The 68133-nt window shown below is 45.9% G+C and overlaps 1 protein-coding gene and 1 long non-coding RNA gene across 3 annotated transcripts; one reads left to right on the top strand and one right to left on the bottom strand.

The window, feature by feature from the left end:
- Positions 1-22451: 22451 nt before the first annotated feature.
- On the bottom strand, positions 22452-27180 carry IL10 (interleukin 10). 2 transcript variants are annotated; one of them, XM_082701921.1, is made up of 5 exons: positions 26849-27180; positions 25963-26022; positions 25543-25695; positions 24272-24337; positions 22452-23242 (listed from the first exon to the last, which is right to left on the bottom strand). In XM_082701921.1, exons 1-5 carry the CDS (start codon positions 27137-27139, stop codon positions 23150-23152), a joined length of 663 nt encoding a protein of 220 aa, XP_082558047.1. In that variant the 5' UTR covers positions 27140-27180; the 3' UTR covers positions 22452-23149. The 2 variants fall into 2 exon arrangements, with proteins under 2 accessions (XP_082558047.1, XP_082558048.1); XM_082701922.1 differs by lacking the exon at positions 26849-27180 and adding an exon at positions 26367-26377.
- Positions 25429-58484, top strand: LOC309849408. The gene is made up of 3 exons (XR_014303690.1): positions 25429-25689; positions 56514-56734; positions 57700-58484. It is a non-coding gene; the product is annotated as an uncharacterized lncRNA (long non-coding RNA).
- The last annotated feature ends 9649 nt before the right edge of the window (positions 58485-68133 follow it).

The following is a 68133-nucleotide window of genomic DNA, read 5'->3' as shown; positions in this document are numbered from 1 at the left end:
GACTGGCAGGTGCTGTGAGAAGGCCCAGAGTGCCCTGGGAGCTTACGAGGGAGGGCTCCCCGCTGGCTGGGGAGACTGTGAAAGAAAGGCAGGTGCTGAAAGAGGCGACTCTGGCTCGGGGTTCTAGGAGTTATGTGGGACACAGGCAACTTGCAGGCATTTTTTCTTACTCTGCGGGGTCTCAATCACGTTACCCCCGAAACCCCAATGGGACACTGATTGCGTACCCAGCCCTCTACTGAGTGTGGAGTCTGAGGAATCGAACTTGCGATGTGGTCGATAGCCCAGATGCACACCGCAGGAGAGAGCTCTGCAGGGCCGCTGGATGTCTGTGCAGGTGACTTTACAGAGCCTCAGTTTACCAACTAGTACGTGGGGGTAATAATTGTGGCACTCCCCAAAAGTTTCTTTTAAGATTGATTTGTTTCAGGGAGAGAGCGAGTGGAAGTGCCTGTGTGCAAGTGAGGGGGGGCAGTGGGAGAGGGACATAAGTGGGCTGGGGGGAGCCCGATGTGAGGCTTGATCCCAGGACCCTGAGATCACCATCTGAGCCAAAATCAAGAGTTAGGGGCTCAACCACCTGTGTCCCCCAGGGACCCCCCGCAAAAATTATTAACAATATTTAGAATTATAAATATTAACTATGAGAAAGTGCTTCCTAGACCCCCAATTACAGCAGCAGCATCCTAGGGTCCCGGGGGCTGTTCTCTGATATCCACTGTAGCTTCTGCACTGATGCCATGTTTCCCTCCGACTGCCCCCAGGCAACCACTGGGCAGGGTAGGGAGGCCAAGGACACCAGATCCCGGGGGCAATAGGTCTCCAGGGATGGCTGATTTGGGTTTGAGGATTCCCTGGCTACTCTGTAGAAGCTTCTTCAGACTGTCCTGTAGTACAGGACACTCGTGCCCAACCTTCTCTCTTTCACTCCTCCATGGGGTGCCACGGAGTCTGATGGCTCCCTCCGCCGACCAGCCTCTCTCCCTCTTTTCTCTCAGAAAGACATTTCCCCAATCCCGTTTTGGCATCTGCTTTTCAGAGCACCCAGGTGAACGATGGTATTGCTTCCCTCCCAGTTGTTGCAAGGAACGGCTGAAAAGGGAAAAGCTTGAGCACGCTGCCTAGCACATGGTCAGCACTCATCACTGTCCTATATCACAGGTAGGATCCTGTTACTCTATCAGTGTGACCCGACTGATGGCAGTAAAAAGGAGAGTGGAGGTGATGAATGCTGTGTGACCTCGGTTGAGAGAGGGGGCCACCGCAGTGTCTGCTGCCGGCATGTTCCAGCCACTGGGTTCACGGCTCGGGAGCCCAGCAGAGAGGACCCCCACTCACGTGGTGCTGGGTGCAGCACGGGGGCGTCAGTGCCCGGCAGAGTTGGGGGGCCAGGGGAGAATGATGGGAAGACAGCATGCCTTCAAGTAAAACAGGGGCTATGGGAAGCTAGGGTGACTCACAGGATTTCTCTCAAAACCCCCAAGCCCATGGCATCTAGAATGTGCTGAGTGTGGGGCCCGCCAGCCCAATCTCGCCTCGGTTCTAAGAATGTGTCCCTTCCCTCCCCTCCCACAGTTGTCAAAATTAATCAGGCCCCGATTTCAGCAGTATTTCTCTCTTCTCTTAGAAGAATTTGGCAAAGAAAACTGGGTTATATCCCCGCACAGGAGGCCGCAGAGATCAGGGCTGATTGGGAGGAAATGTGAGAGCTGTTATCTCTAGCTTGGGTTTCAGAACCTGGTTCTCCCTGCTCACGTGTGCGGAGATAGCCTGGTTAGGTGAGGCAGGTCAGGCACGTGGTGTGGAGCAGGCAGGAACCCTGGACTCTGACAGTTCCATACCACGTTCTGCCTCTTCCCCGGGCTGGCTGGAGGTCTCTAACTTCTGTAAGCCTCCGCCTCCTGCTAGTGGGTCGAGACAGGAGAGCATCTTTCTCATTACATTTTGGGGAGAATTAAACATCTAATCAGTGGTAAACCCTCAGCCCGGTTCCTAGTACCCAGTGCTGTAAGCCCAGTGAAGACACCGCCCGTCCCTGTTTGGAGACCCCTGGTCCCCTTGATGATCGTCCCACCTGTTTTCTTTTGAATTCTGACCTCCAACAACCCTATAGGGTAGTGGTATCATTATCCCCATTTTATAGATTTGTAAACTGAGGCTCAGCTTACGTACCTAGTGAACAAACACTTGCGGTACAAGACCTTCATAGAGCCTGTTGGACCACTTCCCAGAGGCAAAGAGGCAGTGAAAGCAACTCAGGCCACATTTAGAGGCCAACAGCATTCATGGACCGGAAGGACTGGAAGCGCACAGCATAGGCTCTGTCCCTCCCCGCCCCCAAGTCCCCAAGGTGGAACATGACCCCTGCAGATGGGGGCACCATGCATTTCCTCTTTGTTCACGTGTCACCGATGCCTACGGCTCTTCTTCAAACTGCCCTCTTCTCTCCTCCTATCCCTGACTCCTCACTCTGGGCACTCTCTCCTCCCCCCAAGTCTTTATTTTTAAAAATTGTTTTTACCGAAATATAATGTACATCCCCAAAGTGACCCTCCTTAATGTTTTCCCCACAAAGAGCTGATCACGTCTAAGAATCTGTATAGCTTACTTATCATGAGTGGAATCCAAGGTCCACGAGGGCAAGGTTTTGTGTCTGTTTGGTTCACTGCTCCCCCCAATCCCCACCCCATGCCTGGCCTGCTGGAGCCTCGCAGCCTCCCTAGCGGCTCACAGAGGAGGAAGAAGCACGAGACTGAGCCCCGCCTCCCTGACTTGAGGGTTTTGTGCAGAGCAGCCTCAGCCACGGAATGAGTAAGCGCCAGGGGGCGTGGCCGACACGGGCGGCACGTGCTCTGGGTCAGGAGCGTCCCCAGTCTGTTGTCTGAGAGCCGGGGAAGGCCTCCTGGAGGACATGAATGGACACCCTGATGCTCGGAATTCTCCTGTCACCTGAGCCAGGGGCGCCTTCCCTGATAAAGAGGAAGCCTTCCCTCTGTTAAACCCCAATCCCTCCTGTTGCTGTTTCAACCCATTTCCTCTTGATCTACCCTCAGCGGGTCCTGTGGCAGTAACCGCACTAACCATTCCAACCCACCTCATTCCTCAGCCTAGTGTCCCAGCCGGCGGAGCAGGGCCTGCGCCAGACACATTGCCCGCGCCCGTGTGCAGCCCAGAGGGGCAAGCTGATGGCGCGGTGCCCTTGGAGGAGGGCCAGCCCAGGGACGCCCTACCCCAAGCACCTGTCGGAAAGCCGACACACGGAGGAGCTTCTGGAACTAAGGCTGAGTGGGTGGGTGAAGGGAAGACTACAGGATGCCCTGAGAAGTCCTTCTAGTGACCCAGCTTCTGTCTAGACTTGGCGATGACCTCATCAAAACAAATTTTTGCTATTTCACTTTACTCTTTATTTCTGTTTCGTGTTTTATTTTTGGCCACTTTTCCCCAAAGAGAAGCTTCCGAAATTGTTTTCAACGTGGTACAACAGAGCTGAATAAAAATGTGAGAAAATCAAAGAAAGAAGAAAAGAAAAATGAGAAAGTAAGGAGAGGTGTGTATGGCCCCAAGAGCTCTTACACAGTGCGGCTGAGCTCTTGTGTGACCAGCCTGTAGGGAAAAGCTTTGAGTGTAGTGCTGGGCCCCAGTCTTCTCATGGGTGTGGGTGGCATGTCTCTCACTCACGGGGCCTTAAAGGAAGTGGTATGTCAGGATTCTTACTGGGTCCTAGCTATTCTCTGGTTTCTAGCCCATGCCCACACCCAGATGAACCAGAAAGCAGGCTGAGTGAGGGACGTTCGAGGGCCATCTCTGAATTGGAATCTCCAGGCTGGAGGCCTGCCAAGGAACAAGGCTATTTCTCAAACTTGTTCAATCATGGAACACCAAATCATATTTTTTTTATGTTTCATCCCTATAAATCTTTTGCTAAAAAAGTATGCCTGCTCTAGGTGCACTTGGGTGGCTCAGTCGGTTGTGCGTCTGACTCCTGATTTTAGCTTGACCCTGCCCTGGGCTCCGTGCTGGGTGTGGAGCCTGCCTAAGATTCTCTCTCTCCCTCTGCCCCTCCCCCTGTTCATGCTCTCCCTCTCTCCCTCCCTTCTCCCTGCCCCCCTCATAAATAAATAAATAAATCTTGGGGAAAGAAAGAAAAAAAAAGGTATCCCTGCCCCAAACCACTGATTAGCTGCATATAGAGCAAAATGCAAGGGGATGAAATTTCATAAGGTATTGTGGTCACCCAGAAGTAACATTTTATCAGTTTTCACTAACAGCAAATTTTGAACAGGATTCTTTTCCTTGGTTTTCATGGCCCATTTACATTCTTCTCCCAGGCTCTGGACTGGAGTTCTCTGAACTCCGTGGCTGGAGTCACCAGTGGAGGGGTGCACCCCCTCCTGGGAAGGAGTTGGTAGCTGTGTAACACTGTAACCACAGCCCTAGGCCAGAAACCACGCTCCTTCCTTTCTGCTCCTCAGGATGACCCTGGAGAGGGGCAAGTCATGGCCTCCTTGCAATCATTCCAGAATGACTTGCAACGAGAGAACTTTACACAGTGAAACTGGTGCAGCTTCAGCTTCTGAGTCCTGACGTGCACGAACCACTTTTCTCATTTGGGATCTGTAAACTCTAATTTATTTTTTCTGACAGCCTTTAAATTATTGAGGCTTTGGGCCCCACAAACCTAGATCCATTGCTTCCCATGTTCCACTATGGCAGAAAATGCAAGCCATACACTAAAGGGTCTTTCAATTGCCATCATTGTTGCTGGGAAGTGGCCATCCAGCCAGGGTCACACTTCCGGCTCTTCTGTGACTGGGTCTTATCAGTAGAATGTGGCAGAAAGGATATGTCCACCATTCCTTGGCCTGACCTCTTCAAACCTTTTAAACCTACTAAAATCTATAAGAACGTGTTAAAACCTACAGTCCTTTCCCCCTTCCCTTGTCTTCTGGCTGCATCCGGGACAACAATGGAAGCCACGTGTGGAAGGCAGCAAGGTGTAATAGAGTTTGACTCCATTTTTGACGTTTGCTTACCAGCTTTCAAGCCCACTACACCCCTTTCTCTTTCTGCCCCTCAACACTGACACGAAAGCTTGAGTGCTCCGCCACTTCGGCAGTGGCTGGAAGTTAAAACCACAGGTTGAAAGCCTCAGCCTGTGCCCAAGCTCCATCACCCAACGAACCCCAAGGCCCCTCTCTGCTTTCTCATAAGCCATTTTTGGAACCAACCCTCCTCCTCCCAGGAAAGCCTCACCATGTGAGTAATAAACCTTTCCATGTCTTCCTGGTGTGGTGTGTGTGTGTGTGTGTGTGTGCATACACCCATGTGGCATCATTAGTCTTGATGTCCAAACCACACTTTGTTGTGAGGGGGAACCATCCTGTCTCAGGAGTGATGATAACACAGAGCCTCCTTCAGCACGAAGGACAGTGGGACAGACTTCTTGCCTCCTGTACCTCACTGTTGTCCCTCCATACCCATTCTTTCTGTGAGCGAGAAATAAACTTCTGTAAAGCCACTGAGATTTCAGGATTTATCTGTTACAGCAGCTAGTGTCATTTTAACTAATATACCCAATGATAAAGCTGTCTAATTCCAATATCCTAAGTAGATTTGGGGAAATCTTAAAAAAAAAAAAAAAAAGATTGGAGGCACCTGGGTGGCTCAGTCAGTTAAGCATCCAACTCATGATTTTGGGTCACGATCTCAGGGTCGTGAGATTGAGCCCAATCAGGGTCCATGCTGGGTGTGGACCCTACTTAAGATGCTTAAGATTCGGGCGCTTGGGTGGCTCAGTGGGTTAAAGCCTCTGCTTTTGGCTCAGGTCATGATCCCAGGGTCCTGGGATCAAGTCCCATATTGGGCTCTCTGCTCAGCAAGGAGAGGGCTTCCCCCTCTTTCTCTGCCTGCCTCTCTGCCTACTTGTGATCTCTGTCTGTCAAATAAATAAAGTCTTCAAAAAAAATCTTAAAAAAAAAAAGATGCTTAAGATTCTTTCTCTTTCCCGGTTCCTCTCACCTCCCCACCCACTCTCCCTCTCCAAAGAGAAGGAGAAGATGGTTCAAGAGAAGATTCTGGCTCAAGAGAAGATGCCAACTCTTTATCTGGCCATTTGATTTAGAATATAGGAATAAAGATGTCATGATTCTAGAATGATGGATTACTTCGTTGTTTCATAATATTAATGATTTTCTTCATTCTTAGTATTTTTCCATGGAAAACAGAGGAGCGGGAAGAGTGTTATCATGTGTTATGAAACAAAAGGAGAAGGGGAGGAAAGAAAGAACCCAATACAGCAAAATAAGCCATGAGATAAACATATTCCAGTCATGGGGTCACCAAAGTCCACGGAGATGTAGGTCAGGAACTTCCCCACCCTTCCTCCTTTCTAGGCATTCAAGATTTCACCCCAAGCTTTGGTTTCTGGCAATAAACATGGAGTTGCATTTGTCCTGTCTCCTACTTACCAAGCTTCGGCCTCTGTGACACATGCTGACCCTGAAATGTGTGCATCTTTCTTTTCTCAGTATTGTTCTCACCTTAGTTTCTCTGTGCAAGGCTCCCCACTACTCCTCTTTATCTTAGGAGTGGAAAGAATAGCAGATTATGAAACCTATGATTTGTGAGCAAGTAGAAAAGAAAGCGATAGTTGCTAGGATCCAGTCAAGATTCACTGTTTGGGTCCCACCCTCAAAGCTCTGGAAGCCACTTGTCAGGACTGAGTTTAAGGAGACACCTGCGTCAGGCAGAGTCTGTCAATGGGGGTGCAGAATTGGATTTTAGAGGACTGTTAAAGTCATGCCTGGAGACAAAGTGCCTTGATTCTGAAGGCAGAGGCAAGAACAGAACAAGTAGCACAGTCAGTGGACCAGATTGCAGATTGCTCACGGTAGAGGAATTCAACTTCACTCAAGAAAATTACCTGAAGGGGCGCCTGGGTGGCTCAGTGGATTAAAGCCTCTGCCTTCGGCTCAGGTCATGATCTCAGGGTCCTGGGATCAAGTTCCATATTGGGCTCTCTGCTCAGCAGGGAGAGGGCTTCCCCCTCTTTCTCTGCCTGCCTCTCTGCCTACTTGTGATCTCTCTCTGTTAAATAAAAATTTAAAAATCTTAAAAAAAGAAGAAAATTAACTGAAGTATCTGCGCAGTGCCTGCCTTAAGTGAAGAGGTCTTTCTAACCTAAACGAGCTAATTGTTTTGTACAATCGCTGCACTGGCAGATTCAGATATGGGTAGATTTGGTGTGTCTTGATTTCATGGAGGCATCTGAGAAAGTCTCATGTGATCGATCTGTGGATAAGATGTAACTGTCTATTATTTCTGGCTAGGAGAAGGAGGACCTTAACTGAAATCTACAGTGCTATGGCCTCGACCCACCACATTTAATGTTCTATCAACCTGGACAAAGGTATTGAAGCCAAGTTTATCGGAAGCTAGATTAATTGCTCCAAGTATCTAAGAGTAAAGCAGACAGAAATAGCCACGAGTCATACATTGAATTTCTAAAAACTTCAGTGTACAACACAGAATGAGAGTGAAGCAACTTGATAATTATTAAAGTCAAAAGGACTCAGAATTTTAGCTGGGCCCTGAGTATTAGTTCCCTAGAATTGCTGTAAAAAACCACACGAACCTGGGGGGCTTAAAACAGTAGAAATAGATTCCCTCATGGTTCAGAGGCTAGAAATCCAACATCAAGATGTCAATAATACCACGCTCATTCTGAAGACTTTAAGGGAAGCATCTGCTTGGCTTCTACGATTTCCTGGTTGTCATCAGCCATCTTTGCTGTCCGTTGGTCTGTGGCAGTGTGGCTATAATTCTGCCTCTGCCTTCACACGGCCATCTTCCCTGCGTGTCTGTGCCCTTGTATCCAAATTTCCCTTTTGTTAGAAGGACCCTTGTCCCTGGATTAGGGCCTACCCTACTCCAGTAGAATCTTACCTTAATGAGATTACATTTCCAAAGACTCTGTTTTCAAATAAGATCCCATTTGCAGATACTGGAGAGTTAGGACTCCATACCTTTTGAGAGACAATTCAACATGCAGCACCCAGTATGGCCAGCGGTGTGGTACCGCTGCTGCTCGAGCTTCCGCATGGTGTTGGTGAGGCTGTATCATGATGAGTGATCCTGGGCAAGGTGCGTGAGTTGTACTAACTTGCCTGGGGAGCCCTTCTAGAGGATTCTCAGCAGCACCTGGCTCCCCTAGCTCTCCTTGGCTTCCATGCACCACACTCTGTTTTCCCTTTTATTTTTCTGGCAGTTTCTCCTTGTTCTCCCTTGGCGGAGATCTCTTCCTCAACTCACCCATTAAATGACTGTATTCCTCCATGTTTCAAACCTTCTCTTCTCCATATTTTTTTAATGAGTGAGTTGGTGTCCTTTCTCGTGACTTCAGTTACCATTTATATAGCGATGAGTCCAGAATCTGCTGGGGGCGTCTCCTGAAATCCAATTAACCATCCCCACTTAGGTAGCTCCGAGTGCCACAGCTGGAGACGTCCAACGCTGGGCTCTTCATCTCCCTCCTTTGCTAACATCCGGGGCCCATCCAGGGTCCAGTTTCAGCCCATAGCCTCACCGTCTGCCTACTTGTCTAATATCCTTGATTTATCCCTTGCCTCACTCTCCTTGTCCAGGCAACCATCGCATCTAATGGACACTACATGTGAACTACTACCCAAATATGTCTATATACTTTTCTTTTTATTTCCACTGCTGCTTCCCTTGTGCTAGTCACTGTCTGATTTTTTGTTGTTGTTGTTGTTGTATTTTATTTTATTTTATGTTGGCCTAGACCGCTCCTACAGATTCTGAATTGGTCTTCCAGTCTCTGGTCTTATCCTCTGCTAGCACACAGCAGCCAGAATGCAAATACAATCATGCCATTTCCCTGCTTAAAACCCTTCAAAAAAGAGGGTAGGGGTATGGGATGGCTGGGTGATGGATATTGGGGAGGGTATGGGTTGTGGTGAGTCCTGTGTGTTGTGTAAGTCTGATGACTTACAGACCTGTACCCCTGAAACAAATAAAAAAATAAAATAAATAAAAAAAGAAAAACTAAAAAAGAAAAAAGAAAAATAAAAAATAAAAAAAAGAAAAGAAGAGAAAAGAAAAGGAAAGAAACCCTTTGATGGATTTCCACCCTCTTTAGGATATGAGTCAACCTCCCTAACATGGCCTGATAGAAACTGGGTGGCCTGACCTCTGTTTACTTCTCACGCCACATTCTGTCTATTCCCTCTTCTTACTCTCATACCCTCTCCCCTCTCCTCCACATTTTTATGCCTGCTGTTCCCTCAGTCCAGCACACTGTTCTTTCTCTCTTTGCCTATTTTATGGCTATTCATATGTTAGGTCTCAGTTTAAACGTTCTTTTCTTCTAGGGAGGCCTCTCCTGACCCAGCGTGCTTGCTCCCATCGTTACCAGTTTACCACATTGCAAAACTCCAAGGGGCAGCATTTGTAGCACATGGAGTGTGAAGAATGCCCCTGAAGTTGCACAATGCAGTGAACAGGAACCTTTTGTTCCTCTCTGTCATGGGGTTAGTTGTCTTCTTTATGGGGCTGCAAGCCCCAGATCTGATTCTCTGTTGTACACCTGGCACACAATAGGAACACAATCGATATTGAGGTAATAAGTGAAATTTAAGAGAGAAATGACTCTCTTAATAAGCGCATATAATGAAAAAAGTGCAGGAATGGAAAAGATTCTGGAAACCATACATCTTATTTTAGTTTTAAAAAGATTTTGTTTATTTATTCATCTGAGAGAGAAGAGAGAGAGAGCAGCAGCAGGGGGGGGCAGCTCACAGAGGGAGAAGCAGGCTCCCTGGTGAGCGAAGAGCTCTATGTGGGGCTTAATCCCCAGACCCCGGGGTCATGAGCTGAAGTGAAGGCAGGCGCTTAACCAACTGAGCCACCCAGGCATTCCTGGAAACCACACATTTTAAATGATAATTTAAGTAATTGAAGGTAGCTGGCTTGAAGAAATTAAGACTTAGAATAGATATAATAGCTGCTTTCAATATCTGAAGGCCTATCTATATGAAATTGGAATATATTTTTTCTATTCCAGAAAGTATAACCAAAACAACTGAAGGCAAGTTAGAACAAAGCAAATTTGAGCCTGATAAGAAAAGCAGAAGAAGTTTCCAATCATGTGAGCTTATCCAGAAATGAAACGGGTGGCACACTGCGTAATGAGTTCTGTTTCACTGCAAATATTGAAGTGTAAGCATCACTGTTCTTATCCATCTGCTAAATGATTGTGAATGGGAGGTGGATAAGAAAGCCTTTGAGTGCCGAACTCAAAATGTCTGTGATTTTATAACTATAAGGAAAGTTCTCTTTGTAGTTGAACTCAAGCATTTATATAATGCCTTCTCTTGACACTGGACACTCTGAGGGATAAAGGACAGCAAGACTCCTCCCTGCACTCAGAGGCGCAGTCAGGTCTGAGAGACAATGTCAAGCTCATAGGAAATGATTAGAAAGTAGAACCTTCCAGAATATCATTCATTGTCTAAATGTGTGGGCCAGTGGTTTGGTCATTGGGTGGAGATAACCGTTTCTCTGGTCTCCCACCATGATGGAAAGGCTCATAGGAGAGGACACATTTGAAAAGGGAAGTAGAAGATGCAAAGGAAAGTCCACCTCAGGAGAAGGAGGTGAGAAGGTAGAGCCTTGTGAGGAAGGCAGATGTGGCCCGGATGCATAAGCAAGTGTTCCTCACACATTTCACTCAGTGCATCAGCACGCATGCGGCTCTATAGAGCTCTGGTTTCCTTAGATGAAACCAATGAGGAAGGTAGCATGGGGGCTGGCCTGAGAATTGGTCGAAACTCAGGAGTCATGTCCTGTGGTGAAAGGATATGAACTCCTTCACTATCCTGAGCTCCCTCAAATATTTGGGGTTCAATGGATGAGTCAGACATGACTCAGCCACTCGAAAGGAGGAAGGGAGTAGGGGAAACCCCAGGATTAAAGTTGTTTGACTGTTTATGGCCAAGGGCTCAGGCATATTTTTGTACATACTTTTGGCTGCAAGTAACCTGAAACCCAATGTACAGTGACTTAGTCAAAAGGAAAATTATTATCTTATATATTGGAAATTCTAAAATAGTTCTCACTTCAGATCAGTTAACTCATGGGTTTGACAAAGTTATCAAGGACTCTCTTCTTTCTATTATTCTACTTATTATTTTCCATTTGTTGATTCATCCTGAGGCTGAGTCCCCCATAATCTCAAGAAGGCTGCAGGAATGCCAGGATTCAAATGTGGAGGACATCCAGAGGCAGAAAAAATACCCAGTTTCCTTGGTTTTAAGAATAAGAAGAGTATTTCTGGGTAGCCCATCAGCCAACCTCTTGTTAATCTCAAAGGTGCAGTTACAACTCAAACCCATTCCTAAATCAGTTGCTAGATGGGGAAATGGAATTACCTTGGGAGGGGCCAAGCTCCCCTGAGGGGCATGGATGTGGGATATCTGAAGAAAATCAGGATTCTTTCTCATGAGAGAAGGGCAGAATGGCAGCCAAAAGTGGCTGCAACATGTCCCTCCTGGGGAGGATCCTAAATTCCTTAAGTATGATAGAGATGGGGGAGAGAGGACCTGGCCCATCCCACCTGACTTGCCCGAGCAGGGGTCCTTGTCAGGACATGTTGCCTGTGCTAGGGTACCTGTGGTTGGTTCATCAGCGGGGCCTGAGAGTCTCACTGAAACAGTAGGTTGTGGGTTCAACCAAATGATCTTTAACACAACTCATAGTCCTTATTATGGGCCTGGAATTGTGCTGGGCCAGTAACATGGTATCTCCTGTAATCCTCATCTCAAATCTGCAACTCAAGGACTGTTATCTCTACTTTTTTTTAGGAGGAATTGAAATTTAGTCACTTAGACAAGGTCAACAGTAAGTGGTAGAGTGGGGATTTGAAATCAGGTAGGTCTAAGGCTATGGTTTCTACCAGAGGTATCTCACCACCTCTTTCTTCCAGCGTAGAGTTTCCATGAGCCTGGGAATAAGGACTGGGAGTGTAATTTAAACCTGTATTTCTCAAACTATATTTGGTGAAGGACCAGATTTAAAAAAAAAAAAAAAAAAAAAAAAGGAATTCCAGGGGCACCTGGGTGGTTCGGTCAGTTAAGCATCTGCCTTTAGCTTAGGTCATGATCCCAGGGTCCTGGGATCGAGCCCCACATCGTGCTCCATGCCCAGTGGGAAGCCTGCTCCTCCCGCTTCTGTTCTTCCCCCTGCTTGTGTTCCCTTTCTGGCTGTGTCTCTCTCTGTGTCAAATAAATAAACCAAATTAAAAAAAAAAAAAGAATTCCAATCCATTGTGGATCCACATTTTCATAAAATATAATAAAAATAATTACTAGGAAAATAAAATGGAAAAAAAAGTAAAAATATACAGAATACAAGCCCTTTGTATGAAAACCATTTTCAATCATTCGATCTAACAAAAAAAATTCTCTATCAGATTGCTATAAAGTGTTTTAAACTTCTTTTTGTGCTGCTCTTGCCACAGACTTGGAACAGTTTGTGGACCAGCACTGGTCTTTAGGTCACACCGAGAGGCACTGATTTAGATGATTTTCCTCCCCCGTCCTTCTCCCTAGACGGCAACTTAGGATACTTGATGCTTGGATGCCTCAGCTGAGAGGAAGATGAGAGAATTACTCATTATAATTATTGAGGCAGATCAATTATAATTTCACAGAAAAAAGTTAGGTGGCACTGCTGTTTCCCCGGGGACCTCTACTGTCACCAACAGATGTCTGTTATACTTGGTGTAACACTTTCTCGATGGTGATTTTCTGTCCTCCTGCTTAGTAACAAAGAGATTGAGGACAACAGTAATGCAGTGGTCACCCCTTATCTACAGGGGTTACTTTCTGAGACTCCCAGTGAGTACCTGAAACTGTGGATAGTACTGAGCCCTATATACCCTATGTTTTTTCATATATATCTAGATATCTAGATAGATATACCTGGGCCAGATATATCTATATCTATATCTATATCTATATCTGTATCTGTATCTGTATCTATATCTATATCTATCTATATCTATCTATCTATCTATCTATCTATCTATCTATAAAGATCTATATGAAAAAGTGTATTTTTAAAAAGACTAATATTTTTCATTTGAGAGAGAGAGGGCCTGGAGCAGGGGGAGCAGCAGAGAGAGGTAGAGAATCCTCAAGCAGACTCCCAGCTGAGTGTGGAGCCCCCTGTGGGGCTCAATCTCAGGACCCTGAGACCATTACTTGAAGTGAAATCAAAAGTTGGACCCTTAACCGACTGAGCCACCCAGGCACCCTGAGAAATGTAAATTATAAATTGCATTTAGTAATTTATACTTACAGTAAAAGATAAACAACAATAACTAATAATAAAATGAAACATAACAATATACTGTGATAAAAGTTATATGGATGTGGTCTCTCTCAAAATAGCTTATTGTACTGTTCTTGTGATGAGGTGAGATGATGAAATGCTGCTGTGACGAGGTGAAGTGAGGGGAACAACATGGGCCTTGTGATGGGGGCTCGGCAGCTACTGACCTCCTGACAATATGTCAGAAGGAGGATCATTGGCTCTGGCACCACGGTTGGCCATTTGTAACTGAAACCGCAGAAAGCACAACAGCGGATTAGTGGGATATGTGGAGTAGAAGACACGCAGGGGATAAAGAACCTGCATATCATAGGAAATATCTGTTTGGAAATTTGATGGAGGTTACCATTTGTGTGTGTCAGCAGATGATGATTCATCTTGGCAAAAATCATAAACTTCTTGATTTGAGTGACTCTAGGGTTGCGTGTGGTTAATGCTTGGACATTTGTTGTTTTCCTGACGTAAAAATGACTTCAGTCTTTTTAAGATCTATTTACAACTATATAGATCCTTCTATTTATTATGAAATTCCAAGCAGTCCATATTAGGGAACTTTCCAAGAAATTTAGATCTGTACTCCTCTAAGATTTAGGAAATTTAAAATGACAAATTGTTAAGTGTATAAAATTTCAAGAACTTGACATATCTGGGAATTAGAATCTACCAGAAGCTCCGGGATGCTCAAACATCTACCTCTCCCTTTGATACACAAATTATTTGAGCACTTACCTCATAGTCTTTTTTACACTGCCTTCCACTGGCTTTCCTTCTACTGTGAGTCTCACTGAAACAGTAGGTTGTGGGTTCAACCAAATGATCTTTAACACAACTCATGGACTTCATTGCCTTCATTGCCTTCAAGCCACTTCTTGAAAATGTGGCTTTTCAATTCCATGATCTGTGCCTTTACTCAGCCATTGGCTCCAATGGTTATAGCCTGGAATTTATCATCCCTCAAAACTGCTCACCTCCAAAATCTCTTCATTCAGTCTTTTCCCTGTCTGGTCCCCCACCCGCTCCCTTCTGATTCAGCTCTTACCACCACAACTGGTCCCTGACTAAATCAGAACCTCCAGTCCGCTGGCTTATCAACACTATCCCTTTTTATTGAGCTCTTTTCTGCACTTCCATCATTATTCAATGTTGAATCCTGGTTCCATCTTTCCAGTCAGGCTCTTATTTATACTCTCAACTTCCTCTCCCCCTTGTTCTTTTGTTATATTTATGGGTCAAAACCAATTCAGCTTACTACGTGTTCACTCCAGGCTGCCAGGGGAATCCTGGGGAAAAGGGTGCAATAATTCATGATTATCTACCTCAACTGGGCTCAACACTGCCTGGAAGTCTGCAATGTTTCTTTAGAGTTATTTTCTTTCCACATATCTGCAAGTATCATTTCAAATCTTTGTTTCTCTCCTCAAACCTTCTTGCATTCTCTCTTTCTTATTCACTCTTTTCAGAGAAAATAGAAACCATCTGATGAAACGACCTCAACTTCCTGAGAACAAATCTTCAAACCAACTTGCTTTTGTACCCACTGTCCCTACTTCCTTCCTGTTATTATTCAATGAAGGTGTTCCTCCTCATCTCAAAGGTCATCCTCTCCTCTACCTGCATCCTACCCCCTACCTGACTTCTGAGGAAACTGCCTTCATCAGTACTATCTCATTCATCTATCTTCAACTTCTTTTTCTCCTCTGCTGGCCCAATGTCCTGTTATCCCCACTTGTCATCCACTTCTCATTTACTGTGCAATCCCACCAATCTCTACTCCCCTGGCACTCCCCTGCACTCTTCTCTTGTCCCCCACTCGCACTCTTCTTGATCAAGTCACCAGTGCCCCCACTTGTTATATCCCGTAGAAGCTTCTTTGTCTTGATCTTACTTGACCTCCCAATAGTTTGACTTAGTTGACTATTCCCTCTTTCTTGAAATGGTGGCTTTCCTTGTTCTCAGGGATGCCACTCTCTCCTGGTATTTCTTTCTACCACTCAGGCCATCCTTTACAAGTTCCGTTGTCAGGTTCTCTTGTTCTGACTTATAAATATCTGGGTTCTCCAGAGCTTGGTTCTGGGCTCTTTTCTCATTCAACACTCTTATTCTTGATGATTTTCTCCACTCCCACGATTACAGTCATCATCTCTATGGCAAGGACACCCATGTATTTATCTTCAGACTACATCTCTATGTCCAGCTAACCATTCTAGAAAAACTCACTCCAAGTCTTGGAGGCACCTCCAACAGAGTGGGGCCAGTGTAGAATGCATCACCTTCCCTCCCAAACCTTCTTCTTCTCTACCCAGTTGTTCAGGCCAGATCAGAGGGCTTTTGGGCCATCAACTGCTGTCACCACACTCATCTAAGTAGTTGCTGAATATTTGAAAATTTACACTTCTCTCAATTCCCATTTATTACCACCTTAGTCCGTACTACAATTTCCTCTTATCTGAATTAAAACCAAATGGACCCTCTAGGGTCTCATTCAGAAGATGTCTATTTTTCTTCTTAGTAGCCTTCCGTTGTTTTTCTTTGCCCTTAAAGTCTAAACTTTTTGCCTCTGCCCATTTCTTCCAGTCCATGTTAAACCTCTCTCCCTCATGTATAATATGTCTCACTTGCTGTGTGTTATCTTTTACTTCCTTAAACAGTTTAACTCCCTTCCTACTTCAGATATTCAGGATAGGAGAGGAGATGGAGAAGCCAGAGGGTCCTGAAGAGGGCCCGGAGTCCAGCTATGTTGAGTACCAGCATAGATCTACTCTTGATTCAGAGATCTACTCCCCTCATGCTTTGCCGTTCTAAGAGGTCTTTAAATATGTGGCTCTTTCTGCCTAAGGTTCTTATAATCTCCCTCTTCATTTGGCCAACTCCCACTCATCCTTCAAACCTGGCTGAACATCACCTTTTTTTTTTTAAGATTTTATTTATTTATTTGATAGACAGAGATTACAAGTAGGCAGAGAGGCAGGCAGAGAGAGAGGGGGAAGCAGGCTCCTACCTGCTGAGCAGAGAGCCTGATGCAGACTCGATACCAGGACCCTAGGAACATGACCTGAGCTGAAGGCAGAGGCTTTAACCCACTGAGCCACCCGTGGGCCCCTGAACGTCACCTTCTTGTGGAAGGCCCCCCCCCCACCCCCACCTCAGAGTCCGGGTTGATTGTTGTTCCATTAAAACTTCCCACTTCTCATTTAGTAATTTCACAATTATAATAATATTGTGTAGTTAACTTTTTTTTGCCTCTATGGATTTAGCTGTTAAACCCATGAGGGCAGGTGTTATGTCTGCTTTATTCACTGTTTTCTCCCCAGCACCCAACATAGTACCTAGATCATAATAGGTTCTGGATGAATAAATGTGCATCTCATAAAAACTCTGATTTCGGGCAGAGGCCAGGGAGAAGCTAATTTCCCTCTGTTTGGATTTGAGTCTCCCCCTTGTTAGATATGAATATAGAGATTATTCTGAGAGGACATATGACTAGTTATTTATGCTGCATACTAGTCTTAGTTTCTAATTTGGCTCTGGTAGAGGTATGATAGGGTTCTGTTGGGGACATCTGCTCGCTCTAAATAATCCAGAAAGACTTCTTCAAATAGGCATGAGATTCTGGGTTGCATATTGGATGAACTCTGGGGTTTATTATACAACAACTTCTTGACTTTGGGAAAAACATGTATTTTTTTTCTTGAATAATGGTAAGGGAAGAAGCAATATGTTAAACTGTCTCACTTTTTAGGTTGCTAACAGGTAAGTAGCAATGATAGATAATGAGCATGTATGAATAAAATCCAGTGTTGTAATCAATAAAAACTTCCTACATAGTTAACGTAGTATTTACTTAACAGTATGTGTAACTATTATTGCTCTGGGTGATACTTAGGGACCTCTGTTAAGTCTCTGCTCAGTGAACTAATGTAACACTCATGGCTATAATGCATATTTATATAATTCATAAATATATATATTATGTCATCAAGCCATGTATTTTATTCAGGCACTCAAAGAATGTCATTTCCTTTGTGTCCTTCCCAAGTAGGGTTGGCGCATTTTCTCTTTCTATCCAGAAATGATGGGTCCAGAGGCAGAAAATAGGATGAGGAAAGGTCCACTTTTAGTGATGGGCACACAAAGTGTGTCCAGCTGTTTTTTATGGTGTTAGCACCGATCTTACCATCTGGTCTCATGTGAGCATTTTCCAAATGTCCAAGGGAAGAGCCGCTTTTACTAAGCCTTTTCTCTGTGCTTTACATGTATCCATGCCTTTATTTCTTATGAAAACAACACCTTGAAGGAACGATTATTCTCTCCATGTTACAGAGGACACTGAGGTAGGCGTTGTCTGAAGGTCACGCAGCTTGGAGCCGACGGGCAACCCTGCTGGGATGAGGGGCTGTTGAAGTTCCCAACAACTGGGAATCCGTCTGGAAAATTACCAGTGCAGACTCTGTGGATAGGAATGTGTCCCAGAAGAGGGCTCAAGTGGGAATAGGCCTGGCTGACTGGAGGAATCAGATGCTGGAATTAGGAAGTATGGGCTCACAGGGCACTTCGAGGTCATCTCATTTAGTGGTTTTGAAGCTTTTGACCACAAAGGACTGCAGCTATTATTTTTCCCCAGAGACTCTCTATTTTAAAATATTTCATCTGGTTAAAAAAAATCAAGAAATAACCCCATTTTCTTTTTTTATTAGTCAAAGATATAATAGATGACTCCAAACAGAGCTTCTGGCCAGCATGAGGCGACCTGTCTTTCCATACAAAGTGGCTATCACTCTAGTCAAGTGCCTGGAACTGCTTTTTAGTGAGCCTGCGCAGACTTAGGAAAGGTGAGGTTGGCAAATGTACAATTTCATTAGGCTTGTTCAAGTTTTGGAAATTGTTCAAAGACAGCCTCTCCATGAGGAGTGCTTTCAGAATGTGCATGCATCTAGTGGTCCCAGTTGAAAACCACGGACCCAGACATAATGCTTTGTTTTATTCTCGAAAAAACTAAGGCTCAGACAGGGTAAATGAAATTTCCAAAGTCACCAAGTGAGTTAGTGTATAAAAGGAGGAGCAAATAATGGAACACGCATGTCACCTGGACCCACTAACCACTCCAAGGTGAGTTGACTGGTTCATTCTGCAGCAACTTCTGCAACTTACGAAAGTTCAAAGATCATTCTGCCATTTTAAATTCTGAGCGTTTGTTCTTATGATCCAGCTCCTATTTCCTTGGATGGTATGGCTGCTTCTCCCTAAATCACCCCAGGTCCAAAGCTGGTCCTCACGTTCCACAATCAAATCCACCCGATAAGCGTTTTGAGGGGTTAACATGCTGTCGAGTGCGTAGCTTCTGCTCTCAAGCCAATTCTCTTTTGTCTTTCTTTACATCTCTGGTATCACCCCCTTCCTTCCAGATGGTGTCTTCCTGAACCTTTCGATCTGTCTGATTTCTGTTAGTGGCTGGGTAGGGTGACCACATCATCACAGACTTCGGGAACTTCTCTCACCGGTCCTACCCTCCTCACCTCAGCAGCTGGGACCGCAAACAGAGATTCTCATTCTTCACTGCTATCCAAACTCTGGCGCGAGGAAAAGAGGGACATGGGAGATGAGATGGTTGATCTTATTACAGAATAAAGTCTTGTTGCCAAAAATCAGCCAGTCAGTCAATCAATCAGTCAGTCCATTCCATCTAAACCTCGTCTCTATATTTCCAATCCAAAACACATAGGTACCTTCATACCTGACATTCTATCGGACCCTTATATCAAGTCTGGCCTGTTAGTAAGCTCAGGCTGCCATGACAAAATACCATAAATTGTATGGCTTAAAAAAAGAAATTTAGGGGCACCTGGGTGGCTCAGTGGGTTAAAGCCTCTGCCTTTGGCTCAGGTCATGATCCCAGAGTCCTGGGCTCAAGCCCCACATCGGACTCTCTGCTCAGCAGGGAGCCTGCTTCCCTTCCTCTCTCTCTGCCTTCCTCTCTGCCTACTTGTAATCTCTGTCTATCAAATGAATAAATAAAATCTTTAAAAAATTATTTCTCATAGTTCTGGAGGCTGGAAGTCCAAGATTTAAGGTGCCAACATGGTAGGTTTCATCCTGAGGCCTCTTCTCTTGGCTTGTAACAACTGCCATCTTTCTGCATGTGTTCAATAAGATCTTTTTATTGTGCACATGTGGAAAAAAGAGAGAGAGAGCGTGCTCTTTGGTGTCTCTTCTTATAAAGGCACTAATCCTATCATGATGGCCCCACACTCATGACTTCATCCAACCCGAATTTCCTCCCAAAGGCCCCATCTCCAAATATCATCACAGTAAGGGTTAGGACTTCAACATATGAATTTTGAGGGAACAAATATTCAGTAGATAACACCTGGGAAAAAAGTTTCTGCTAGTTTTCCAGACGAGAAACTGAGGCTCATAGAGCTAAATATATTAGACTGAGTCCACAGGGGAGAGGACTGGAAGAGGGTAGTGTCCATCATGATGGCCTCTCCATGCACCCTGATGCTTACCTGCCTCATCTCCTTACCGCCATCCACCCAGGAGCCTGATGTGCCATTCAAGCACACGTGAGCTATTTTTTTCTAAATTCTTTGAATTTAGAAATTGTCCACAAATTTTTTTTTTTTGAAACGTGTCCACAAATTCTTTGAGACTCCTCCCTTCAAAAGGTGAACTCTAATTTATCTCCCCTTCAATATGGGCTATACTCACCAACTCACTTCTAACAAAGAGAATGTGCCAGAAGTGTGGTGTGAGATTTCTGAGATTAGGTCGAAAAGACACTGTGACTTCCTCCTTGCTGTCTCTCATATCACTGGCTCTGGGGAAGACAGCCACTGTGCAGTGAAGATATTCAAGAAGACCTAGAGGAAGGCCCATGTAGCAAGGAACAAAGACCACCTGCCAACAACCATGTAAACGTGCCATCTTGGATGGGATTTGTTCAACCACAAACAGGCGTCAGATGACTTGGCTGTCATTTTGCCCACAACCTCCTCAGAGATCCTGAACCAGAACCCCTAGTTTTCTCTCTCAGATCCCCAACCAACAAGAAAAGACAAATACGTGTGTTGTTTTAAGCTCAGTATCCAGCTGCTAAATTTTAAAGACATCAATAGATCTCCCTCCCAATCCCATCTTGTTTTATTTATTCTTCTCCTACCCACTTAAGCCCCCATGTTGCATCACCACTTCCTCATAAGTGACTCTTAATCTCATAAAACAAACTGAGGGTTGCTGGGGGGAGGGGGGTCGGGAGAAAGGGGGTGGGGTTATGGACATTGGGGAGGGTATGTGCTTTGGTGAGTGCTGTGAAGTGTGTAAACCTGGCAATTCACAGACCTGTACCCCTGGGGATAAAAATATATGTTTATAAAAAATAAAAAATTAAAAAAATATATATATAAATAAAGACATCAATAGGTAATTAATACAAAGGGAAAGACATTTTATACTTTTTTCAGTTCTCCATTCTCCATACAACCCCTGTGGCCAGGCCATACCAGCATGTCTGAGCACCTGTTTCCTCTCACAGGAGATCACAATAATAATCCCACACGGCATGCCTGATACACACATAACCAGCCCTGACTGGCTCAAACTAAGTGCTCGAGTAATTGTGACTGTTGTCAACATCTCACCAGCTGTGTGGCTTCTCTAGGTGAGTTGCTGTGTCTTGGTTTCAGATGCCCACTTCCCTCACATGAGGTGCCAGCCTCAACCTTAAGTTGGTGCACCTTGCCCACCAGAGAGCCCTGACTGCCTAAACCTCACAGCTTCTCCAGTTCAGTGTAGACAGACAGCCCTGGTGTAGAGAGCCTCTCTCCTCTCTCTTGGTTTTCTGTTAGCCTCCATTCTTAACCTTAACCTTTCATCTCAGAATTTCAACTTTGAAGCTTCCCACTTCCTTCCTATGGTTACTTTAACTGAAGTGAGTCAGGTCTTACTGAAAAACTGACCACAGCCAGTTAGCCCCTATCCTCCCCCAGACCAGGACTGCCTGGGCAGACTGTGAGGGTGATCAGTGTTTACTCAGACTATTGTTTCTCTCTCTCTTCTCCAAGTCACGGGGCTTTGAGTAGGGCTTCCCCCGCCACCATGCCCCTCCCAACAGACCGCAATCAGAAGCCAATCTCACATTCGTCGGTGGCTGAAGGAGGGAACAGAAGGGATGGCCGTGCTTAGAATCCTTGGGTAGTCTATCAAGTGGGCTGATCTGCTTAAATTCCACTCTTTTGGGTGGGCCTCTAATCTCAACTCAAGGAGGATTTGGTAGGTTTTGCAGATCAGTAACAACCAAATGTATGTGTGGGGGTCATCTCTTAGTGCCAGGAGTCATGTTAGCTCTTTATCTGAATTTTCATGACAACCCAGATAGATTAGTATTCACCCAGACCTTTGGGGCTTGAAGAAACAAAACCAAGCGATACAGAACAAAACAAGCAAACAAATAACATCCCCCCCTCTCCCCCACACACAAGAAAACAAAGACAAAAAACACCTAAAAAATCATCTGCCTATCTTTCCAGTTTTGGTATCTATAGAATCTTGTCCTTAGTCTTGAAAATCAGCATTCTCTTCAAGAGCTTAAGGATAATTTCTTAAAGGACAGAGTTTATAGGAAGATCATGGCAGTTTTTGCTATTGGCTTTTGAAGGGAAAATAGGTTTTTTTCCTGATCAAATTTGGAACTTACTTCTTTGAAAGAAGGTAGCTGGCTTGTTTTCTCTGGAATGCAGAATTCATTTATCTACTCCCTCCTATCTTGAAAATATTGAAGGAATTACTTTATTTTATTTTTTTATTTATTAAAGATTTTATTTATTTGTTAGAGAGAGAGAGAGAGAGAGAGAGAGCACATGAGCAGGGGGAGGGGCAGAGGAAGAAACAGGTTCTGTGCTGAGCAAAGAGCCTGATGTGGGACTCGAACCCCAGACCCTGGCATCATGCGCCGAGCTGAAGGCAGACGCTTAACTGACTGAGCCACCCAGGCATCCCTGAGGGAGTAATTTTTAGTCAAACAGAAGTCAACTGACACCATAATATGATTTTAATGATTCTTTATTTATTAAAAATTAAAATCTGCTATGAAAACAGACAAACAATGTAACATTCCCGGAGGAATTGAATGGCTTCTAGTTAAAACTGAGTTCTATTAGAACCAACTTTAGGTTGTTATAAATAACAAGCAGGCCACAGCTTTCAAGAATGAAGTGGTTGGGGAATGAGGTCAAGGGAATTCCTCTGAGCCACTGGAATATTAATTATCAAAGGGCCTCCCTAGTTTCTCTTCCTAAGAGGGTAAGAGTCTTTAGGGCACTCTAGGTGCCCCAGGCCCAGGGACAAGAGAAATTATACGGAGGTCAGGGAAATAGCTCAACAGCTATCCAGTATGGTCAGCTTGAAACGGAAGCTTCAGTAGTCTCCCCAAGAAATATTTTTTTCCTTATATAACTTACAGTTTCTCTTAAAATACTCAAATACCACAGGGTATCACCCTATGGAAACAGCTTACACACAGGTAAAAAAAAATAAATATTGAAAAAGATTACAATATTGGGCTTCTTTCTAAATAGTTCACAGAGAAGCTCAGTAAATAAATATAATGGGATTTGAGGTATCAGAGGTAATAAATACGACAGGGTTCTCCAAGGAGTTGTTCAGCTCTCCTACATCTCGGATGGGATTTTCAGATCTCCAACTTATGTCCTAGAGTTAAGAAGAGTCCTCATCCTGGATATTTTCAGATCTTCATCCTCATGGTCATGTAGGCTTCTATGTAGTTGATGAAGATGTCAAACTCACTCATGGCTTTGTAGACACCTCTCTCTTGGAGCTGTGTAGAAAGATAAGAAATGTTTAGTGAAAGCCCCATCTGTGTGAGTAAATGGGTCCCCGGCTTAGATGGGTATGACTTTGGGGCCCAGGTGCCACACTTGCTCTCTTGGGTCGGGAGGTGAAGGACAGACCCTAGGATGCTGAGGGCATGCCCGGGGCCTTGGGAAAGGCTACACATGGGTCTAAAGCCCGGCTGGCAAGTAGCAAGAGGAAGAGTCTACAAAATGATGCCTTAACAATTTTAAAAGTCATGCACTCACATGACTCTTATTCAGAATCTGGAGAGAAGACATTAGAGGAACCGTTTCGAAAGCAAGTTGGTAAGAGGAGAAAAGGGACCCCTTTTATAAAGCTTATGTCCTCCCACCAATGGATTGAATAGGTCCTGCTCTGCTCCTCTGGCCTACGGTCAGGGGGCTTATGTCCCCCGAGACTGGAACCCTCCCACAAAGAGGACAGAGACCACATGGCTTCTGGGAAGTGGGGTTGAGGAGTTCACGGACAGCTGAAGTGCGAAACCCCATGTGATCTGAGAGTTGACATTGTGAGGCACCTTGGCAGGTGTGAGCGGCAGCTGGAAAGGGAGTATAGGACCGACTCGAGATTAACGAGAATTTCCTACTCAGAGCTTTGGGGAGTTCCGGCTGAACCCCTGGGTGTGTTTGTGTGTGCACGTTCACGTGTTGGCTTCCTGCACGTGTGGCTTTAGTCTAGATTCCCAACAAGCTACTTTCTGTTTCCTTTGTCACTCTCCCCAGCATCTAGCTCACTGCATTCACAGGCCGGCTGACTGGCTCAACCCACAGGCCTGCAAAGGCGGGGAACAGTCATTTAGAAACCCCCGAAGACACTTCACAGAAAACAAATATAATCAAGACAGCAGCTCCCCACTGGCTGAGGAGGTCACACCATCTGTTGGGTTCCCACACCCCCTTCAAGAGAAGGACGGGGCCTGCTTAGCACCTGCCAGCTTGGGGAGCGGGTAGAGGTCACGGTCTCCAAGCCCCTTCTGCCACCGTCCACGTACCTTACTGAAGGCGCTTTTCACCTGCTCCACCGCCTTGCTCTTATTCTCACAGGGCAGAAATCGATGCTGTGGAGGGAAAGAGAAAGTGTTAGTGCTCCTGGCTCCCAGCTCCTGTGTCCACAGCACTTGGGGGATGAGCCGGTAGCATGAAGAAGCGGCCAGACTCATCTTGGATACCTAAGCCCTGTAGCTCCATTGGGAGAACGGAGCTCCACCTCCCCCTGGCCCACTAGACAGAGGAGAAACAGTCCTGGGGAATGAAAATTGCTTCTCCAGGGGGTGCCTAGGTGGCTCAGTGGGTTAAGCCGCTGCTTTCGGCTCAGGTCATGATCTCAGGGTCTTGGGATAGAGGCCCGCATCCGGCTCTCTGCTCAGCAGGGAGCCTGCTTCCTCCTCTCCCTCTGCCTGCCTCTCTGCCTACTTGTGATCTCTCTCTGTCAAATAAATAAATAAAATCTTTAGAAAAAAAAAAAAAAGTGCTTCTCCAGGAGCCACCCGGAGACATTTGCAAAGCTTGCATGAAAACCCAGAGGAGCTTGGCGCTTCCTCTCTGGACGCCACAGTGCTGACACGTGCTGAGCCAGCCGTTCTGTTCTTCCCTGCCTCCCTGTCCTGTCCCTCATCTTCAGTTCCAGCCACAGGGACCATTTCTAAGTCCCCGAGGAGTAGAGACACAGTCTCAGCCGTGTACTGAAACCTTTGCCTAGTCCTATCCTACAGATAGAGACCAACTGACTGACTCCCCGACCCTCGGCGACAAAACAGAGGAAACGCGCGGCGAGGGGCTCATTTCGGTTGGAGAACATTTTTATCCTGGGGAATTATTTAGAGACACTAGCTTGGGGGCGAGTAGCTCCCTGGAGCCCTTCCAAAGTGCTTAGGGAAGTCCTGTCAGTCCGTTGGGCCCCACGTCAGAGCTCTGCTTTCAAAAGGTAGAGGATAAGAGGTAAGGGGGTTTCTTCTCCGAGGGACCCTATCTCCTGGCCCGTTTTGCTGGGCCCCGGGGTCTAGGTCCAAAGGGACGAGGGAGCCCAGACGGAAGCTCTGGGCCCCTTTCATAAAGAGAGACGGGAGTAGTTAATAACCCACAAATGACTCACAAATAACAGGAAAGCTGTTCGCAAACATGTAAATGCCAGCAGCCTCCCCCACTCCTTGCTCAGAGAGAAATGAGCACGAGATGGAACTCGAGCGCCTTCCCGAGAGCGCTCCTGCCAGTCTGTCTGTCCCTCTGGGTGTGCGTGGGTTTCAGGAAGGACGGCTGTACTCACACAGCGCCGCAGCCTCAGCCGCAGGGTCTTCAGCTTTTCCCCCAGCGAGTTCACGTGCTCCTTGACTTCTGGGTCGTGGTTCTCGGCCTGGGGCATCACCTCCTCCAAGTAAAACTGGATCATCTCCGACAGGGCTTGGCAACCCAGGTAACCCTAAGGGCAGGGGCGGGAGGGGGAGGGGCGGTGACTGGGAGGAACAGCTGCTGCCCTAGCTTGAGAGGACAGCTTTGTCCCCAGGGACCTTTCTTAACCAGCCACCTCCCCCTCCCCCACCCCAGGACAGCCCTTTGGCTATGTGCTGAGCTAAGATCTTTCCACTTCTCCTTTTCAAAGCAAAGGAAGCAGACCCTGGTCCCAGCGGCCACTCTTCTCTGAGTCACGCTGCACCCTCTCCTCCCACACACCCCCTTGGGCTCTCACCTTAAAGTCCTCCAGCAAGGACCCAGTCAACAATATGCTGCCCAGCTTGTCCTTCATTTGCTGCAAGAAGAACAAAAGGAGAATGAACCTGACGTTTGAGGAAATGTCTTTCTGATGCCCTCTTATTTATAGAGCTTCTGACTTTTAATCAGAACAGCCTGGACCCAAAACAGAAAGGAGAATTGCAAAACAGGACATTCAGTAGTGCTGGGACCCTCAGTTCAATCAGGTCCTTTTCCTCAGGATCAAGTGATTTTTAAAAAATTCTGCAAGGCTTTGAAGCCATGGCAGAAGCTTGACCCGGTCCTGGTTTCCTTTTTGCAGACATGAATCAGGTTCGAAGGGTCCACCCATGCCCACCCACTCTTCAGGGGTCCTTGCTTTTCTTTCTCCCTGCTGCGGACCTCCAGCTGCAGTTCTGAAAGCTGTCTGGAATGGGAACCATCTCCTAAAGCAGGCTTCCTCCACCCCTGCATGGCGCCTCCCCCAGCCAGCAGGCTTCCAGGTTCCAGAAGCCTGCTCTGCTGAAGCCACTTATGTTTCCCTGCAACAGGGGATAGGAACACATCTTCATCTTCAGTCAGACCCTTTGGAATTTCTACCAGCCTACTGAGCTCTGGTGGAATCTTCATTAAAAGTTGCTAAGCATAGGATTCCTAGTGCAGTGACCTGTAAGGTGGCTTTTTCTGCACCTTTGCTGCGTCCCTGGGCTTAGGTGAACTCACTGAACCTCTGGTTTGACCTGGGACTCTTAAAGAATTTTTGTTTGAGGGAGATGGATGCTAGGGATGGAGGCGAACAAGAAGGAGGAGGGTTCTTAGAGCTCTAGCACCATGCCTAGTGGAGGCAATCCCAGCAAGGAAGGACAGGAAGGCATCATACTCACAAAGAAAGTCTTCACCCTGCCGAAGGCTGCTCGGAGCTCTCGGAGCATGTGGGGCAGGCTGGCTGGGAAGTGGGTGCAGTTGTCCTCAGACAGGGCACTCTGGTGGCGGCTGGCTCCTACCCCGGCCAGCAGGACCAGACAACACAGCAGTGCTGGGCTGGGCATGGTGAAGCTCTGTCTTCCAAGAGCCGGTCTTGTGGTTTGGTGTTGCAAGAGCAAGCCCCTGGTGTGTAGACCTTCACCTACTGGTCCCCCTTTTATATGTGGGTGCGGTGAGGCCTCCCCATTCATAAAAGCCACAGAGTCACAGATTTCCTGGCAAACGTTTTCTTCTGATTAAAGCCCCTCCCTTCCCCTAGACCTCTCCAACTTTGCATTAGTTGAACTTCTAAAAGTTGTTAATTTTTTGCATTGTAAGCAAAAGGGATTGTTGAACAATGAACTTTTGCATTACAGCTATTTTAGGATGAGCTACCTCTCTTTGTTTTAAAATAACTTTCCAGCTTTTAAAAAAAAAACATGTTGGTTTCCTGGGTGAACAGCTGTTCTGTGCACAGGGGCCCACAGTTGTGGGTTCCATTCGCGTGTTCCTAGGTCACAGTGACGTGGACAAATTGGCCATTCCAGAATGCACTGGAGTTGAGAAATAATCGGATCCCCTCCCCAACCTGGGTTCAACACCCAAGGCTTTCCCTTGCTGAATTGTGGAGAGCCTCAGAGCCTTCCTCAAATAAGAACCCAGGGTGGGCTATTTAGCCCAGAGATCCCTCCGGCTCTTTCATCTTATGTTCCAAGATGTCCTCATGCAGAGGTCAGCTTCTTGCAGGACAAGCAAGGACACAAGACGTGCTCCCAGGCTCCTTCTCCAGCCCTGAGATCGCTTCAACTCTCGCAGCTATGTCTTTACCTCCTCAGCTGTCCCAGTACTTGGGGGAAGTTAGCAAGAGTAATCCACACTTTTGATAGCTCGGCACCTGCCCGTCCCTGTGACCCTTATCACCTCTATTTTATAGCGAGTAAACTTTACGTCACCTGCCCACCTGCCCACCTGACTCTTTCTCTGAGAGAGTCAGACTTTTCACCGAGGCCTACCGGACACCACGGTCATGCTCCTTAGTCCATCTTGTCCATGCTGTCCCAAGTGTGTGGAATGGTAAGGTTGGATTGCAGAGTCTTTATGATTTCTTTAAGTTGTGAACTTCTGTGGTTGGACACTTGTGCTTGAAAGATGGGGTATGAAGGAAATAGAAATAACAAGGAAATTAAAGCAGAATTCCATGAAGGCTGGACAGAAGGCTCCTTTCTTTTCTCTTACCTGACCCTTCCTTCCTTCCGAAGAAGTCTTAGCCAGTATTCTTGGACTTGCACACATGGATGTGTGTGTGTTTGAATGTGGGTGGGTCCGGGAACCAGATAGTGCTCTACTTCCAATAAGGAGAGGACAGGGGGAGTGAAATCACCTCTTCAGATATCTGGAAAGTCCCTGGGGGTCCCTTGATGTGCCTTGACCTTCTCCTTCTATAGCGGCTTTTCCTACCTCCCCAGTGAAGACAGTAACTAGGAAAAGCAGTGACCTGGTCTCTGTCCTGGCTCTGTCAGTCTTTAAACCCAGGGAAAGTCACTTGACCTCCCTTTGTCTACAGTTTATCTGTCCCAAGAGGGCAACAGTCCTGCCCTCTTGCCCGCCAGGGTCCTTTGGGCTTCACCTGGGAGGGGCTTGAGGAAGTATCAAGTGGACCCAGATATAGGATTATCTCTAGTGTTTCTGTTATTTTGTTGTCCTCCCGCATCAGCACTGGGATACCTTAGATGGCCCTAGGTCCTAAGCCTGCCCCATTGGAGAAGGTCACTGTGCCAGTGCAAATGGGGCAGACATACTGGGGCCTGGATGGTCTGGAGTGAGTCTGGGGGGAGTGGGGGCAAGAAATGACAGGGCACAGCCCCAACCTGTGGGTGTACTTTGTGGGTCAGGATTGGGGGACTGTGGCCTCCCCTTCCAGTACTTTGGGGAGTGTCATGCAAAAACCTAAGGATCATGAAGGAAGAAAAGAATCTTTTAGAAACAAGAGTGGAGCTAAGGCAGAAATATTTGCTCTTGCTGATTTACCCCGGGCTTGGAAGGACTGGATTTTGCTGCCAGGAAGCAGAGAAAAGAGCTGAAGTTTCCATTCCTTCTACCCTTCTCTTTCCCCCTTGTCTCCTGGGTTTCCTGGGCTGTGCTTGCTTTAGCTCATAAAGCTGATCGCCTATCTGAGTTGGGTTTTCTGGGTACAGACTCCACATGAAAGAGTCAGGCCAGAGGTATCAAACCACAGGCAAGGTTCTGGGTCCTTCTCCCTGACCAGGCAGCACAGACCCCTGTCTTTCTCTGCCATCATGCCCTGTACTTGCCTCCACTACCAAACCCACAATCTGATATTGTTGTCATCTATGGACACAACTTGCCTCCCCCTGTCCGCTGGAGCCCCTGAAGTAGGATGTTATTTTCTTATCCTTCATGTACCTGGTGCCAAGCACAGAGTTTGGTCCGTGGAAGAAGGTGCCAGCTATCCAGCTTTCTCTTTTCATGCTGGGATGGGCATAGCAGAGTACATGATGAGCATGTACCAGGGCTGGAGGACGTAACCTGAAGGAGGCTGGTCTGGGCACAGGCAGGCACTCAGAAGGATAGGGAAGCAACCTAGGAAGGCAGACCAGCATCTTTCACACTTTCTTCTTATAATTTGAGATCTGTGCATAAACGCACAAATACTCGTACACATAGACACGTGTGCAAGATGGCAGGGAGAAAGGAGGTGGGCAAAAGCCATTTCTTTCTTTAATCCATAAGCCATTAGGTAGGGTTAGGTATGGACTCTGACTTCTGTGTTTTGGAACATGTAGGCAATTACCTCAAGCCATTTGTTGAATAACTGATCTTTTCCCCTACTGATTTGAAATCACTGTCCTCTCTCATTTCAAAATTTCAGAATCTAAAGGATCAAAGATAATCATAGCAAATTTTCTGATGGAACTCCTTAAGTAACAAAAGGGGATACCACTATCTTTCCTGTCAACATATAGGATTGACATCAAGCTGATAGAAGAAGACAGGGATGACGATTTTGGGAAAAGTTAGGAGCATCTGCTATTATATTGACAAAACAAGAATAAGAAAAGTAGGCATCGTTTTATTTCTCAAGTTCATTTGAAAAGTCATTACGATCCATTGAGAAAAGTCTCAAACTCATAGTCCCATCTGAGACATAAATGTCAATAGTCTGCACGTTATAGGAAGTTTGAGTTTGGGTTTTTGTACAAGGGAAGAGCCCTTGTAGGGGAGGAAGTGAGAGAGTGGGTATCCATGGACGATCGAGTGTCAGTCTGGGTGCCGTTTGGTTCTGCGGATTTCAAGAGGATTCAAATGCCACTGATCACTGTGAGCTCCATGAAGGCAAATTGCCTGAGCCCAATTTTCCCTCAAGTTCAGATGCATAGCAGGGTCTAAGAAATTATCATTACATTCAACCTAAATGACTTATTCCAGTAAGGACTCTCTGGGGAATCAGAGGAATGTTGTGGGAGAGGAAATACCTCCTCCTTTCCACCCCTGCTGCAGAATATTCCTAAATTTCTATATTCAGCAGCAAATAAAAAAAATCTGATTAATCATACCTTAAAAAAGAAAAGGATTATATTTTTTGCTTTCGCTAACCATGAAGTCAGAGACAGGCAGCCCGAGGCTCATGTCAAGCAGAGCACTCGTGTCATCTAGAACCTGCTTTTTCTTGCCTTCCTGTTTTCTTCTCCGTTGTTGCAAGATGCCAGGGAGAAGGGACTCGGGCAAATTCCAAAGACATGTCAATCCAGGAGATCTTAACAATCTTTCCAGAAAGCTCCCCTCCGTGAGTTTTGCTACTTTAGATGCAGAGGGGTCCAGGCAGATAAACACTGCCAGTTGTGTGTGTGTGTGTGTGTGTGTGTGAGAGAGAGAGAGAGAGAGAGAGAGAGAGTGAGAGAGAGACAGTTTGTGTGTGCTGTGTAAATACATTTTGAGGGTCCAATCTAAGGGCCTAAGAACTCATTAGGAAACTTCCAACTACCCTCATGCTCAGCAAAATGGCAATCTTCCTGGTGTCATTGCCCAGATCCACAGTTCAGACCCAAGAGGGAGGAACAGTCCTGTGGGGCTCCACTGGAACTGCAAATGGAAGGCTAAGGAATGGGGGCTTGCTGCACTCAGGGTTCGGCTACCTTGCCTGGCAACAAGGACCTCTCAGGAGGGAGCAGGCAGGTCAGTGATACAGGTAGAAAAGGTGGAATGGCGCCCAACTGAGCCAGGGGAATTACAGTCCTGATGGAGAATTCCCTTGGGGTTGGGCTTCTGCTCACTCATTAGCAAGTTGTTATTTTAGGGCTGATAACAGGAGTTTCATTTCTTCTTACTTGGGACATCAAGTATCTACAATGTTTTCCCCAGCTTGAAATTTCTAGTATTCCCTTGAATAACCTTCCTTAGCATCTTGGACAGAAGCTTCCTCAGCCGCTATGCCGCAACAGGCCTGGTCAGCCGCATGGGGTCTGGCAGCACAATCCCAAGTGCGGCTGGGTGGGCACAGGGCTCTAGGGCCCTGTCTGCCTCTGGGCTTCTCTGACTTTGGCGTTGTGGCTGAACTGCTTCAAAATATGGGCCAGGTGGATCAGAAGTTTCAAAGAGCCCAAGGAGGGGCCACCCCTGGGGCAAATCAAGCCAGGGTTATGCAAACTGGATTGGGCGCCCGTCCTAGGATCGTGGCCGGCAGACGCTGCAAACCACAGCGGAAGGGCTGATCTTTGGACAGCCAATGTGGAATTCCCCTTTGTGCAACTGGGGCACCAAATCAAGCAATTTGGATTTTCCTTAGGGGACAGACACTGTGATCTGTGATTTCTCACATGAGAAATTGAGCATCCACACAGGCCAGGACACACCAGGTGTTGGAGCCTTTGCCACCCAGAGGACACAGCTGTTTCTGCTGTCTGCATGACTCTCTAGAACAACTAGTGTGGTTAATAGAGTACTAGCGTTGTTATGATCAGTCCTGGTGTGGAAAGGCTGTGTAGTCGCACAGGGTCCCACACTTTGAAGGGCTCTTGCTCAGCTGTTCTGGCCTTGAGATGCTTAGTAATTGTTAAACAAGTGGCCCCACATTTTCATTTTGTACTGGGCCTCCAGTTTATGCAGTTGGTTTTGTAGAGGAGGCTGAAGTCATCTCCATTCTCTGGTCTCACCTTCACCTAGTGTTCCCCAATGCAGTAAATGATGTGACCATCTAACCAACATATAAGACAGAAACCTGAAAATAACTTTCTGGTTCCTCCCTCTCCCTTGCCAACCATGACCCATCTATTACTGGGTGCTCCTGACTTTTCTTTCTTCTTCATTTTTTGAAAGATTATATTTATTTGACAGAGTGAGTGAGAGAGAGAGAGAGAGAGCATACGCTGGGGGAGAAGCAGAGGAAGAGGGCGAAGCAGACTCCTCACTGAGCAGGGAGTCCAGCATGGGCTTGATCCCGGGCTCCATCCCGAGGCTCCGGGATCGTGATTTGAGCTGAAGGCAGACCCTTAACTGGCTGAGCCACTCAGGCATCCCCGGGGTGCTCCTGATTTTTCTTTGCAAACATCTTCCTAATCTACTTACTTTTCTCCAATTCCATCACCATCAGCAACAACTGTCTGATTCAAACTACCATCTCATCTCTCCTGGGCTCTAAAATTAAGGCCTAATTGATATTCTAATATCTATTTTCCAAACTGTTCTGCACTTTGCAGGCTGCGTGATTATTTGCAAACAACAATCTGATCACGGTTCTCCTGTTTGAGCCCGCCTATGGTTTCCCACTTTCTTTCTTGGTAAATAAAGACCCCTATCCTTCACACTGTCCACAACTCCTTGCTCATCTGACCCCTCTTCTGTCTCCACTTTCTGCACTCCCCACTTCCCTCTGCCCCCAGCCTCATTGGCTTTCCTCTTTTCATTTTTTTGTTTTCAAATAATCCATGCTTTCTCTCTTACTACAGGGCCTTTGCACATGTAGTTTCCACTTTCTGGATTGTTCTTCCCCTTCTCATCATCCTTCAGTTCTCAGCTCAGATGTTACTTTCTCAAATGAGCTTTTCCTTATTCCCAGTTGGATCTTCCGGGTATATCTTCTCACGACACTTTGCTCTTTTCTTTTATAGTACTTGTGCCCGATTATAATTATACATGTGGCTTTGTGGCCATTTGATTGAGCTCCAGGCTTGCCATTAGACTGTCCTCCACAGGGCAGGGCCCTCTCTGGTTTTGATCATCATTGTTTGCCTAATACTTAGCACGATTCTGGGCACATCCAAGGTCCTGGCTAAATATTTGTTGACCGAGTGACTGAGTATGTGCTTCCTAAACTTTTTGTGGCTATAACTGGCTGCATTTGTCTTCCATCCCATGGAAAGTAGAGAATGAATTCACCTGGGGAAAGAGCACCCCTCACAAACTATATGCCTGTTCCCATTTAACTTTTTTTTTTTTTTTAATCAATCTCAGTGTCAGTCAACACTCTTCAAGGAAGTGCGAACCAAGTCCCTCATGGTTCTTGGAGTGTTTAAAATATCCTCTGTCATAGGGTATCAGGAGAAGAGAGAACTTAACTGTTATGTAATCCTTACCTCTCATTTTATAGTTGGACAAACTGAGGCCCAGAGGAGAAACTGATTTTCCCAGGCACAAGAAATAGTTAATGGCAAAGATGTAATCTGAAGTCTATTTTCTTTGCGTTATTCTTCTCAAATCAACACCTAATTCCTTGACTCAGAGGAGTATTAAAGCACTCTGAATTCTTATGACCGGCACCAACAACTAGAGGGCGCTAAGATGTGAGCAGTGTGTGGAATTGCAATGGTGAGGAGTTGAAAGTTGTGGAAGTTTCCATTTATAAAACAATTGTGAATCTATAGTGTACTTGTGAGGTATGTGGCTCTGTGTTTGGGAAGTGGCGATGGGGGTAAGGGTTGGTTAGATATTTTTGTCCTAGGGAAATACTTAAAGCTTTAGAATATCTGCAGACAGAAGGGGGTTTTTACTGTATTTTATCTCAGAGACATGACTGCAGTAGTATTAAAAGGCATAGTTTGGCATGTCCTCTGACCAAGGAACCCTCAAGCACCATCTTTCTGCAGAATCCTGATTCAAGAGAGCAGAGAACTGAGTATTTCCCTTCATCTTTCCTATTCTGATTTTTATCTCCAAAACATTCCCCGACTCTAAATCCTCAACCACACTCCACATATTTCCGTGTATTCTTTAGATGCACATCTGTATTACATGTGTGGAGAGCCAAATGCTTCCTTCATCTCAGTTTCATGCCACTTCTGCTGTGACTGGGTCATTTACATGAAGTCTTAGGTCATAAACTCTTTCCGGAAGGGAGTAAGAGAGTGCTCTAGGTCCCCTAAGTCAGCTGTTCTCAAGCTGTTTGCATTCAGAACCCCTTTACATTCTTCAAAATGGTTGAAGGTCCTAAACAGCTTTTACTTAGGTGAATTCCATCCATTAATCTTTATTGTATTAGTAATGAAAACTGAGATATTAAAAAGATCTCTGTATGACTTTTAAAGTAACAACAAAAATCACATGTTAACATCTTTTTGTGAGAAATAACTCCCTTTTCCAAATCAGAACACATTTGGTGAGCAGAGTGTCCTTGTTTGACATTTATACCAAATCTTTTCAAATATCCAGTTTAATAGAAGAGCTCATATTCTTATATCTGTTTCTACATTGAATCTATTACAATCTGTTGTTTAGTTTGAAGTGTATGAAGAAAATCCAGCCTCCCATAGATGTATAGTTGGAAAGAGGAGGACCGCTCAGGAGTCCTTGGAGCACCCTTTCAGAACCACTGGCTTGAGTGTTTAACAAATATCTCTGAGTGAGGATGAATGGGAAAAGGGTGGTCAAAGATTGGTCTCAGAGGAAGGCGTGGGGAAGATACCAGCAGGACAGGGGCCTGGATGGAGAAGGGAGAAGCCCACAGCTTCACGGCTTTCTTCCTTATTCAGAGTTTCCAAATAGCCAGCATGGTCCTTCAGCACAGCAGCTCTGCTTCTGCGAGCATCACTGTATGTCATGGAAGCTGAAAGGCTTCACACGCAGTGTTTGTGGTTTCAAGTCAGAACCCATGGGAGTTTTGGGGCTGATTTGCAGTGCTCTACCGATTACCGTAAATCCCCTTTTCCAAGGGGGCCCTGGGCGTCGGACCAGGTCATAGGGGCTGGGTGCGGTCAGGGGGCACAAGGCTAGTAGAGGGAATTCACTGCAGCCTTATGTGGGGTTCCACTTTCCATTTCCACTTTTAATTCTTTTCTCTCTTTCTTGCTCTCTCTGCTTTCTCTTTGGTTAGCTTGTGCTTTCTCAGTTTTCAGAACAACCTGAAAATAACGACAGATGTTTTCCAGTCTGATGGCCAGGATTTATCCAATCAAAACAATACAATTTGTTCTCCACTCTCTCTTCACTCCCTGCAAACTTAGTGGCACACACAGTCAGTGCGCTCTCACTGATCTGCCTAGTTTAGCAATCACTTTGGCAAGGTGGGCACCCTTTTAGGAACTGGGTCAGACATGGTGGGTTCAAATTAAAACTTGATCCCTAGCTGTCCTGACTGTGGGAGACTCTTTGTAGAATGAGCAGAAGCAGAATTTTTTTTTTTTTTTTTTTTTTTTTTTTTTTTTTATGGAGCTAGACTAAGAACTCACAAGGCCCTAAGATGCCTCAACCTTCAAAAATAGTCCTAAATAACATATCACTAAACAGAAAATGTATTTAAGGAAGTCCCACAAGGTTCTGATACTTTCAATGTATCAATGCTTTTGCAATTTATCAGTACTTTGAAAAAATATTGTTCTTTCATAAAATTAAGGAGAATTTGTTCGTGCCTTGGCTATGGGGTGATCTCAGACTGTTTGGAGGAGTAATGTCAGGAGTCTCAAGCAGGGAATTGGATATAAATTGGGATCAAGTAATTGATACATTTCAAGATTCCGGGGATGGCTGGGGATTGCGCACCCACGCCTCTCCTACAAGGTATATGCTGTCATGTATCTCTTCTGACAGCAAAGTCTGGATCTTTGGAAGCAGAACACCCCCCCTTGCCACGCCCCCCACCCGTGGGTCCAAGCGGTGGGTTACTGCAAACCACATGACGCGCCCTGCCTGCGGGCTGTTTTTCTGCAGTACAGTGTGGTTGGTTTAGTGTGGGTCTTAGAGTCAGACAAAATTTGCCTCCCATCTCTGTCCCATATGGGTGTGCCCTCAGGCAGGTGGCTGCGCTTCCCTGTGCGGCAGTGTCTATAGGGACTCAGGAGGCCGGCACTGTAGGGGCTGGTAGGACTGAAGGGAATGGTGTATGTGCGCAAGCGCTTCGAGAGTTTCCAGCGTCTAACTCGCCGCGGGTCTTCCGGGTTGTGGTGGTTGGTGTTTTTCTATGGGGATGCTCGGCGGCTAGAGCGTGGTACCTCTCTTTGTGGACCGGATGCCTCCGAACAGGACAGATTCTCCACCTTCGTGTTCTGAGGACAGTACAGAAATGTCAAGCCCAGTGAAGAGAGCTCTGGCTCCAGTGTCCAGGAGAACCGCCTCCATCCTGGTCCTCCACCGTGACATCCTAGACCCGTCCTTTTTCATCCCTTGCATCGATAAGTGGGACCCTGACAGAGTTGTTTCTCTAAGGTGTTTTCCAAACCTAACATCCGAGAATTGAGGGTACTCCTCCCGCCCCTCCGTGTCCTTCCTGACAGGAACTTGTTGGCAACATGGACTTCTGATGCCTCGCTGCCACATCCACTAGGTCCGCTGGATGCCAGGCCCCTTCTTCCGGTTCATAGCTTCTACCCAGGCATGGAAGCAACGCTCTGTAAGAGAAACAAAATCTTCTCGGGCAGCTTTTGCGTGTGTTCACCTGTATTTCCTTCTCGCAATCCTGGCCCCCAGCGTTCTTGAGGTTGCAGTTTCATTGTGAGTCAGGGCTGCTGAGAGCAGTGGAAAGCAGAGGGGCCTCCGCTTGGCGGGGAGGACGTGATGCTGCCTTTTCCTCAAGAGCGAGGCCTGGGGCGGTAGGGGGCGGCGGGGGCGTGGGAGGGAGGTGATCACCTTCAGGAAGTGGATTTTCACATTGACTGTCTCTGGGAGGAAAGAATATTACTGGAAAGCCCTAGAGATCTCTTCACATCTCTTTCAAGAGGGCTTTCATGTTCTCAAGAAATTATTTGCACCTTGCAGTAAAATGTCTGTGTCATTCTGGTATCTGCTGTGAGGCGGGCCATGGCTGGGAGTGGGGGGAAGTGTTCATTGGCTCTTGCCATGAGTCTCAGGTAACAGACCTTCTTGATGGATGTGACCATGCAGTGCTGGATGCCCCTGGCCGAGCACAGTGAAGCCTGTCAGAGTGCTGCTTCAGCCCTGGGGGTGCCATCTGCCACAGGCTTTGAAGCAATGAGTGGAGTCCTTTAGCCCCTTGGCGGTATCCCACAGGGAAAAGGAGAAAAAGCAAGGGGGTGGATCAGATTTAGAGAAGCAGGGAAGAAGCTATTAAAAAAAAAAAAAGAATAATAATAAGAAGAAGGCAAGAACCTCTTAGGTGTGCTGATCCAGAGGCTGAGTTCTTTGTAGGGCTGGAGGGGCTGGTGATCTGGGAACAGGGAGGAAGGTGAACAGGTCATCTGGGAGCTCTTGGTCAAGCAAGGCAGAAGTCAGGGGTTTCAATAGAGGACTGGGATGCCAAATGAGGGTCCTCTCAGAGGGGAAAGTGGACAGACACCTCCCAGAGAGAGGTCCTAGCGAGAGGGAGTACAGTGTGATAGAAGGTGTCCTGAGATTATTTTGTCTATTTTGAATGTTGCCTAAAGCTGGTCAAGTGCAAGAGAATGGAATCCTCCTTTCATGGAAAGGGAGCACATGAAAAGATACTCCACATCACTCATTGTCAAGGAAATGCAAATCAGGACCACCATGAGCTCGTACCTCAACACCTGTCAGAATAGCTAGTATCAAAAAGACAAGATATAACAAGTGTTGGCAAGAATGTGGAGGAAAAGAAACGCCCTGCCCTGTTGGTGGGAATGCAAACTGGCGCAGCTACTCTGCAGAACAGTATGGAGGTTCCTCAAAAAACTAAAAATAGGACTAGCATATGATCCAGCAATTCTGTTTCTGGGTATTTATCTGAAGAAAATGGAACTGACTTGAAAAGATATCTGCATCCTGACATTCACTGAGGCATTAAATAGCCAAGATAAGGAAACAACCCAAGTGTTCAGTGTCCATTGATGAATGGATGAACGGATGAAGAAAATATACATTTGGGCTTTAAAAGATGAAATCTCACCATTTGTGACAACACGGATGGATCTTGAGGACATTATGCCAAGTGAAAGAAGTCAGAGATAGACCCTTACCATCTCACTTATACGTGGAATACAAACAAAAACAACCCCCCCCCCCCACGAGACCCAAGCTTGTAGATACAGAGAACAGACTGGTGGTTGCCAGTGATGGGGGATGGGGAGGCAGGTGAAACAGGTGAAGGGGGTGAAAATGTACAAACTTCCAGTTATAAAATAAATAAGTCAAATATATACATAACGCACGGCATGGGGCATACGGTCAATAATATTGTATTAACCTTTATGGTTACACATGGGAATGAGATTTATTGTGGTGACCATTTCTCAGCATATACAAATGTTGATGCCTTGTGTGGTGAGCATGAAACTAATATACTCTTGTATGTCAATTACACTTCAAGTAAAAAAAGAAACTATCTTTTGTAAATTGTATAGGACTCCAGCTCCCAAAAACCTGAACCGAAGTGGGTCTTATTTATATGGAATAACCCAGTTGTGTTGTAGGCTACATCAAAGCCACACTTACACAGTGAGTGTCTCCAAAGATTTTGTTCCAGGTTCCACAAAAGTGACTGAAACATCTGTAGAGAAGCTGAAAGCTACACGCAGGGCAGTGAACAAACATGAACCTGACCAGGGAGCTGTGAGGATCCTCTGTGGGGGAGGGGGCACGGTGCTGCTGGGGCTTGGGCCTGGGGATGGGGAAGGAGAGGGGTAACAGGACACCCTCAGTGGGATGTCACTGGCTGACTGTTGTCATTATAGCTCTGTCATCGGCATCCAGAACCCTACAGTTGCTCCCACCAAGGAAGCCCTATCATATCTGTCAAAAGAACAGCCATCTCCTGGATGTGCGAGGAAAATGGGACAAATGCTTGTCATGGTGCTGGCACATAGAGCTACTTGATGACGCTCACCTGACCATGCACTGCCTCCAGGATGCGGGCTCTGTCACGATGCCACCGTTCCAACAACCACCATGGCCACTAATGTCAGCACAGCTATGACTGTCGATGCCACCACAATTTCCCTTTCCCTTTGGGGCCTCCTGAAATGACTTTGAACATCCAAAGGGTGATGCAAGGGGAGGAAGAGCTAGTATCCTCAACAAGCCCTTCCTGCAGGGGTGGGGGTAGGGTCAGGGGTGGGGGGAGTGCCAGGGATGAAAGGGGCAGGGCCCCTAGGCGGGGGTGGGGGTAGATGATGGTGGGGAGTAGGACATGGGAGCTTCTGGTCACTATAACCGCAGCTGGGGCTTCTGTTTCATTTCAAGTAAAGTCAGAGGGCTTCTGAGTAAAGTGGGGATGAGGAGGAGGGCCTGGGGTGCTCGTAGGAGACCACACAGAGCCAGAGATTGTTCTGTAGAGGCCACCGTGGCAGGAAAGTTGGGGTTGAGGCGCTGGGGTAATGCAGCTGAGGTCTGGGGTTGCAGAAATGGTGTGAGGGGTGCTTCACATCGACCCCACCCTTGGTCTCCTGTACTTCCCCTCCAGCCAAGCTAAAGGCCACCAGAAGATTTACTGACATTACGGTTCTAAAAACAACCGAGTTAACTCTTTTTTTTTTTTTTTTAAAGATTTTATTTATTTATTTGTCAAAGAGAGAGCAAGCACAAGCAGACAGAGTGGAAGGCAGAGTCAGAGGGAGAAGCAGGCTCCCTGCGGAGCAAGGAGCCCAATGTGGGACTCGATCCCAGGATGCTGGGATCATGACCTGAGCCGAAGGCAGCTGCTTAACCAACTGAGCCACCCAGGCGTCCCCCGAGTTAACTCTTTACACACATCATTCCCTTCAACCCCGGCCTGCCAGAGAACAGAATGCATTCCTTAAGTCGTTTGGAACGCTCAGAACGGAATCCAGCCATCTGAGCTCCCCATTCATAGTCCCAAATGTCTTTGCAGCCTTCTGGCCCAAAGATTTTCTGCCCAAGGTCTCCGGCCCAAGCAAGAGGGCTCTCAACCTGTGGTCAGAAGACACCCTGATACCCTGTTCTCTCACAACTCCTTTGCCTCCTTACCTCATGGCTTTAGGGACCCACAGTGGCCGGACCAATCCCCGTCCCCGCCTGCCGCCCCCCGAACAATGTCCCCTTCCATCCAGCAGAGTCCTGCCGTGCCGCCTTCTCTGTGAGCCTTTCTTTACCAATCTCATCCCACTGAACTCTCTTGCTTTAAAAAAAAAAACAACCCTGTGAGTGTGCGTGGCCATCCTTGGTGTGCACTGCCTGGAGCTGTGAAGCGTCTTTCCTGTGTTTGTTCACGTGTGTGTATACACGCACATGTTGTCTCTGTGTGTACGTGTGTATTTTATTCTCGGAACCTGGGCCCATGTTCCACGTGTGCCGGGGATGGAGGAGACACAATGTATCCCAGTGGGAATATTTTGCTCTTTTTGGCTAACGGGAGTTGAAGATTCTCTGACCGCGAAGACCTGAGAAGGAGACCGCGGTAGTTTTGTCTTTCCTCGGTGTGGCTGTGGAGATGCCCTCCGACTTCAGCGAGCCTGGGTTTCTGTCGCTGTGAAATGGGGAAGACTCCTCCGTGTTTTTCCTCCTTCGCAGAGGATCAAAGAGGCTTACAGAGAGGTTGAAACACATGAAGGCCACAAAGTAGTTCGCGACATGAAGGAGTTCCATTGTGGTCTTATCCTTGACTCAAGGAGGAAGGCCTTGGTGGCTTTTCCCAGAACCAGCAGCAGGAGGAAGCTCTAGGAATTTCTCGTGCCTTGCCATGCCACAAACCCCCAAGGTACGCAGGTTTTCCCTAGGCTCATCTTTCCCACCGCTCTCTGCAGTGTGGTCCGTCAGTCCTCACTTTCCTTCCTACCAACAACATCACAGCCATGGGGATCTGAGCTTTTCAGAAAGCTTCCTTCTGAAATCCCCCTCTGCCCAGGGTTCACAGGGAGCCTGCAGACCTTCCTTCCTGTGACATGTCTGGGGAAACACACTGGTCTGCAGATCTATTATTCATCCTCTCAATCCAGAGATGGCAAGCTTAAGCAATCAGATCTGGTGTGAGTGGGAGCATGCGCTTGTGTGTGCACGGGCCTGTCACTCGGCAGCTCTTCTAGGAATAGCTCCTGCTATCTGTCTGTTTCTAGGTGATGTGTGTCTGCTGTGTGCCATGGGCTTGACACGGTCTGACCCAAGGCTGAGCCCCCCAGACCTCTGCAGGTGCCCACATCCAACTGCTGTCTGGCTTAGTGGTTTACCTTGACCACTCTTTAATTTCTTTTTTCTTCTTTTTTTTAAAAAAAGATTTTATTTATTTATTTGAGAAAGGGAGAGCATGAACAGTGGGGAGGGGCAGAGGGAGAGGCAGACTGCCCTCTGAGCAGGGAGCCCGATGGGGGGCTTGATCCCAGGACCCTGAGATCACGAGCTGAGCTGAAGTCAGACCCACAACGGACTGAGTCACCCAGCCACCCCTTTGATATCTTATTATGGACCCCATTGGACGCCCCCAAACTTAGACCTTTCGAGAAACTATGGCATGGAACTTCCTATAAAAACAAGGCTTTTCTCAAAGTAGCCATCCCTTTTTTCTCACTCTCCTTCTTGGAAACTACTGAATGACTCCTGTATATTCCTTCTACACTGCGTTCACTCAGAATTCTGCCCATCCTCCCAATCCACTGCTTGGGAGCTCACTGCTATGCACTAACGCTCTAGAAGCATCTTCCAAGAAGCCACCCCCAGATTCGAGGAAGCCTTTAGAGATCGGAAATGGTCCAGTTTAAGTCCGGAGGGCTGTCATCCGTGCAGCTGTCTTCCCGGTCTAGCTCTTCCATGGAGACCTAAAAGAGAAGTTGGAGTCATCATCTGATTTGAGTCCTTGCTTTCCAGACATGAGGAGACGGTCTGGCGTCAAGCTGTGTCCTGAAGCCTTTCAGTAAAGGGTCCTCACGTCTGATGATCTTGGCAGTCAGAACATTTTCTTCAATAAAAACCCTGTCCTGCTTTCCTCTAAGCCTGCTGCTAGCTTCAGGGAGCACCTACAATTCCAGAGAGTCAAAACCTCCTTCCATTCCCATTTGCTCTGATAGAGAGAAATTACAGGAATAGTTTCTGTGGGTCTTGAGCGACTTACTTACATGCACTGTGTCATTTGGTTCTCCCAGCCACCCCGGGGAGGTGGGCAGGGCCCACCTTGGTGTGGTTTTGCAGATGAAGAAACTGAACGGAGAGAGGTTAGCCAACTTGCCCACAGTCTGGTAACCAAAAGATGTGGGGGTTAAGAGGGACTCCAAGTGCTTACAGGTCCTGGAGTTGGGAGGGATTTGGGAGTTTTTTTTTTAAAGTTAATCCCACATTTTTCAGGTAACTTCCATATTCATTCTCTCTTTTTACCCATGAGGATATTGAAGTCCAGAGCCATTAAAGAATTTGCCTGAGTGACGGAGTTGGAGTTAGAACTTTGGTCTCCCGCTAATCCGTTCATTTCTTTTCTCTTATTGCCATACTGAGATGAACAATGTGGCTTTGATAATTTTTAAAATGTTAAAAATTGGCCAAAATGAATGTAATGTTAAATGTCAGTTACATCTCAATGAAAAAAACGACACTGCAAGGGTGTGGTCCTTTTCCCTGTCCTTTCAGGATCCCAGAAGAAAACCCCGAGACCTCTGAGATCCCATCACTGCGGATCCTGAGCCCCTTTTCCTCTCTGTCGCCTTCCTAAGGGCATCACAGTGAGAGAAAAATACCCACCACTTCCCAGATAGAAAAAGAGGAGAAACCCCCACCCCCTAAGGTTGGCAACCATAGAAGATAAACAACACTGAGTCTCAATATGGTTCATTGGCAGAATTTTCCCCAGAGCCAACGGCGTGTGTCAGAGCGACATTTTCCACTCTGGCTACTATGATTTGCTTGTGGCACACTTGCTTTCTTTCCTTTTGATTCTGCAGACTCTGACGCAGGTTTAGGCCTCTGGCAGGTGTCTGGGGGTTTACGAGCTCATCCCTGGCCTCTGACACCTCATCTCCTCACTCCCCCTCCCTTCTCTTCCCGCCATGACCAGACCAGCTGGGGGCAGAAGCAGGGGCAGATAGGGACTAAGGGTTTTGCCATCCCCAGAATTCCCTGCACCAGGTTCCTGTAGCGTGAAGGGAAAGCAGGCAGGACACAAAGCAAGATCTTGGATTTTATAGGAGTTTTTCTTAGAATGAATTCCAGAAAGTGTAGGATGACATTTGGTGTCTTCCTCAGTCCTTCTTGTGGCATTGTTCTCTCCTGTGGGGCTCATGTATGATACGTTTGTGGAGAGTAGGGCTTTCCCAGGGCTAGTCAGATTTACCATCTCATCTGCTGAGCACCCCATGAAGGATGAACAATGCCTGTCACTGCCACTAATAATCAGATTCCAATCAGAGGGCCAGAGTAACCTCTTCCACTTCCTCTTTGGGAAGGACGTCGTTCCTGGGATGGCTATAGGACTAGATAGAACTAGTCAGTGAACACAATTTGTTCATTATGAGGGCAAGGCCAGGAAAATTCCCAGAGGCCTTGCTCCTGGCTGAGCCCAGACGGTCCCCAGGATTTGAGTTTGGCTCTCTGCATACTGTGCCCAGCCCTATCTCTTCTTGTCCCCCAGGGTCAGCCCTCCAGGACCCTGTCATCAGCTGTTGGGCTTCTAAAGCCTCAGTGTGGTGTCCTTCACCAACAGCCAGGTGCTTCCCCACCCCCTGGAAAACAGCCAACTGTTTTCTTAAAGGTAACCGGCCGACGGAGTACTAAAAAGTAGGTCATAACTGCAATTTCACATCTTCTCAAGAAAACTTCTCTACTTTTCACTGTAGTGTTGCAGATCGAGTGTCTAGGTAAACCAGAGCATTGCTGCCTCCCTCCTGTTGCCGTGGGCATGCGTGCATTCGAGGGTGGGCGGGTGAGCCCGAGGGGGCAGGTCCTGGGTCTTCCCAGGCTGGTTGGGTTGATCACCTCACCTTGGCCTTCCCAAGCTGAAGGATGAATAGTGCCAGTGACAGGCAGATGTCCTCTTCTCTGAAATTACCCCATCCTGGCAGTATCTGTGACATCTAAGTCCTGAGTCTGAGGTGTCTTCTCTTTGTCCTAAGCTGTTGAGGAGCCTGGGGAGGAGCAGAAAAAATCCACCCTGGAAATTCTATATAAGCGTGCCAACCGCCTACCCGCTTCCTGGATAAACATAACTGGGTATTCCTGAGGCTGGGGGCAGGTCTGAATTCCCCATGCCATCTTCTCCTTCCCCAATCCCAACCCCCTCCCCATCACATGAAGCACTACATTGAGTGAGTAGTGGTTTATGCTCTCAGGCAGGGTCACCCTAGGAGAAAATGAGTAATGACAAGACATGATTGCCCTGGTTGCCCCTTTGGGGTTCAGCCCATTCATGTTCCTTCCCTTTTTAAGAGCTGTTTTCAGGACATGTATTCTATAAACATCATGTATTCTATAAACAATAGAAACAGAACAAGGGCTAACGGTTGGGATGTATTAAGCACTGTTCTAAGTGGTGTGCCAAGTATTAATTCCTTTAATATTTACAGTAATCCTGCTATATAGGTCTGTGTCATTGATGGCGGTACCTCCATCAGCCCATCTTACGGGTGGGGGGGGGATCTGAGTGCTGGAGAGGTGATATGCCCAATCCAACCTCACAGAGCCTGTTAAGTAACAGAAGCAGGATTTGAACCTGAGCAGTGTGACCGTGGAGGCCACACGCTCTGTTGTCCCTTAATAGAGTTACAGAGCAGCCAGCAGCGCATCAGGAAAACCATGGGCTTTGGAATCAAAGGAGTTTCCGTCCGAATTCCAGTTCTGCCAACTTCTGCAGAGTGGCCTTGGCCAAACAAGCCACAGAGCCTCTTCCAGTCAGAGTCATAATGATCCGTTTACAGGGTTGTGTGAAGATGAGCTGAGATGGAGTCTTTAAGTTCACCAGGTGGTACCCGGGAAATGTCCGTTCTCTTCTCCCCTTTCCTGTCCCTCTGTTGGGAATGGTTTGCATTCTATCAACAGTGGAATGAACGGCGTTCAGGACCAATTGCCAGGTGATTGGAAGCATCTTGGGGTAGTGTTTATAGAAGACTCAGGCAAGCCTCGGAAAATCAACTGGGGAGATCCTGGGGTTGCCTCCTGCGCATGACTTTCATATTTGCTGATAATTCAGCAAATTGTTCAGAGTCTCCATGTCAGGTGGAGTTTGCTGCCTGAGGAATTTGGGGGGTGGGGGAGTCGGGGGTGGCTATTTTTAAAACAACGTGAGGCAGCTGGTGGTGGCTGCTTCAGAGGCAGCACGTGAGCCAAGTTCCAGGAGGGGAAAGCCATGAATCAGGAGTCATGTAGCAAGACAGGGTTTTCCTTCAGGCCGGATTTGGTCAGCACGGGTCCACGGTTCCTTTGAGGGATTCCCCGACTGTACGCCTGGGCGGCCACGGTTGAGTACAACGCTTCCAATTCCCCCATGTGGCCTGACTCACCCCAGCCCCCAGATTGCTCAGTGACGCTGACCTTCGACAAGGTGCTCCTGGGAGAGTCAGATAGGACCCCAGCAGGCATTCCCCTCACCCACCTCAGCCCAGTGGGAGGCTGAACAAAATGGTGCGTCTTTTCAGTTCTGGGAAAGGTTGGGTCTTCCTTTCACCCTCCAGCTCACACCTGGAACCTCAAAAATGAGAAAACCATGAAGACTGGAAAAAATAATGTTAATAATTATCGATGCTTTCTGAATCTTTGACACTAGTCAGTTAGTCATAGCCGCAGTTTGGTGACTGTGATGGTAACACCTCGTTGGCCTCATTAACAGTTAGTGATGATTAATTACCTCATCCAGTGGCCGGGCCAGGGAGGAACATGCTTGTTGACAAGGCGGAGAAGCTGAGCACCAGGGGAAGGAGAATAGGATATAGCTGACACCAGGTATAGGTAAAGGCCCTTGGGGCAGATGCTAATTTTAGTGCACCTGAGTCATGAGGGTGAAGCCCCAGGTTTGAGATCATCACTCAGTGTCCCAAAGCCATCTAGAGGGCTTCAGGGTCATGTCTCTTCTTAAACTTTAGGTGATAGATAGGCAGACATGTTTTCCAATGCTCTGGGGACCACGGTCAAGCCAGTCTTAACTCTGTCATCATTACCATCAAGCTGCTCCCAAATTTGGCCACTGGCACAGACTTCTCATGGACCACCAGGTCAAGTCTAAATTCATAGAAATGCCTCAGTTTCCGTATCTGCAAAATGGAAATGAAGACACTACCACTTTTGTTGGGAAGACAAAATGAGGTAACAGATGGAAAGTGCCTGGCACAGCAGGTGGCATACAGTAGGGACTCAACAGATGGTGGTTTATTTCATTCCAGTTTCGTTCAATGGTCTGTCCCCTCAAATGTGCCAATGTCCTGTTCCCGCTCCCCAAACCTCTCCTCCAGCCTTCCTGTCTCCCATACATTCACTGATTGCCATGTGGTGGCGCCCTCTATGTCCTCCCACAACGCGCCCGGGGAAGCCTCCTCCTGCTACTTCAGTTCTCACTGATGACACCCTTTTCTAAGCTGCTGTATTTGGGTTTGCCCTTTAATCACTGTATACCCTCTTGGATCCTCCCTACTTGGGACATGGGTATAAGTTTCCTCCTCCCATGTAGACTGTAGTTTCTCAAGTTCAGGAACTGGGCTCATTGCTTCGCTTGTTTCCCATACCCAACAGGTCACTAAGTGAGCAACAGGTTTTTTTAGAAGGGGTGCGGGTGGGTGTGTGGCAATGGAAAGTTACCCAAAGTGATGGGGAAACCAGCTGGGGCACTTCTGTTTGGGGATTTCCCTGGACCATGACCTGTACCAAGCCCCTTGCTTTGTAATCCTGCCACACTCTTTGTTCTCTATACCTGTTTCTTCCCTTGGCACCCATTCGAACTGGCAAAGGTGCTGTGGGATGCAGAATGTTGGGGATCTCAAGGCCAAGGCCAGCGAGTATATCTTTCAGGGCAGGATGAGGGGTCCTAAAGCCTTGTGCTCTACGAATCACTCAAGGCCTCCCAAACCCCACACCTATCGCCTGGAGCTCCTGCTCTAGACAAGGCCTCTCTCTTGCAGGGGGCAGGGATGTGGGGAAGAAGTCTCTTTTCTCTCTGCAAACAGCTCAGGCATGGAAGCCAGTCTAGATCCAGACACATGGGCTATCTGAAGAATCTGAGAACACCTGGAAGCCAGGGCTGGGACTGTTCAGGCAGCAATAGTCCACGAGGAGTGGTCTGTTGTTAGAGGGGATGGGTGAGTCATCCTGACGTTTTAGAACCTTTCTGGATGCAGCCCCATTTTCTTGACACATTTTACTCTCTTTTCATCCATCGGGGTTTATCCTGTCACTTATGCAGCTTGCCTTCTGCTCTGGGGCTGCTTTCCAAGGACCAGCCCTGGATGATGCTTGATCAGGGGTAGGCTTTGAGTTTTCTCAGCCCAAACTGATATCCCTGCATGGAGTTCAGATTAAATTCGATCAGATCAGATGCCTGGCCTATCCCTTCCTACTTCCCACCTGTTTTCCACTCTACCAGCTCACTCTTGGACTCTTCTCTATATTGCAAGATTCTAAAGTTTAGACTGCTAGAGCTGGAAGGAGCTGGAGGGACTACCTAGTTTCCCTTGTTTCTCTCTCTATGGAGGAGGAGATAGACCCAGGGCTTGGGAGCAACTTGTCGTATGCTCATATAGCCTCTGCACAGGAACAGCTCTGTACCTGCCTACCCTGGGATCAGAGTCTACCCTCCGATTATTCCCCATAACCCACTCTTAGGTTCATTGTGTCTGAATCGGTAACTCCCTTCTTCGTATTCCTTCTACTACCAGTTTTAAAAATCACCTTCTCCATGCAGCCTTCTCTTGATTAATTCAGCATGCTGTTCATCCTTTACCAGTGGGTGGCTTGGGCCGTGTTAATTTTCACTTACTATTTTTTTTTTTTTTTCTCCATGGGTTCCTATAGGATTACTTCAATATGTCCATTGTCATCCCCATGTGTCTGGCAGGTCCTGGGAGTCAAGTTCATTCTAGGAGTTCTTGAAGTCCATCATCTTTTTCTTCTGGGTCATCAGTCTTTGTCCAGCAGGGCTAAAAACTCAAGGATGCTTAGTGCAGGAGGCGGGTAGCACTGCCTGATGACCTAAGTCACAAAGTCTTCTTGCACCGATGGTGTGGCTGGGAAAAGACTTCGAGGAAGAAGAACCTTCTGTGACTCCTATGTTGGGATCAGTTTCTAAGGGTCAGGACTTACCCACTGTAGTGCAGAGGCTTTGTTGCTGGACAGGATGTGAACATCCTTGGTTTTTGCATGGTCAAATTAAGTAACTTGTTTGGGGTTACACTGTGACACATTCATTGCCAAACCTGTTCCTTTTGCCAAGTCAGTCCTCCTGTGTGCTATCTTGCTCAACCCATGAAGGATTTTAGAATTCTCAGGCAGGGAGGGAATTCACGGCAACAAGTAGGTGGGATGGGGGTCATGTGATACATTCTCCTAAGCGGAACACATGGAAATCAGAGACACCAAAGGGTTTGTGCATTTACCTGTGGTGACCCATTTCAGCATTCCATACTTCAGATGGTTCAGCTATTCTAACAAATGTCTAAATTTCTGCCCCTGTCATTGGATTCTGAGCCCCTTACCCTATTATCCCTGCCCATATGGGAATGGGCAGGTATCTATGCTCATTTGTCTAAAAAAAAATATTACTTGAAAAATCACTCTCCAAACTGAAACACCATGGTTTCTTGATTTTTTTTTTTTTCCTTGCTCAAGGCCCAGGCAAGCTTCCTACAGCCACCTCCAGACCCATCTATTCCTATCACTCACAAGCTCTAGTGGTTCCATGGCCAAAGGATGAAAGCAGCTGGCCATTCTGGGGCATGGCCCTTCAGGGTCCAGGGCTTTCTGGGCCATGATGGAAACCCAGGGAAGGTGTAGTGGTCTGCAGAAAGTGCAACATTCTAGGATATTGGCTCTGGCTCTTTTTCTAAGTGACTAAGATAAAGCAGTTTCTGAAGAGGTCTAAAATAAGCACCAATGTAATAACCTTGGATGTCATTATGAGCTTAGATGTCATTATGCCCAATCTCTGATTTTAGAAACAAAATAATCACAGGGCAGCTATAGTTGGTAGCAGAGCTAAGGACTGATCAATACCACAGACCTCTGGACTGCTCATGGAACCCAGAACTGTCTATGTTTGTTTGTGTTAAGGTAGAATTGAAGAAGGGAGAAAAGCATACCTCCTGTAAGTTGTGGGGACAGGTGACTTCCCCTGGGCCACTTGCTGCTTACTCCTTTCCCCCAGCAGGGTCCCTGGCAGAGTCAAAACTTCCCTAGGCACAGTCCTAACTCTGTTTCCCAGTCTGGAGTCTTGTATTAAGGCACCATGGAGCTTTGATTTCACTTATAGATATGCCTTTTCTTTTTCTGAAGCTTTGGTCCTGATCTTACCAGCTCTGGGCCTTACTTTGGTCTAGTATAAAATGAGGAGAATCATTCCAAGTTCCTTGTCTACTGCTCCAAGGTAGTACATCTGAAAAATGCTTTGAGTTTTTCAGAGAGAGAGGACGGGTGAGAGAAGAGACTGCTCCAAGAATGGACATGATTCTTTTTTTTTTTTTTTTTTTTAAGATTTTATTTATTTACTTGACAGACAGAGATCACAAGCAGGCAGAGAGTCAGGTAGAGAGAGGAGGAAGCAGGATCCCTGCTGAGCAGTGAACCCTATGCGGGGCTCGATCCCAGGACCCTGGGATCTTGACCCAAGCCAAAGGCAGAGGCTTTAACCCACTGAGCCACCCAGGAGCCCCGTGGACATGATTCTTATGAAGGGTCGGGGGGAGACCAAATACAACAGTTGGACTGCAGTACTGGTCAGTTAGAATGCAAGGGAGTCAACCTTATGAGCATTTACTGTGTTAGATAATTCTCTTGAATTATTTACACAATAACCCTATGAGGTGGGGTCTAATTTTATCTCCGTTTTACTGAGAGGAAACTGGAAGTCAGAGAGAAAGCTGAAATAAGTTGCCCAAGGTCACTCAGCTACGAAGTGACAGAACTGGGCTTCAAGCCCAGGCAGAATCATTGCAAACTCACATTCTTAGCTCCGTTGCTTCCCTAGAGCCAGGCTTGAAGCGACATCGCATAATGAACGGTGAGTCTTCCCCATTCCCCAAAGGAAGGGACTGTGTGTCCTAGAGGTTGAGAAAAAGGGAAGGTCGGTGTAAGATAGCAGTAAAGGGATCAATATGAAAGAGTTTAGGAGCCGCTGGACAAGAGGGGTGGCAACTGCTCATTTCTCTCCCTCTTGAGCTGTCCAGCACCTGGCCAGCTCTTTCACCCAGGTGTGCCCTCTCTAGCCTGCAGGAGGCTTGTACAGACCTTCATGAAAACCCTGGCATCACCTCTGTGAGCAAGGTGGTACTCTTACGGAGATACAATCCTCTACAATCCTCTAAGGACTTCAATTTGCATGGAAATGACAAGGACAGAAGAAAGGAAAGTGAAGTTTAAGTTCAAGCTCCCATTACCCCGCTCCTCAGCCAATTTCCCATGAAGCTAATAAAACTAAAGCTTTGGGGTCTCTCACTTGCCTCAGCCTTTTCCAAAGTCCCAGACCTAGTATTACATTAGTAATTGCACACAGAGACATTTTTTTTTTTTTTTCTTAGAGAGCACTCCTTCTAATTGTATATGACTCAGGGCTCCATTAAACCTCACTGGGTCCCTCCCCCATCCGATCAGCTAAATGTCAGAATCCCACAACCCTTTGAGAAACACCAGAGATGCCCCTCTCCTCCTGAAGCCCTCCCACACAGTAGGAGCCTTGATTGAGGGTGTGATTCAGCTCAGTAGCTGGGTAAGGTTTTTGTAAAGAGGTTGCCGTGTGTGCACTTTAGTAGACCTCAAAGCCACCAGAAGGTCGGAGCTTAGTCTACTTTCTTTATAATGATGACTCTCTATGATTTTTCTCCATAGATAGAAACAAGTAGGCACAGATAGGATTCCACAAAGATATACGGAGGGATCATTTGCATATGAATCCATGTGTCGCTCACTATCCACATGTGTGGATGTACATAAGTATGCAAATGTGTACACACTTCCTAGATTTGTTCTATCGAGTGAGTCACTTCGGCTACAGGGACCTTGAATGTAGAGTCATTCCCTGGAACCAGGGGTACCCAGTTTATTCCAGGGATCTATAAAATACCCATAAATATCCAGGACTGCTTTAGCCCGAGCCATGTAGGTTCTTCACTACTGGGTTTAGAGGAAATGGAAGGGCCTCTGGACTGAGATGCCAAAGGGAGGGAATGTGAAATGGAAGACCGATTAACTAGACCTTTGCACGTCTCCCCATTAGCTCCCATCCTGGGTGTGGCCCACTTCTTCACAGCTACCCAGGCTTCACCACGTTTTGCTGGTTGTGGTGATATAGTCCAGCTAGCCGAAGCAGAAAGGGGGTATATGCTGCAAGGATCTTGGAGTGTTCTAGAATATCTATGGGCTGCAGGTCGCTGAAGGGCTAGAACTAGGAATGGGAGTCATCAGAAAGCCACATCTCAGTTTCACACTCAGTGAGGCCCCGTGGCCACTCCTTTCTGCTTTCCTTGGTGCCCCTGTATTCTGTTTTCTCCCCAGACCTGATTTTTCTGCATCTCTGAGTGGTTTGGAAAAGGCTGCAATTACACAGCTCCAGAGGCTTACTTGTCTTTAATCCAAAGGACCAGCAAAAATTGATTAGTGCTCTAAAGTCTCTAATACCAGTTCCTGGGAGAGGAACTAAAGACTCAGCCCAGATGTTCTACCTCCGATCAGCCACATCCAGTACACCAGGGTCACACTGGAAACATATCATAAATGGTGCCCAAGTCAAATGGCTTGTCCCCCATGAAGATCCCCAACTAATCCTGTGGGAGCAGTGCCCTCTCCCCTGAGTTCCCATAGCATTTTATCTGCCCCTCTTCCATGGTACTTATTGCTTCTTACTATGTGTTAATATTGCTGTTATAAAAATCTTATCCACCATCCCACATATCCATAAGCTTCTTATTCATTTATATGTGCTCAATAAATGAAATTGAAATTTTATGTGCTCAATAAACATTTGAAATCATGATAATCTCCAAATAAATCAATTTCCAAGAAAATTAACTTGGACAGGTTTTTTGTTTTGTCTCACTGTCTTGAGTTGGTTAAATATAAAATTCAACCAATTAATTAACTGAACCAACTGAATTGAGTGCATGCTACACACCAAGCACTGTCTTTGCTATGCAGAAGCTACAGTACACAAGACAAAGGGACTCCTTAACTCACTGAGGTTAGTGGCGAAGACCATCAACAAACAGTTTACAAACTAGACTTTGTTCTGGGTGCTAAGCTACAGAGGTGTAAGCCCCCTGAGGGAGCCCAGTTTACCTGGGAATCACGGAGAAATTATGAGATACGTTACTGCACGACAGGGCAGTGCTGTTTAAGGTTGGAGAAGGGTTGTAAGAGATCTGAGGGAGTGATTTACAATAAGGGGACAAATGGTTGGCCGAGGAAGGTTTCACTGAGATCAGTGACACATGACTGAACTTGAAGGGTGAGTATGAGTTTGTTAGAGAGAATGTGAGTTAGGTATGTTGTGAGTATGTTTGGGGACTTGGGGGGCAGGGCAAAGTTGCTGGGAGTGATGGTGATGAGAGCCTTTCAGATAGGCACAGGCAAAGCAGATGTTTAGCACTGTGAAAGGGCTGCTATGTCTGAAGCATGATAAGGGATGCAGTGTGTCTGGAGCATAAGGGATGCGGGGGGAAAATGGCAAAGTTGGCTGGGGGCCTTGCCTGGCCTTGTGTGCTAAACCCAGGAGATGATTGATGAGTTAAGTATCAACAACCAGCATCTGGAAGGCAATGATTGCTGTTTCAGGCATAGGGCCAGGCAGAGCCTGGAGACCAACAAAATACCTGGCTGAGAACATATTCTAGAATGCTCTAGGATAAAACATTGCACCAGGGCTGTGGTCATTGGGTCATTGACCTCTGGCTGATGAAGAGACATGGCTGGGTGGTGAGACGAATTTTCACTCCCAAATTGCAATCGTCTTCAGAAAGCACCAAATCTTCCAACTTTCACTGCCTCGTGAGTATAGTGGGATTTTCTAAATTTTGCAATTGAATTTAAGAAATCAAAAGAAAAATCCATTTGTAGCTAAAAATAATAATTAAAAAAAAAAGCCAGCAGAAATAGGCCTGTATATCCACATGTCTTCTGGGTTACAGTCTTATTGCCTGCAGCCTATAAATGATTTCCAGAGACTTTCCAGTTCCTCATGGGATTGCTCGTCTGTTCTCTGCTGTCCCAATATGCCAAGCAGAGGTAGAAGGGAGCCAACTTCTTGAGAGCTTTCCCAGGCCAGGCTCAACACTGTTCACACTGTGGTCCCGTCCTATTTCGCCCCTCTGTGCCCACCCTCTCCTTACTCTAGAAGAGCCTCCCGCCATGTTGGCCCTCCGTCTTCTCCCAGATGTGTAGGCATGCTGGAGAGCCTCAGACAGCCATTTCCCTCTTCTGCACCTATCAAACATCGCTCATTCTCCAGGTCCAACTCAAGGTTTTATCTTAGTAAAGGCATCCCTAATCCATTTGACTGAAGAGCACACTCCTCTGTATTCTCCCAGAACTGTAAATTTAACTTCTGTCACTACTCTCACCCCCTAATTTTACAGTTACTTGTTCTTATGTTAAGTCAACTGAATTTGCTGAGTTGAGGGACTAGACCTCAATCATCTCTAACCCCCTAGGAACTTCCAACAGTCCTTGACCTATAATAGATTCTCAGTGGCTGCTCTATTAGTTAAAATAGAGTCGTTTATCTGGGCATCTGGACTGTTGGAATTGGGTAGTATGAAGAAGGCTTTGGGAAGAAATCCAATGGCTGGTAATAGGGAAAGGGTATTCTAGGTGGAAGAAATAGTATGGGTAAAGACACCAAGGAGGAGAGCATGGACCAATATGTGAACCTGGAGGGAAGAAGACAAGAAAGGAAGGAAGGAGCACACTAAGTGTCAAGCATAGACCTGGGATCCTTATATGCACTGTTGCTCTGGCCTTTATAGAAACATGGTAAGGGGCACCTGGGTGGCTCAGTGAGTTAAAGCCTCTGCCTTCGGCTCAGGTCATGATCCCAGCGTCCTGGGATCGAGCCACATTGGGCTCTCTGCTCAGCAGGGAGCCTGCTTCCTCCTCTCTCTCTGCCTGCCTCTCTGCCTACTTGTCAAATGAATAAATAAAATCTAAAAAAAAAAAAAAAGAAGTGTTCTCTCTTTAAAAAAAAAAAAAGAAAGAAAGAAAGAAAGAAAGAAAAGAAACATGGCGAGGCCGTCACTATTCCCACAAAGGTCACAGAGCTTGAGCTGGTGATGGAGACAAGATTAGACCAATTTAGTTAGACTCTAAAGCCCATGGCTTTATTAGGGCTTTAGAAAATAGTGCAGAATTAAAATTGGAACCTAGAATAAAGTGAAAGAAATAAAGGAAAGGAAGTGCAGAAAGATATATATTACAGAGTTACATTATTGATAATATTTAGGGCTTTTTGACTGCCTATCATGGACTAAAATCTGTGTGGGGTGCTTTAAATATGTTACTTCATTAAAAAGAATGGCAATCTTGGAGCACCTGGGTGGCTGCCTTCAGCATGGGTCATGATCTCAGGGTCCTGGGATTGAGCCCTGCATCAGGCTCTCTGCTCAGTGGGGAGCCTGCTTCCCCCTCTCTCTCTGCCTGCCTCTCTGCCTACATGTGATCTCTGTCTGTCAAATAAATAAAAAAAAACCTTAAAAAAAAAAAAAAGAATGGCAATCTTGTCAGGTGATTACCCCCATTTTATAGATGGAAATAAATCTCAGAGAGGTTTGATAATTTGCCCAAGGTCACTTAGCCAATAAATGACAGAGCCATGACTTTTTTGACTTTTGATTTTCCACAACCCAGGCTCATTGGGAAAGAACTTAAAGGATGAATCGTCACTTAATAATTTGATTCTAAATGACATAACAGGGATATGGACTTTTCTTTCTCTCTTTCTCTCTTTATTTCTTCTTTCTTCATTTTCTTTTCTTTTTTTCCTTTCTTTTCTTTTGTTTCTCTCCTCTTTCTTCTCCCTCTTCTTCTCTTCCCCCTCCTTTTTTTTTTTTTTTCTTTTTAAATAGGCAAATCCCAAGCCTGGCTTTTCTTCCAACACTGTCCTTCTCTCCCTGTACATTTCTGCCCACTGTTCTGTCCCCTCTGCCCAAATGGGTAGAACTGGACCCCATGCCTTAGTTAACTGCTAGGTTTAAAAAAAAAAAAAGAATCTTCTGGCAGATAATAACTTTTCTTAAAGAAGAGAATGGTTAGGAAGATGAGGAGAATGTGCAGCCAAGATCTCAAGACAAGATGGAGCAATAGCCCTAGGAGGGCAGGGAAGAAGATGTTCCTTTTTTCCATATACGTTTCTTCTCCTTTTTCCTTCATGCATCTTGAATGGGTTGAAGTTCAAAATCAGTCCTGACCAGAATTACCTGTGTTTACTTGTTCAGAAGGCGGATTTCCTGGCTCCACCCCAGATATTCAGGAGGTTTTTTTCTGAGGCCAGAGAGTCTACTTTTTTTCAACAAGCACCCCAGAGATTCTACAAGCCAAAAATACTGCCTTTTTGCAGTTTCCCCCATGGGCTTTAGTCATTCGTGCCAAGAGAAGTTGAGGTACCAGGAACTTGGGACTAGATGGCCATCCAGATGCCTGCCCCAACCTGGAGCATTGACCTGGAGGCCGTGTGTAGGAGTCCCCGTCTTTCGGAATTAGTGATGTGGTTAGAGTAGCAACGTGACTCTCTGTGGACGGAAGAAGGTTGGTCGGATGTGAGAGTCTCCCTCCATGAACGTGCGTGCGTCATCTCAGTCATTGCTTGTATCTTTATTCTCAAAAACAAGTCAGTTTTGTTCCTGTCAGCATCTTGGTTGGCCCACAACAAAGAGGGCAAGCTGAGATGGAGAAGCCCAGTCACGGGCCTCAGGTGATGCTTTGGGGGCATGGCTGGGTTGGAGAGAGCAAGGAAAGCATTACTCAAGCGGCCTTCAGTAGTAAAATAAAAAACAAACAAACAAAACACAAAACAAAACAAAACAAAAAGCATGAGAACACACTACCCAAGGACATAAGAGCTTTCTGCTTGCATACGTTTTAGGGATTATGGCATTTTTTGTTTTTGTTTTTTGTCACCAGGAATGGGGGTGATCTGGACTCTCTAAGGAAGTGAATTTCAACCTGGATGTACTTCAGAATAATCTGAAGTTTTAAAAATGTTGAGATGCCCAGTCCTCACCCCCACCCTCCAATCTGCTAAATCCAGGCTGGCCGTGGTTGGACATGGGAACCCTTATAAAGCTCCTTGGGGATTCTGGAACAGCCTGTCTGATGTTGCATTTGGAAGCCACTCCTCTAAGGTGAGAGAGAAAATCACTCCAGCCTGAGCACTACCATATCAACTCATCTTTTCTCTCCTTGCTTCATCTTGGTCTTCCTTGCCACTCCCTTCCCTTCCCACCATAACATGGCCAGGAGGCTCAGAAAGGTCTACCTCTCATCTCTCTTGTAGAGCAACACAGCAACTTACCTAGCTGTGTGAAGTCCAGAAGGGCTTTATAAATTTAAATGTATTACATATATTTATTTTCACTATATATATATTTTAAAGATTTTATTTATTTATTTGACAGACAGAGATCACAAGAGAGGCAGGCAGAGAGAGAAGAATGGAAGCAGGCTTCCTGCTGGGAAGAGAGCCCCATGTGGGGCTTGATCCCAGAACCCTGGGATCATGACCTGAGCCAAAGGCAGAGGCTTTAACCCACTGAGCCACCCAGGCGCCCCTATTTTCACTATATTTAAACAGAGTTGGTTACCCTTTACATATGCCCCTTGAGTTTGCAAAGAACAATGCAGGATGTGGGCTGCCAGACCCTGAAAGTCATGGAGGTGAGTTAGACGACATCTGTCGTAGTCATGGCAATAGAAAGACCCTGCACTGGGAGAATTAGGCCAATGAGCTCCAAAGTCTTTCCTAACACAGGCATTCCTTGGGTTCAGTGTTAACCATTTCTACTTGTTCTTTTCTGGATTTTCATCTGTTTTCTACTTCTCCTTAGAGTCTCTACCAGGTTGGGTGCTTTGAATCATATAGGTAGTGAGAAGCTGAAAGTGATTAGAGATAGAAGGAATTAGGGCAGATTTTAGTCATAACAGGAGTGCCCAGGTCAGCTGTTCAGTTGTACACTGCACAATTCTAGGGGCGCATTCAAATTGTAGTTAATGATGATAGGCACATTTATTATTGCAAGTATGTATCATCTGAGTCAGAGGCCAAATCTTTGCTCTCAATAACCTTTTATTGATGTCGGCATCTTTCCAGGCACAGTCCAGACCAATAAGGAGAAGATTTGGTGCCTAAAAGTGTTCCTGACCAGAGATGCCTGCCATAATGACCCAAGAATCAAAGACACAGGAGAGAAGAAACCTGCCAAACAAACCTCCTTCAACCGGTATCCAAGACTGCTTTCTGTACCTCCATTTTGGGGTTAAAGAGAAGAAGGTGGACTGGAATTTTTCAGCCTAAAACTCTCTATTTGTTTGGGTCTTGAGATTTCATCACACTGTAGGAAAAGTAGTGACTTTGAAGTACTGAGTGGGTGCATTGGTCCGAATCCCAGAGGAATGCTTTTTGGAAGAAAATTCTACCAGCCCCTTCCTTTCCAGATCACAGCTCTTCTTCAAAGTTCCACTCAATCTTCGGCTTCTCCGTGGACACTGTTCTTATCATTCAAAGCATTAAGTGATGCCTCTGCCCACTCATTCCAGAGAACATCTGTATCTGTATCATTTATTTGGCTTTTAAACATATAGGTATTTCTGATAACTCTCCATTAGCTGCCCTGGATTGTTGTTTATCTTTTTGTGCTAGTTTACTTTCTCAAGGATACTATGAGCAAACTGATGATTTTGTGTGTCCAGCAAATAGCTCTTCAGTGCCAACTTGTGTGAGGCATTGCCCTAGGTCCTGGGAGACTCTCTTTCTCTCTCTCTCTCCTATCTATCAACTATCTATCTTCTATCTCAGGTGGTGGATGCAACAGAAACAAAGTAGGCTAAGAGGTGTTAAATAATAAAATAAAGGAAATCATTGATTAAGAAAAGGAATGGTAGTTCCATTCAATTTTTTTTGTTTCTTTGTCAAAGAACACCATATACTTAGATGCTTAAAATGATTACACCTGTGTGACTAGAACAAACCATTATAAAAAAGAAACAACCCTAGTGGAAGAAAATGTTATTAAACTGGAAAACATAGTTGTTAAATTAATCTCTACAATGGAAGCCATGACATGCGAATGGACATGGCAGGTACTCAATTAGTAACAGATAAGATGAAGATAAATTTCCTAGAACACAAAAGCAAAAGACGAAGAAATGAAAATGAAAAAATAGAATAATTGTGAAAGACAGATATCAAAGAGCCAAGCCACAAATAACAAGAGTTCCTAAAACTATTAACAAAATCTTTTGTAGAAGAAGCCATAGATAGAACATTTATTGGCTTTAAGTAAAAAATCTATTTTTTCCCAAGATTTTATTTATTTATTTGACAGAAAGAGAAAGCTAGCACAAGCAGGGGGAAGTGTTAGGCAGAGTGAGAGGCAGGCTCTCTGCTGAGCTGGGAACCCAATGTGGGGCAGGATCCCAGGATCCTGGGATCAAGACCTGAGCCAAAGGCAGATGCTTAACTGACTGAGCCACCCAGGTGCCCAGTAAAATTCTATTCTTAAAATTAAATATGCTGATTGTATTCATTAGGAATCTTTGGGTTGTGTCAGATTGGCTTAAGCAAAAGAGGGACTGTGTTCACTCACCCAATGAAGTTCAAAGTTTCACCAGGAATCCATCTCTCCAGCTCTGGCTTTCTTCTGGGTGGGCTTCATTCTTGGGGAGGTTGTTCCCGAGCGGTGGCGCCCAGTCACTCTAGTCACTTCCAGCTTTCCAAACCCAACGGGAGGAAAGAGTTCTTCCTTTCTAATACTTGTGTGGCATTAACCTTGGTTTAATCCTCAGACTCTGATGGGCTGGGCTTGGATTAGGTGTTCATCATTGAATCAGTTGAGGCAGCTGACAAGGATGGTGGCATTGGTTTCATTGGCAGGACACTCTCACTCCTGGAATGAGCAGCTGTCTGCTTGATCCAGTGTCCACATGGACTCCAAGCAAGGGAGGGATGGTTTCCCAGAGGATGGCCGGGCTGTTGGCTCCAGAAGAAAGAAGAGTGGATGTGGCTCAGCTAAATAATGTCACATTGGACAGATTCATAAAAGACTTCCTCCCAGACCTATTCATGCAGGATTTTTAACTCTAAAAGGTTACTTAAACCCTATAAATAAATACTCTGCAAGAAAAAAAAGTCACATGTATCTCCGATTTCTCCTCCAGAATTCTGCATGCTTGGAAGACAAAGGTACAAAGTGTTTTGCATCATGAAGGAAAGCGGTTGTGTGACCTAAGAATTCATTACCGGGGCAAATGGTCACTCATCATATATGCACTCAAATATAATTCCTGGGACTCTCCTTGAACAAACTAGTGAAAAATGTATTCTAGAACAATAAGGATAAACTAAAAATAGGTATAAAACACCACCACTTCCCATGATTTTACTTCTGAAATCAGTAAATTTCACCTCTTTCATTGTCACCATCATCCTTCATGTGGACCATGGCCACAGCCTCTTAACTTGCCTTTCTCTTCTTCTCTCTCCACTCTTCTAAGTCATCTCCCTCCTATCATCCAATGGTCTCCTAAGAAACCCAAATCATGTCACTTCCCTGCTTAAAATAATTTGTGGCTTTGTATGGCACATAGAATAAATTCAAGCTCCTTACCATAGCCTTTGGGACCTTGCCTGCTTCAGCTTCTGTACGTTATTCCCAACTCCACTGTCCTTTGCTCACTGTGCTACAGTCATGTAACTACCCATCAGTTCTTTTTGCGAGTTTGCCAAGCTCCTCCCCCTGATGGGGCCTTCACACATGCTGTTCCCTCTGCTTGGAACCGTCTTCTCTTGATTCTTTCTTTGTCTGGTTCCTTCTCTTTTATTATATCTGTTTATTTACACCGCTTCCTCAGACCTCACAATCTAAAAATAGACTTCCTTCCATTTTTCTTGGCACCCTTATCTCAAACCACCATCACAGCCTGTAATTATATGTTTCCTGGTGTTCACCCGAGTTATGTCTGTCTTGTCCTGGAGTGTGAACCCCATGAAGGCAGGAACCACATCTATTTTGTTCATCATTGAATTCCCAGGTCTAAGCACTGACCTATAATTTTAAAGCAATGGAGTAGGGCAGATTTTATGGGCAGATTTTAAAGTTCTAGATTAGGGGCACCTGGGTTGCTTTGTCAGTTAAGCATCTGCCTTCGGCTCTGGTCATGATCCCAGAGTCCTGGGATTGAGTCCTGCATTGGGCTCCCTGCTCAGCCAGGAGCCTGCTTCTCCCACTCCCTCTGCCTGCTGCTCTCCCTGCTTGTGCTCTCTCTCTCTCTGTGTCAAATAAATAAATAAAATCTTTAGAAAAAAATACTAAAGTTCTAGATTAAATGCACAAATTCAGAATATAGTGTTTTTGGTTCCTGATTTTGTGTCATAAAGATTGATATATGCTGATGTGATGTTGAACCTCTGAAAGCAGAATTAGCAATGCATGCAAAGTGACTGTGACCTTGAAGGAAGGCTGCAAAGCAGCAGATCAGGGAGAGGGAAGAGGGCATTTCTTGTGTGTATATGTATGTGTGTGCGCGTGCGTGCACGTGTATGTGTGTGTGTGTGTGTTGGTGTAGGGAGGGTAAGAAAAGACTAGTAAGCAGAGGTCTAGAATTGAGCTGGATTAAGTGTGGTGAACTAAGGATGTGAGGAACACGGCAAGGCTACTTTGTGCCACAAGACTCCCAGGGGGTTAAAATTCAGAGGAAATCCAGAAATTGCTTCCATGAGGACAAAACTTTCTTCTTGGAGGGGCTTGGTGTTCCGTGTGTGTACCTGCCTCAGCCCTAGGACTTTTGGTCTGTGGACAACAAGGACACCTTGTGGCACAATAAGGAAGCGGTGAGAAATACATAACAAAGCGACGGCAGGTGCCAGAAGGGCTGCCCAGGAAAGGAAGGGCGGGGCGTGGGTATCAGAAATAAAGGGCCCTTGAAGATTTTGGATGACAGAAAAGGAAGACAAAAGGCTCTGGAAACAAATTTACATGACTCCACTTTGAACCCAGGAGTAGATCTTTTTTTTTTTTTTAAAGATTTATTTATTTGACAGAGAGAAATCACAAGTAGACAGAGAGGCAGCCAGAGAGAGAGAGAGAGGGAAGCAGGCTCCCTGCTGAGCAGAGAGCCCGATGTGGGACTCGATCCCAGGACCCTGAGATCATGACCTGAGCCGAAGGCAGCGGCTTAATCCACTGAGCCACCCAGGCGCCCCAGGAGTAGGTCTGGTTTAAGGGGAGAAAGCCAAGCTGCTCTCTCTACCTGGAAAATAATCTTTTTCTGTGTTATTCAAGTAAACTTTACCCCCAATGCAGGGCTTGAACTCATGACTCCAAGATCAGCAGCTGCACAGTCTTTATGCATGTTTGTAGAGATGTCCCTCAAGGTGACCCCGTGGGTGTGTTGCTACCTGCAGACTGGGGCTCCTTAAGAACAATGAAGAGAGGCAGAGGTAGCATTCTCAGGCAGAAGATCTGGGATGGCTAACCTGTCTCTGCCATTTTGTATCTGTTTAACCTCAAGCTAGCTCAATGTTTTAAGAGCGTTCTCATTGAAAGGAAGGGATGATGACGAACCTTATGTGTGATCCCCACGGGCTCTGTGATTTGTTATGTCGGTTATACTTGGTCCTGGAGAATGTGGGCATAGGGGGGAGCATGTGACCTTCTGGAGATGCTGTCTGCGGGCCTGACCTCTATTGGCTTGTCCTGCCACATCTTCACTGTTGCTCAGCCTCAAAGACTCTATTGGCCAGCTGAGTAGAACATTCCTCTGCCCAGTGCTCAGCTTTGGCAGGGACTTTACCCTGTCTCTGTCTCTGAGAAAGTCTGCAACATACTCACCCCAACCTCTGGGCATCTACCTAGTTTTAAGAGAATCATTAGTAAAGGTGTTATCTCTGCTTTCTTTATCACCTGTTAAAAGCAGCATGTGCGAAAACGAGGGTCAGTGAACAAATGCCACTAGATGGCACCATAGCAGTCTCGGCGCATAGCACGAGAGCCTCTTCAGAGGAGAAATACAGTAGCTACATGGAAACAACCCAAGGGTCCATCAATAGATGAATGGACAAAGAAGTTATGGCATATATACAAAATGGAATATTACTCAGCCGTAAAAAGGATGCGCTCTTGCCATTTGTGACAACATGGATGGAACTTGAGCGTATTATGCTAAGTAAAATAAGTAGAAAGAGAAAGACAAACACCATAGTATTTCATTTATATGTGGAATCTAAACAACAACAACAAAAAAACTGCAGAATAGACCCATAAATACAGAGGACAAACTGATGGTTGCCAGAGGGGAGAGGGGTGGGGGGATAAATGCATGAAGGGGAGTGGGAGGTATAGACTTCCAGTTATGAAATAAATAAGTCACAATGATAAAACATACAGCATAGGGAATATAGTCAATGGTATTTTCATAGTTCTATATGGTCACAGGTAACTTGTGGTAAGCATAGCATAATGCATAGACTTGTCAGATCCCTACATCGTACACCTGGAACGAATGTAACATGTGCCAACTATACTTCAAGAAAAAATTAATATATGGTGACTATAGGAGTGTGTTGGTGAAAGGATATATTTCTACTGAATGACTTGCAAGATACTTTCCTTCATTTCTAATGATATTGAAAAATTTCCTCAGATCAATCAGTGGATGGTAGGTTCCAGCTCAGCACTTGCCAGATATGGAATCAACCACCTCACCAATGTTTTTGAAAACCTTATAGCGACTTCACCTGGGGGCAAGGGGATGCACCATCTTCTTAAGACCCAACACAACCACTCTTTGTTGCCACTAGACTTAGAACTAGAGCCAAATATCCACTTTCTTTAGGGGAGACAGGTACAAAATCTGACTCAGAGGAAATCATTTAAATGCTTAAAGAATTGCAAGATTGTATAATATACATTGGCAAAAAACCTGGTAAATACATGCAGAAACATGTTTTATGGGTGCTAGATTAACAATGATGGACTATAGCACTGGATCAGATCAAACCTATGGGGTGCATTTATTAGATATTCTGGGTTTAATGTGTTAGTTCTTGCAACTGTAAGTGGCTCTAAACTTTCTTCATTGGCTGATAGAACGTTGGACTCTACAGTGGTATGTGTTTAATAAGGTTGGAATGCTAGAACTTCCCCGGCAGGATATAGAGAAAGGCATTCAAGACAGGGAGAAAGGAATGATAAAGCGACTTTATCCCATAAGATCTGCACACCTACCCCGCAAATATACCAACCAGAAGGCCCAGAGGACAAAACATTGAGAAATACATTATTGATGCAAGGACCCGTGTCTCTGAAAAACTCTGGAAAATGCTGTTTTCTGTAAGCCAGATATGGTGGTGGAAACACCTCCATTGAGTAGGGCTCCCTGAAGTCCATGGAAGTGAAGGGATTCCCATATAGCAGAGGTCACACGACAGAACTTAACCACCAAAGACAAGGGGACATTTACCATAAAAGGCAGTGTGAACACAGTGGTAATCAAACTGTTTTGAGACTAGGGATCTTTCACTGGACAATTGATCATGGTGCACTGAGGAATGAAAAAAACTGATAGGCTACTAGAATGTTTGATGTGTATAAAAAGTCTGGTGGCCAAAACATGGGCTTGAGTGACTTCTCATCCAATATCTAGACCCTAGTCCGTTATAGACTCAGAGTCTGTTAATTGGAGGGGGATGAAATGACCCGTCAGGTGGATTTCAGTTAACATCTTTCCCCAGCTATTCCAGGGCTTGCTTAATGGGCCTGTATATGAAGTAGCCATAAAGTCAGGGATGGGGTTATGTGTGGGCTCAACAACAGTGACTTCCCCTAATCAAGGTTTTTCTGACCAGCAATGCTGCTGAATGCCTAACTTGCCAACTACACAAAGCCCCTGATATGGCACCGTTCGTATGGGCCCACCCAGCTCTCAGGGATGGATTGATTCAATTGTTCCCTTCTATCATAGAGTAAGAGTAAACTTTTTTTCTTCTTGGTGAAGAGGTTTTCTGAGTACATACCTGCTTTTTCTGCCCAAGAATCTTCTGCCAGGATCATCTATGATTACAAAATATGCTGTACCGTACACAACGTTACTTCTTTTTTTTTTTTTTAAGATTATTTATTTATTTATTTGACAGAGAGAGATCACAAGTAGGCAGAGAGGCAGGCAGAGAGAGAGAGAGAGAGAGGAGGAAGCAGGCTCCCTGCTGAGCAGAGAGCCTGATGTGGGACTCGATCCCAGGACCCTGAGATCATGACCTGAGCTGAAGGCAGCGGCTTAACCCACTGAGCCACCCAGGCGCTCCACAACGTTGCTTCTGATCAAGACACTGACTTCAAAAAAAGTGCAGCCATGGATTCATGCTCATGGAATTAAGTATTATAGCCATATATCCCACCACCCAGAAGCAGCTGGCCTAGTAGGAAGATTTAATGGACTACTGAAGGTATGGTACCAGTTGAGAGATTACATCTTGAAAGGATAGTTCTTCCTCAAAAGATCTAGATTATATTTAGAATCATAGACAAATATATATATATATATATATATATATATATATATATATATATATACATGTGTGTGTGTATTTCCCGTAGCCTGTCTGCATGGGCCTGGGAATCAGGGGCAGAAGTGGACTAACTCTCCTCATTACTAAAACTCATAGCCTGTCCACAGATGTTTTGTTACGGATCCCTGTGACTTTGAACTCTGCTCATTTGGAGTCATGATTCCCAAAAAACCAGCTCTTCCAGAGCATACACCAATATTGCATTGATTTGGAAGATGAGACTACTACCTGACTATTTTGTATTCCTCATGCTACTCAATCAATAGGCAAAGAAGAGAGTTATTTTATTGGCTGGGGTGATTGATATTGATTAGCAACTCAGTGGGTGGGGGACTATATTTGGAACCTGGGTGTTCTCTGGGGGGAACTTTCATGCTGATGGTAGAAGCTAGTAGAAGATGATCATTTTTCCACCCACCCCTGCCAAAGCATATCCAGTGATGATTCACGGCCTTTAGACAAGATGGATTACCCCAGCATATAAAACAACAACAAAACAACAAAAAACAAACAAACAAACAAACAAAACCCTAACCATCTGAGGTGCTGGATAAAGACAAAATAAATATGAAATGGGTAGTGAAAGAAGGAGGTTATAAACATCAGTTATGGGTTCATGACCAGTTACTTGCTTATTATGTATATGTGTGTAAATACATAATTATGTATGTTAATTATTTTATTGTTTTCTCTCCTTCTTACCCTTATTATTTTTACAAGTTTTATTGGCAGTTAACTTATAATTTGTTTTTTTTTTGGGAAACATATGTCCAGATGAAATTGAATTTGAGAAATAACCAATGCCACTCAGGGATGGGTGCCGTGATTGTTGAGACTGTACAGATCCCAAATTCTGAGTTTGGGAAGGAGACAATGTTGTCTTGGTTTCTATGCAGAAAAGTTGCATTTGGAGGAGAAGGCAAAGGTGGTGGTGGTGATAGCAAAGTTCATGATTTGTAGAGTAGTGTTATGGAAGCTGAGTAGCCAAAGGAGTGGACTGTATCCATTATGGAGTCAGTGACCTTCATGCCTCTCAGTTTCAAACTCATTACTTTATTTTGAATGGGAAAATAACTTTCCTTTGTCTGGGGGAGTGGGCAGGCATCCAGCCCCAGAACTTCTGGGATTACTTCTTGGTAGCCTTGGTGACCCTGAGCACCAAGGATCCTAGAACTGGGACTCTGAAAGCCACAGTTTTGCTTTACCAGATGGCTCTCCCATTTGGGTCACTAGATGGAGACTGTGAGGCCGGAGGAGGAACAAGAGGTTTGCTCATACGAGATATTTCCCAAGGGTTTTTTGTCTGCTTGCAGTTCCTCTGAGTATTACCCCAGCAAAACTTCACCATGGTGTAAGCGTTTTCGTGTTGTAGCAGCCACTGAGTCCAGTCTGCAGTTCTTCTAACACCTGCACAATCAGTTTCATTATGTCTCCTTAGGGACACCCACAACAGCCAGCCAGTGTCTTTCCGCAAAGATCTGGGTCCCAGTCTCCTGAGTCCCCTCTTCTGAACTCAGGCCACTAACACTGGCTGAGCAATACCTCTTACTCAGAGGCCTGAGTTTCAGTTCCGCATGGTCTATCTACTAAGTTTCTAAGCTTTAGTAACTTCAATCTTCATTTTGCTTCCTCAGATCTTAGCAGTGCAACTTCCACGATAGTTTCTAATTCTCTTTTAACCCTTTCGTTGCGGCGATGGTTAGTTTTATGTGTCAGCTGGGCTAGTCTATAGCACCCAGTTATTTCATATACACCAATCCAGGAGTTGCTGGTGGGATATGTTGTAGATGTGCCAAACATCCACCATCAGTTCTTTTTAGATAAGAGATTACGTTCCATAATGTGGGTGGTCCTCATCCACTCAGGTGAAAGACAAAAACTGAGGAGCAAAAACTGAGGTTTCCTGGAGGAAGAAAAAAATCTGCTTCAAGACTGCAACATTAGCTCTTGCTGGAGAATTTCTAGCCTGCTGACCTGGTCTACAGAAGTCAGATCTGCTAGCCCCCACAACTGCGTAAGTCAATCCCTTGAAATAAATCTATTTATGCATATTAAGATGTTTGGGTTCTGTTTCTCTGGAGAGACCTGACTAATACAGGTATCTAGTTAGGATCTTTGTATGTATTAACATATATTAAACCCTCTATATTCAAATAACTGCTTGTGAGGGAACCCTCACTGATTCAGTGGCAGAAGTTTTAATAAGGACTCCTACACTAGATGGGAGTTTAAAAAGCTTAATGTGGGTAGAGATTGCAGCCAGTAAATAGAGCATTGCTTAGGAAGAGAAAATAGATGCCAAAGCAGAGTGCGTAGGTTAGAAGACTAGCAAGAGACAATGATTAACACACAGGGCCCATGGAGTATAACAGAGGGAATCAGAGCTTCGTAAGAAACCTGTTAATAGAACTATAATTAAAATACAGGTTGAACACATACAAATTTGAAGACCAAGTGCTTTCTACAAATAGCAGTGTAAATCCTCTAGAAGGACAGGATTACCCTGGTACCTTGGGTCATACAAAAGCTTAGAAATTGGAAAAGAGGAAACCCCAGTAGATCAGAGCAGAAGCTACTTGTCTGAGACAAAGGTTTAGGAATCCAGCTCTTTGAGGAAGACATTCTGTTTATCTATCCCTCTGTAACAAATCAGATAAGAACATAGAACCTTAAAACAACAGGCATCCATTTTGCTCACAAATCTGCACGTTGGGCAGGACTCGCTGTAGACGGATCATTTCTGTGCCACACCATACTAGCTGTAACAGCTAGACTGGGGCTGGCAGATCAGCTTTTAAAATGTGTTACTCATACGGCTGGTGCCGACTGTCTGGGAGCTCGGCCAGGGTGATGGGCTATGAGCCTTCTCTCCATGTGGGCCCCTCTCCAGGCAATTTGGGGCTCCTTATGGCAGTGTGGATGGATCAAAGAACAAGCATCTTAAGAAAGAAAAAGAAACTG

Source organism: Mustela nivalis, assembly GCF_964662115.1.
Source record: "Mustela nivalis genome assembly, chromosome: 16".
NCBI lineage: Eukaryota > Metazoa > Chordata > Mammalia > Carnivora > Mustelidae > Mustela > Mustela nivalis.
Note: the sequence above shows the minus strand (reverse complement) of the source record. Positions and strands in the feature narration are given on the sequence as shown.

Bases quoted from the DNA above. Each gene is read 5' to 3' on its own strand.
- IL10 (XM_082701921.1), bottom strand. From the start codon at position 27,139: ATGAATGGGGAGGCCTCACCGCACCCACATATAAAAGGGGGACCAGTA. The intron at 25,696-25,962 runs GTGAGAGCCCAA...CCCTGCCCTTAG, and splicing joins CCTTGCTGGAGGACTTTAAG to GGTTACCTGGGTTGCCAAGC. The intron at 23,243-24,271 runs GTACGTGGACGG...CTTTCTACACAG, and splicing joins TGAAAAGCGCCTTCAGTAAG to CTCCAAGAGAGAGGTGTCTA.